We start from the raw sequence: 72,089 nt of genomic DNA on the forward strand, positions 1-72,089 counted from the left end.
CGGGACAGAGACCGGCAAGGATTCGCAGCAAGCATTGAACGGGGAACCTTGGTCTCTGCCACATTGGGTCAGACCATCATGTGTCTAGTTTTGCAACCTGCTTCTGGCAATGGCAAGTAATTTGCAGTTGGAGATACCTTGTGATGCACTTCAGCAAGGATGTGCTGCACACACGGAGGAGACATACCTTCCTGACCGTGGCAGATACGGTAGGTGTGAACCAGACCTGGTTTCCCCGCAGTCGCCGCGTGGTTCTGAGGCAGCTGAGATATCCCAGCGGTGTCCCGGCAGTGCTTGCAGAACCCAGCTAAGGAAGGACGCCCGAGGCCGGATCCAGTTCTGATTCCGGACCAGGAGAGTCTCTTTACTGGCTTGAATGGGAGCTGGACTGGGCCCGAAGAGGCCAGAAACATGTAGTCAGCTTCCCATGATGTAAATGCGAGTGATGCTAGCGCTGTTCCTTCATGGGAGTCAGATTGTGCCCTCGTCTCATCCAATGGCTACCTTGTTCATGAGGATCAGATCTTCCCCAGAGCGTCTAGGCTTGTGTGCATGGGATGTTCACCTACATACAGGGGTCCCCGACATCCCTTGAATCCTTTTTTCCTCAGATCAATCAAAAATGGCATTTAACAAAATATCATTTGCTCCTCGTGCATATTTGCCCAGCAGCAAGTACGACCGTGAACCTGACGTGACAACTTGTCAATGGAGGGATGACCTGGTAAAAAAGTGTCCTCAAATTTTGGGTCATGAGTGTTTATAGGGTTATGCAAATACATGTGTAAAATGCCCAGCTGGCTGTACATGTTGATTCACATATGCAAATATAAGTCAGTATTTGTATGCATTTGTGGGTCCCTGATAGGTAATATTCAAATCAACATAGAAATGGACAGAAAAACACAGCAAGAACGAAGGATTTTACAATCCAATATAAAATTTGCTTTGGGTGAATATTTGAGCATTCAAGCTAAAATTGTGCTTTTCATTAATATTATCAACAAGAAAAGAACAGAATATCTGAAGATGTCTCTGAGCCATGGAAGGGACACATGGGTACATAAGGACCAAGAGAAGTCCCTTGGGCATAGGGGGCAGCAAATAGAGAACTGTCCATAGGATTTTCTCATGGCTCCTAGACAGCTCTCAGGAGCAACTTACCATATACTGTCCTTGCTGTTAGCACAAGGTTCCAGTCCTGCTGAGCACTGCGGCTTCACCATGGACTGGTCTGATTGATGGAGATGTCACAAAGCCCCCAGCTACAGTGAGCCCACATGGTGCGCAGAGAGAGGAGGTGGACAGACTCCCCTGAAGCAATCCCTGGCGTGTGAGCCCGACTCCTGATACCCAGGTTTGAGAATGCAGCCCACAGCTGTTTGCCTGTGATTCCCCTCGTTCAGAGATTTATCACTTGTGTAAGTGTGTGAGAACTGAGACAATTTTTAAGACGTGTATTATCCACCCGCCAGACTGTGACGGCTCTTTGTGAGCTGTAACGCTCAATCATATACCAGCAGTATTTAGGATCTATTTTAAAATTCACATTTTCTACCACATAGAACTTAACAGCTCCTTGGGAGCCGATTTCCTGATGATCAGATAGATATGTTTTCAGAGTTATTTTTTTAAGACACACATTTATTTAGAGACCATTTTTAAAACGCATATTATGTACCAGCTACCTAGAAACGTTCCCTCAAGCTTTGCCAATCCAATTTAGGGGTAGCACTTTTTTTTAAAAGAAGGTTTTATTAAAATCTGACACCATGACTCTGACGCAGACATGATCTTTCCTTGTGTTGCTGAAACAGTACGCAGGGTTTTTGCTCTTGCAGCGCCAGGGGTTCCTGTCTGTGCCGCTGGGGCACATCCAAACCAAAGCAGCGTGGGAGACACAGTGACCATCTCAAAGAGGGAAATGGATGGAGAGATTTATTTATGTTAAAGCTAAATATTTGGTGCCATTCCTTCTATTTTAGGAATGTGTAGTATTTACATGCTTTCTTAACAATGGTCTTAGCTATGCAATGGCCTTTGTAGTTTGGATGAAATAAGAACTAGACAGGAATGCCTGAGACTGAATTCCCCTAAAGTCTAAGGAAGTTTGGCTTCAGATCCAGATCTGGATCCAAACTTTGGTGCTCAGGGAAATGTCTAATAAGAACCAACCTAAACCTTTACCTAAAATTCAGGCTGACCCTGGACCATTTTCTGATGGTAATAACCCCCTGGTGAATTTTGCATTATTAATTACTCTGCATCCTGCCTGTTCCAGGACCAGACACAGTTATGATAAAATAGGATGAAAATGTCCATGTACAAGTTTGACCCAAACCAGGAAGTAGTGGGAACCCCTCCAAGAAACCACGTCTTGACATGGTTCTAAATGGAAGTTCCAGGAGAAAGAAAACTGGCCGGGCACTGCAGCGTTTGGATGACATTTTTTCAAACGTGACTTTGGAACTGTCTGAGGTTTGCTCAACACCACACCCTGCAGAAAGCAAAGAGCGAGATGTACAATTTAATATAAAGTGACTGAACATGAGCAGCAGCTGATCTTCTCAACTACTCATTGTGTACTTGACTTTTACGCTTCAAACTATCCAGAGGCAGAATCCTACACCAACCTTGTATGGCACTTTATGGACTGACTACCAGAGCTCTAAACACAAAGGGCCACTTTCTGCCCTCAGATGTAGAGATTCCCACTGTGTCACAAGGAGCTGGATGGGTGCCTCTGGGGGCAGAATTTGGTCCAGTGTCCGAATCAGCCTTGGAAGTACAACAGGAATGCAAGGACACAGTTAATATGGGTGAAACTGCATTCCCCAAGCCTGGACTCATGGGTCCCTCAGCTTTTGACAGCAGCCCCAGTGCTGGAGTCAGTCTTACTGTGTTAAATGGATTCTTTTAAACACATCCTCTTTTATGTATGAATATAGTGATTAAAATTTGCTGAAGAACCTGGAAATAATGATCCCAGTTTGTTTGGCTAATCACCACTGTCTAGTCCCTGCTGGCATGAGGAGATATTTGAAGCTGTGTTGAGGGTTTTTTCCACTTGCACATTACAGTTTATTAAATTCTCATTCCAACCTTGGCATATTAGGTTCCTAATCCCATTATAGCCAATTAGCCTGTCCTCCATCTATTAGCGTAGTGGGTGGGCCTCACAGTTCACATAATTTCACCATCTCACAGAGAAGCAGGGAGAAGCTCTGTGGCCCCCCCGGTGTGTATGTACTTTGCTCCTTTTCAAACCTCACCAGTGGGGGTCCCCTGCTACCCGGGAGCGTGTTGGATCCTTCAGTAGATAAGTGAAAATGTCGGGGGGCTGCCATGCCCCGAGGCGCTCCAGGGCTGCTGCAGCTGCTGGATAGCCAGGGCCCAAGGCAAGCCAGGCTGCTGAAGCCACGAGTCTCAGTCTGGGTGAAAAGTCAATACAGACATTGAGCTTCAAAGCAATACAAGGGAGAGACTAGTGGCTTGGGGAGACAGATATAGAACCACAGACCGGGCACTGGCCCTTGATGGAAGACATGGAAGAGAAGTGTTGTCCAGTGGTTAGTGCATTAGCCTGGGACCTGCCAGCCCAAGGTTCAATTCCCTGCTCTGCCCAGACTTCCTACATAACCCTGGGCAAGACGCTTACCCTCTCTAGGCCTCACTTCCCTCCGGTCCAGGGCTCGTGAGGGGCTAAATACATTAAAGGTGTGGGGATACACAAATACCATGGCGATGGGGGTCAGGTGAGTGTGTAGCATCACCCCCACTTCCCAGCACCAGGGCCCATTAGAACCTGCTGCCTGGCTACTCATGGGGGACCGTGACTGGCCTGAATGCTTTCCACCTCGCCGTTGGCTTTGCAAACGTCCTACCCGTATTGATCCAGCTTCTGCATCAGGGCAGCATGCCTGCTCGGCTCTGCGCCCTCTTGGGAATCCTCGGGATAGGCAGGGCCCAGGACGCTGCGGATGCTCTTTCATGGCACAATCCCTGAATGACGAGGGTGGAGCGAAATGGCTCCCATCACAATGTATTATCAAGGATAGAGCATCCGTCGGATCAGTGAGCCAGTGCGTGCAGGGCACTGCTGCGATCTAAATAACAAATAATAATAGCAATAATCTGTAGCACAGAACACACTGGGAAGTATTGGAGAGAGACCGCAAGGGGAGAATTTGATGCAGAAATGAGAGAAAAATACAGAGGACTAGCTTTAAAATGAAAGTAGAAAATCACTTTTTTGGACAAAAATCTCCTTTGTTTATAGAGAAAGACAGATTTATGGGTTAATATACATCTACAATTAGCCTCTGAAGAAATATACTCAGGTAGACAGGAATTATTCATTCAAATTAACTATAAATTAAGATCAACCTAATTTATGTCTATAAAAATGGAAAAGCATATTATCTCCCATTCAAAGGAATTTGTATTTGATGCAAATAGAACAAATTCAGAAACTTTAGAAATGTTCTCTGATTGTTCATTTGCATCGTTAACCAATGTAGAATGGGACTGTGATTTAAAAACGGGAGAACAGAAGGAACGATAATTAGTTATGTAAATAATGTGGCATTCTTGTTTATAATTAGTTCAAGAATAAAATAAAATTCACGCATGTCACAGGACTAATTTTCATATGCAAATTAACAATCAAAATTATAAACGGTAATAATGCAGTTTGGGAGAATGTGGCATTTTTAATTTATGAGCAGAAGCATGAGTTAAAGCTGATTCCAGTTGACATCGGGAGATTTCAAAGGTACCTCCAGGACGAGAAAAACATGCAAAAGCAGAGAAAAGAAGAGAAAAGCAAAAAGAGAGGCTGCCACCTGTGTGAATTTCTTGCTGGAGTAAACAGGGCACCGAACACACCCTAGCTCCCAGAGGGAGGATTAAACCAGGCAGAGATGAACCTGCTGGGGGGGCGGGAGGTGTTTGCCTTCAGTAACACGGGGGAGGAGTATCGTTTACCCCCGCAACAGTAGCCTGCTGGCATTTCAATCCACATAGTTCAGCAGGATGCGCTCCGAATACCAATGACTAGAGGGAAGGGGCGGGGATGGGGAATTCAGAGGACTAACTGAGAAGAAATGCTTTTGAACTTGCACTGCTTTTGAACCCACTCCCAGAGCCGCTTTGCACTATCCGTCAGTTGAGTTGACCTCTCGCTGGGGTCCCTTACGGCAATGGGGGCTTCCCATTTCTCCCCTCTATGATTTACAGGTCTCTAGCAAGGTGTAGTCAGTGGAGTCGGTGCTGCAGGATGGCAGGGCTTGGCAAAATTCACAGCAGCCCTAGTGTTCCTCTGCTATTTTCAAAGCAAACCCCCTCGGGTTCCTTGAAGGATATTTCTTAACTAGCAATGCGCCTGCCTGAAAATCCCTGTGAAGCATTGCTGGTGTGCTACCGCAAAACGCACTGGGCTGGCGGCTTTCACAGGCACTCCCGTGACTTCCAGATTTCTTCCTGCATGACCCAAGCCTGGAGCACCGGGCGGCCTGCAGAGGTCATGAGGAAATGCCAGGCCTTCCCCACAAAAGACGCCCAATGAAATGAAACGATGAAATGATTCAAATTTTATTGCAGAATTTTTTGATGTCAAAAAACAAAAACAAAAACTAGGTTTTTCGAATCGTATTTTATCTGTCTTGCCCCTGCTAACCCCCAGCACTTCTCTCTCCACTTCTCCCCTTTTCCCACTCAGAGCAATTTCTGTTTACTCAAAGAACCGGAACATTTCTATGAAAATTATTTTCTCTGATATTTTTCCAGCGGTTTTTGCCTGGGTTGAAAAGCCATATAAAAAAAGTTTGATTAAAAAATGTCGACTTGCTGTAGTGGCCACTTTCAGTGTGGTCCCGTATTGACCTGGGCCACACATCATGAAGTCACTGAGCTCCAGAAAAGTCTCCTGAGCCCTGTCTGCTCTGTATGGAAATTAGACAGGTCGTGACGACGACTTTCTGTACCTGGGCCCTTCTCTGAGGGAGCTCCCTCTGTCTGCAGACCTTCTGAGGAGATCCTTCCCCATGCCTCTGCCCCCGATCTCCTGCTGTAGATTTAAAGAAAGAGAACACCTTCTCACATCAGCCAAGGGAAGAATTTGGCCCTGTGAAAATTCATCTGGGAGAAATTCACCATTTGGGTCTGGACTAGAGCAGGCCAAAACATTTCCCATCAAAACTGGCTTTTTTTCGGGGAGGGGGAACTAAACACTTGTTAATGAAAAATGTCTGCTTTCCACAGCAAATTTCCAGTTTTAATTAAAAACTTGTCAGCCAAGAACTGGAATTTTTCAGCCTTTTGGCTGAAAACTTTTGTTTTTTTCAACAAATATTAAAATACTGTTTTTTAAATTTTTTCATTACATTTTTCTGCAGAAATAAAACTCCACTTTCCAACCAGACCTACTCTGGAGTGAAATTCCACTGTCTTCCCTGAGAGAAAAGGAAACAATCTCTCTGCATCAAACTTGCGAATGTGTCAATTTAATTCACAGGGAGAACTGCAAAGTAAAACTGGCCCTTGCTCCATAGCTGTTGTCACACTCGTCACACACTTTACCCTTGTGCCCCTAAAATCACATGCCACGAAGGGGAGATTGAGAGCCAGACCCACCAGGATACAAGGACAGTGCTTTGGAGACGACTGGTCTCAGTGCTGAACCACAAAGGGAAAGTTGACCCCCTAACACTAGATGGAAGTAGGAAAACCCAGTTACCATGGCACAGAGAGCCAGCAGCCTCTGAGTAACGGGAGGCATTTCTACTGTGACTGCAGCTTTGCCACAGGTGAGGAGGAACATCTCGGGCTTGCGTTAGCAAACAAACAGCCTGCAGGGAGTTCTCCCCTCTCGTGTCTGTGATGTGAATCTGCACTACATGCTGACTAGTTAATCTAGTGGGATCTGATCCGGCCCAGCCCGACCCAGCAAGCAAAACTGTATCTTTAACACCCAAACACCAACCAAGCATTGACCCCACGTTCCAGAAGCTGTAGCGCATTTGAATCCTTGAGGATTTGTTCTCAACAGGCTCCTCCTGCTTCCTGCTCCTTTCTGTTCAACAGAGGCTGGTTACAGGGCACGGCGTAGGGCTCCATTTGGACACTCACCTCGCCCACCCCAGCGGACTGCTCCAAATCAAACTGCTCCACCTCAATGCCTTCGCATTAATTGCCACTAACTCTATTCACCAAATAATTCAGCAGCAGAGAGCTAGCAGGCGCAGCCTTGCTCCGTAAGTGCTTTAGAAGGTGTGCAGTACACGTCCAGCAAAAGAGCCTCATAACACAGAGGAAATGACTACAGCAGAGCTCTTCAAATGAAATATTCCAGCATGCTCTGCTTGTTACCGGGGCTGGGAGCCCAGGGTCCCTGCAGCAGGGCTGTTCAGGAGAGGGTTTCACTTTGGGCTGTTGACCTCAGCCTGGGCTTCTGTGGATGGGGCAGAAACAGTTCCTTACCCTCCCTTTGCGCCCTAAGGTACCCATGACAGCTGTGCGTCCCTTGTATCACAGCTGAGAACCCTGGGTGAGAATTCAAATATGATGCCAGCAAACAGACGTGCAAACGGAAGCTGCAGCTCTGCCAAAGGCCCAGGAACCCACGGATGTCACAAGGCCTGTAGCCTGCGTGAGTGCTGGAATCTCCAAGCCCTTCCGCTCTGGAGCGATGGTCAGTGCCCAGGCCGCAGGAGGGCTAAAGCAGACAGCACTTGCTCCTCTTTAGAAACCCAGCTGTGCAGCATGGCTGGGGCAGAATGCAGCTGGGCTGCCCTCCCAAAGGCAGCAGAACCCTAGCAATGGCTGATGCGCTCCCTGAACAGACACTCTGAAAAGCACTAGCTCTGGGCTCCTTCAGGGGGAGTGGAGCTAGTGGAAGGGACGGGATTATTTGGTATTAATTACAGCCTATCATGCTTCAATCTGTGGAACAGAAGTCAGAGTCTGTGTCAGGGAGGATGAGACATCCTGGTGAACAGTAATTCTCATACTTCTCACTTAAAATATGCCTTCCACTCCGGCTCAACACCGGAGCTGGAGACTCTCAGTGGAGCCAAGACAAGCATGTTTTATAATAAAAGCAAGTACGAGAACTTTAATTAAGGTCTGCTTAGCCACGTGCTCCTGGAGAGCGATGAGAAAGGAAGGGAATGTGCGTTCCTGAACAGTTGCAGCTTGAATAATGAGTTGGAGGGAGGGCACCAGAGAACCAGGAAGTGAAGCACACGTCCTCCTGCTGATACACGTGGCCCAACCCAGTACAAAGAAATCCCCCGTCTTGCGACAGCCACACAGGTCACTGCAAATCTCGTGTGGCTGCCCCCTGCCCTGGACACGCTGACTGGCCACGTCCCAGGAGAGTGATTCTGTTAGAGATGTGATGTGACCATTCCCTGGTTTGGGCAGTCGCCAATCAAATCAGGCTTATAGATGGTGCACACCATGCTAATAAAAGGGAAACCACCGAAGAAGCCTGAAGTAACAGGAAGAGCATGGCGAAGCCCCCGGCACAGGTTGGTATTTATGTATCTGTCTATCCTCTGCCCAGCATTGTGAGCACCTCGACTGTGGTTGCAGCAGAGCCCACAGTGCTTTCCAGACCCAAAGGCGCACAGCACAGATCTGTCCCCACAGGGTGCACAGCTGGAAAACCCGTGTGCACCCCCGCCTTCTCTCTCAGTCCTCACTAGCCCGGCCATCCCCCGCTGTCCAGCTCTTTAGCACGCTGCCTGGACAGGCAGTAACAGAACTCTGACTGCATGGCAATGAATTTCCTCTTACACAATGGCAGGAGGGGTGAATATTCTGGGGAGGGGAGGGTGTAGCGACCCTGGACTGAAGCTGGGGATAGGTGCTAGGGGAATGAAAGCCCTGAACTGTGAGGCCGTGTCTGTTCCCTGACTAGCTCTCACCCTTTATTGATGTTGATTTGTGTGAGGGATCAAGTGGGGCCAATCCTGGCTCCTGGAGCCCAGCCAGGAATTAAAATGACCTTCCTGCAGGACAAAAAGCTCCCACCACCCCACACATATCAGAAGCAATAGAGACAGAGAGCCATGTGCCATCAGCATCTTGAAAGCCTTGCTGCCTAGCCCTGCCTCTCAGTCGTACATTAGGTTTCTTGAGTGAATTCTCACAGAAGAGTGTATTTAAAATTCAAGCCTGTGGGCCAATACTTTGCTTTCTGCAAACATCCTCAAGCGTTCCTGGGAGCCGGTAGAATCCCCTCACCTGGCTGCTAATGGGAAATGGGAAAAGAAGGGCTGCAAATAGAGCCAAATGGACTAGAACATGGGAGTGTGAAATGTGCAGAGTGCTTCTGTGCGGCATTCAGCCAGTCCTGCTGATTCTAGCTTTCCCAAGGAGTCATCTAAGCACATTCCTTGAGAGTGGGCTGGGATGGAGTGACTCCTTTCCCAGGAATGCCGGTGAACTCGCATTGGAAAACTTCTTCAAGAGACAACAGAGCATAAAATATGTAAAGAAGAAAATTGAAATCCTGTTAGTTTGAGGCTTGTAAACTAGATCCTTAGAAACCGAACATACGCCACTGTTTACTTTTGTCCCCTGGTTTTCCAAACCACTGAGTGAACCTTTCTGTCAATCCAACACTTTTAGGGTAATTTAACTTAATAATACTTTAATATGCACAAGCATTTGTACCTGAAAGGTTATTACCATAGAAGTTATTTTCGGTTGGTTAATGGTATGTAGTCAATTCCAAATTGACAGAGTAGATATTCAGGCTGCTGCTCAAAGTGTTTATTTTTCAAATCTTTCCCTCACTTTACGAAACTTACTGCCCTTACCCAGAAGGGCCGTCATAAATTAGAAGCAATTCCCTACCCCTCAATTCACCCACCCGCAGTGTTCACATGCAGCATTAATTCTTTGTTTTTCAAAAAAAGTTCAAATTGTCCAGGTCTTAACTATTACCACTTTGAGAAGAGTTTGAAATGGGTGCAGGGCCTATTATTTCTGTCAGCATTTTTAACTGATTACACTTGATATTTTACCCATCACATCAGATCCTCTTTAGATGAAATGGGGGGAAAAAGGCAAACGAGTCTCCTTGAAACAAAAAAGTAAAATCCTTGGGAGGTCAGTCAGAAACAGTTTGGCAAAACAAAAATACCAGCCCCAAAGGAAAAACGTAGATTACAAGTAGTGCAAGTGAAACAGATAACGTGAACTACCCAGCACAGGCATGCACTGGAGACTGCAAGGACAAAGCTCCATGTTTCAGAGTAGCAGCCGTGTTAGTCTGTATTCGCAAAAAGAAAAGGAGGACTTGTGGCACCTTAGAGACTAACCAATTTATTTGAGCACAAGCTTTTGTGAGCTACAGCTCACTTCATCAGATGCTTTCTGATGAAGTGAGCTGTAGCTCACGAAAGCTTATGCTCAAATAAATTGGTTAGTTTCTAAGGTGCCACTAGTCCTCCTTTTCTTAAAGCTCCATGTGTCTCAGTTATCCACTGGGTTTCCATGCTGCTAGTCAGTCTGAATGCACAGCATGGATATTAGAGTCTGAGTAAACTGTGCCTTTTCCCTTTCGGATCTGGCCGCCCCAGACCCAACAGTTCTAGATTCAGTGTTGGTGTGGTTGAGAATTCAGAAATTTGGTCAAGGAGAAGGAGTCACCATTTTGCACTGATCAACATGGCTACCGGCGAGTTTCCATTTGGCAAACATCGCGGGGCCTGTTCTCGCCTCATTTAAGCCGGTTTCACATCTGTGTCCCTCCACAGAGGAGTTACTCCCAATTTGCACCAGTACGAGTGAGAGGAGAATCAGGTCCCCAAAGTGTGTGCATATTTGATCTGAGGAAAAATTTGCCATTTGGTAAGACAACCCCCACCCATTTAACAGCAAAATCAGCTCTTAGAGCGGCTGAAATTCAGAGGCAAAGCTGCCTCATCTTGCACTTTGATCACACCAAGGGGCTTGTTTCTTGCTCTCTCTCTCACTGAGAATCCCGTCTGCAAACCCTGCAGTATAGAACAGCCCGAGTGCTGCTGGTGGCAAGAAAATGAGGTGCCAAATGTCTGCCTTGGTCTGGGTCAGTGGGCCCAGTGTAGCTGCAGAGCCCTGGGTGAGCTGGGTCTACGCCAAGTCAAAAGGAGATCAGGGGCCCCATCCACGGTAGAGGGTGGGAGCATTTAGATAGCTTCACTTTCATTTTTCAGCTTTGCCATACATTTTGGGAGGAAATATTTCTCCTCCCTTTCTGTTTTAGAGAAGAGTTTGGACTATTTCTGTGCATAAGGACAAGGTTTCCTGTTTAAGGATTTGCTATTGCAAACACCGGGTGGGTGGCACCCAGAGATGTCATGTCTGCATTTTCCTTTGAAATAAGCCATTTAGAGATTTAAAAAAGAGAGACTGTAAAAGCCTTTGGCTGGATGTAAAAGCCTTTCCCCTGGCCAGGATTCAGGATGAGAGACGGCGAAGCATCTGCCTGGAATGCTAACACAAGGAAATGATACAAATGCATCATACTTATTGTCACAGCAGTGTCCCGGAGTGGACAGGGTAAGTGTATTTATTCCTTGGGGGAGCCTAGGGGCACCTTGACCAGCTAACACATGTTAAAATTCAGCTATCCTCATACACACCAGGGCTTTAACCTGTGCTAAGATGGGCTAACTAACATGCCTTAAAACAACAGCTCCTGTTCCAGCTGGACAGGCCCACGGATGTTGGATCCATAAACGGAGGAGACAGCTGCTAGGAGGCAGCAGTTCCACAAGGCCCTGCCCAGGGCTGGACCGCTGGTCTGCCCTGTGTATTGGTGCACGCCAGGGAAGCGCCTGCAAGCCTGTCATGCCGTGCGGAGGGAGGTGGAACTGTGAAGAGGGCTCTTCAGGGAGAGGAGCAAATCAAAAGAGGTGTGTGGATTCTTCCCCTGCTATGACACACCTGAAGTGAGCTCTTCTATGTAGGTCTGGGGGCCTGCATGGCCTGGTGTGATGTTCTGGGCTGAAGCATTGCAATTGCCATTAGGGGACGGTACTGACTGAGGCTGGAACACAGCAAGTATCTGACACCACCCCTGGGGAAAGGTTAGTTGCCTCACATCCGCTGGGGCGTGCTTTGCCAATGCAGGCAGAGGAAAGCCCAGATCACAACTGGCTCTGCACAGACGCTGTCCCGTGGATGCTCACCTGCAACCCCTCCCACAGCATGTCCATGATGTGTGGGGGCTTGCTTGGGGGAAGGCAGAGAGGCAGAGAGAGATTACACGTGGGGAGGCAGAAACAATCTTGGGCCATCCTCTTCCTGGCCCCAGCAGAATGTAAGGTGGCATTTGCCCTGCTTTGTGGGGATGGCGTGAGAGATGCAGACTCTTCCCAGAGCTCTGGGGAGTGTGGGGGCATAGAGGCTCCTTTCCTCGAATGCCTTTCTTTGGGGGCACACCTTTCTATTCAGCAGGGAAGCTGGGAGCCCTGGGATGTTATATGGGGAAGGGAAAGCCTACTGCTGTCTAGGTCACTGGTAACAATTAAAGCCTGGGCCAGGGGCCTAGGATTGGTGACATGCCGTCTTCCAGCTCTCGGTTGCTGGTTTGACTCTGTTCCTGAGTTGGTGTTTTTTCCTCAGACTCTTCTAGGAACAGACCCCTGTGTATTGTTACGGCCACATAAAAGATGAAACTCAGTTCTCCCTCCCCTCAGTTGACTTTCCTCCTGCCCAAGGGTGTTCATCCTCTTTTCCAAACCCATTTTAACTTCTGCTTCCTTTCCTTGGCATCATTTCAATTCATTGATGCCTTATTCACAGCAAGGTGCCCAGAACAGAGAGCTGCCCCCTCCCAGATGCACCCTCATAGGGGCTGGATAGGACAGCTACTTCCCAGGTCTTACATGTATACAGTTCTCTTGGACTAAGAGCCACATTAACCACATGGTGCACAGAGAATGCACGGGGTTGGCGGTAACCTTTGTATACAGCTGCTACCACCCGACCAGGCTTTTAAAGCATCTGCTATGAATACCATGCTGCACGGGTGTGGACGGGCTTCCTCTTGGGCCAGGTAACCTTGAGGTGGCTTTGCCCTTTGGCTCAGCTGCAGTGGAAAGATTAAATTCTGTTCCTGTCCCAGGAATCTGATGATAAAAGTCCCTTCTAGACAGAACCCAGATAATGAACAGCTCCCTGGCTTCGCAGAGGGAAGAGAGTGTGTGGAGTTATTACTGCATTAAAAAATCTCCAAAGTCAACTAAATTCACCGTGGAAGCCGAGAACCAGAATTCTTCATTACAGCAAGGCCATGCATTAAGCATTATAAATAATGCTGTGCTAATTGCCAGATGGGCAATATGGAGGGCTGAGGGCTTTTACAGTGGGTCTGCCAATCTGCAAGCAGAGAGGAGCACACATGTATCCACATATCCCCAACCCCGCAACCAGACACACACACACACACACACAAAACTTGTGCTGTCCTTCATCACTATGCTATGCTGCAGCCACCAAATGATTCGGCCAGTGGGAAAAGAAACATTTATTGTGAGTTTCAGAACTCTGTATTTTCAGAGCATCAGAGAGTACAGTATGTGTTATGCTGTCTGCTAAGCACTGACTCACACCACTAGAAGCAAAGCCAAAACCATCTCATTCTCTACAGTGCTTTTCTGCCTTGCAAATGTTTGCTGTTTGGATGGCTCACGCCACTCTGAATCGTTTTCTGTCTCCTGGAGAAAGCATGCTCGCTCCCTCTCTCACTGGGCAGATAAGGACAACAATATTACACCCTCGAGGAGTGCAATACTATTGGGTGCTCACATCATTCAGTGTGCTCAGGACATGATCAGGAAGTTGGGAAACTGAAGCCCTGGGCAAATGAAACAGCAAGATTCCTAAAGGGGAAAAACAACAAGGAGTCCGCTGGCATCTTAAAGACTAAGGGATTTATTAGAGCATAAGCTTTTGTGAGTAAAAAACCCACTTCTTCAGATGCATTCTTCAGATGATCGGGGCTTTTTACCCACGAAAGCTTAGGCCCTAATAAATCTGTTAGTCTTTAAGATGCCACCGGGCTCCTCGTTGTTTTTGTGGATACAGACTAACACAGCTACCCCCTGATATGAAAGGGGGAAAACTGCTCTGAAAGGCTGTTTTGTCTCCAGATTGTTCAGCAAGTTACAAGACAAGAAAAGTTAATAGAGGAATTTAAAAGGTTAAACAGCAACTGTAAAAATTCTTAGTCTATGCAGTAAAAAGGCTCTTTGTTAGTCTGGCGTAGTAGGTGACAGCACAGATAAAAGAGACCGCTATGGCAAGTAAAACATCTGCTGTCTGGCTACAATGTCAGAATGTCAGCAGGCAGTCCTCGATGATCTCAAACTTTAGAAGTGTGGGGCTAAATTCTTTGCCAGAGTAAATTGGGGCAGCCCTATTGGCATAAATGTGGTTACACCCATTTAAGCCAGCAGAGCATTAGGACCATAGCCATCTCTCCTAACCTCACCCACAACAGTACCAAAAATATGATCCGAAACAATGCTGGCAATTACAGCTACTGGCCTACTCGCAGCCTGAAAGGAAAGGAAGGGCTCAGTATCCAGACAACCCATGGAGCCTGGTATTGTTTCACTCCTTTGTCTGGGGTTGATTGTTGAAGGTGACAGGCAGATGGAGAGCTTTGTCTTCCTTTCCCCAGACTCTCAAGGATTTGCTGCAAATTGCTTGGTAGTGACCACTAGAGACAGAGACTTCAGTTCAGCAAAACACTTCAGCATGCGTTCAAGTCTGATTGCCATTCAACGGGACTCAACACCAAGCATGTGCTTCATTACTTTGCTGGTGGCACCATGCTTAGAGTTGTGTGTGTTTACACGCTTTGCTTTGTCAGGGCCTTACGCTAAGAGTTGGTGTTTTCCCTAGTAAGGATCATCCTCATTTCACAGAGAAGAGGTTGATGCAGAGTGGTTGAGTGATGTGCCCAAAGCCACAGAGGAAATTCGGTGTCAGAGACAGGGCCAGAGTTCGAGAGTTTCTGGCTCAGATGTAACATATAAGCATTACGTTTTACTGATGCAGCGCAAAAGGCAGGGAGAGGTAAAGAGACAGTGTAGCTACAATAAACAATGCGGTGACATGTTTTTTGGTATTAGTCATAGACAGGTAGGCAAGTTGATCATATATCTGGGAAGGTATCAAGACTATCTACTAATTTAAAAAGCCTCTGACTGCTGGAAAGCGTGTTAATTCATTGAGCGTACAGTCCCATTGGGCTGTGTTCGGGGAAGGCATGGATTTACACTGTTGCAAAGTTATCCTTTTTACTGAGGCTGCTCTTAATGGGGATTTTTCAGATGAGTTTGGTGGATAAAGAAAGGGATTCATTCTCTGACAGAGCGTCTTGTGCTTTCTCTCTTGCTTTCATTTGTAATTCAGTCTACCCTGGTTCTCTCTCTCGCTCTCCCCTCAGTAACTTACATTTATACTTTACCAGGACCTGGGAGCCCAGAACCCTCTACTGTTCCCTTGCATCACTGTTGGCTTCTGGGAGCCCTGAGTTAAACTTTCGGGATTCCTTTGGCTTTGGTCATTAGGTTTTACGGTCCTTCCCTGCTTTCTGAGATGAAGGGGGATATTTTATAAAGCGAGTATCTTAGACTAATCATCAGGGGCTAGGCAGCATCCATTCACTTTCTCTGATGTTCCGTGAGACAGGAATGGAACAGCAAGATGCCTAGTGGTCTGTCTGCCTTGCCTCACTTGTGATATGAAGCAGAGAGGGATATTTAGGGATGGCAGAAACTCTCAGCAGAAAGATGCTCTTTGACCTTCAAAAACATCTTCGCAAAATTGCCAGAGAACAATCCAGCGTGCAGGCTGAGCCCAATCAAAACTTCCTGAGGTTCACCCATCACTACGTTCAATAAAAGGACGTATCTGACAGCATAGAATAAAAAACAGAAACAGCAATTCCTCACCGAAGATCTCATCTGACATCCGTCTGACCTGTAAGCAGCAGGGACTCTGTACGCACAGGTATAGCCGGTTTGTTTACTGTTGGTTCAGTTAACACTGCTGATTAGAGAAGACAGCCAGACATTTGGACACAGCGCGAGGAAACAGACACGCTGGCCAATGATTGGACAGCTCATTCTGACCTTAAACCTGAATGCTATTGCCCTGCATCTGCAGCTAAATAAATGAAGTAAATCATCCTGGCAGATAGATAATTAAATAATTATCAGCCACTTAATAACAAGGAGTGGGTGTTCAGAATTAGCATATTAGACAGTGTCTTTAAGGGCTAATTGTTGCATTACATCAGAGTTACTCATTCATTATTCTTGTCATTTTGGGTGATAATTTGCACTTTAGGAGACAGAGACAATTTTAGCAGGCAATTAGAGACATGTCAGGCTTGGCCTAGTGAGTTACTGTCACAATTATTGCATTTTTTTCCAGTGTCCTCATTGGCAGAAGTGTATTTAAGGGCAGTGGACTAATTTCATGGTTAGGCAAAATAGGCAACTAAGCCAGGAGGCACAGCCCATATTTCGAACAAAACTTGATTTCTTAGCCCTTTTGTTGGAATGGACTGAGTCTGAGAGTGCCGGGCCAGTAGTGTTCATTCCCGAGCCACACCACACAAAATGACAGGTTTCAGAGTAGCAGCCATTGTTAGTCTGTATTCGCAAAAAGAAAAGGAGGACTTGTGGCACCTCAGAGACTAACCAATTTATTTTGTCCATGTATGAATTCAACCTGCAGAACTGCTGCATGCAGGACATTTTTGTTTGTTTTCTTTTAATGCAGAATTACCTCAACTCCCCCAGGCAAATGAAGTATTTTACCTTGCTCACTGACATGCTCTTAAGATAGAGGCTTGTGACACTGTGTGCTCTGCAGGCCCTACCAACTTTGCCCAGTGCTCTGTAGGGTTAGTTATTGCATTTATTTCAACAGCACCCCTGTCAGGATCAGGGCCCCATTTGTGCTAGACCTACAGCCACTCCAGAATCTTTGGAGTAACTCTGGGAAGCTGTGTGGTACGGTGTCTCCTTCACCCCACCCCACCAGGGAACGTGCACTGGGCTGTAGACAGAACCTCTTCTTCTGGAATGAAAGAACACACTCTGGGTTCCTTTCATTACCCACATCTTTATTATCTGACACAGCTTCGTGCAGCTTAGCTAAGTCTGTTGTGATCATTTTGTGATGGATATGCCCCAGCCCGGAAAGGCCACAGGCAAGGAGAGTGCAGGTGTGTGACTTACACTTGATTGGGATTCAAACCACAATCCCTTGCCAGGAGCCAAAGGGTAGCGTGATAATTCATCACACAAACATACTCAAACACCTGGCATTCCTTTGCCAGTTCTGCCTTCCCCGTGAAATAACTACCTCCAAACCTGTCTAAAAAGCACCACACAAGGACCTAGCAACAAACCGTATCTTCCTGGGGGCGGGTTGTTGAGGAACCAGGGAGCAGAATTATACTCCATGGACCTTGGGGTATTCTGAGGTGGGTTCTTAAAGCTGGAGGTTGCTCAATAAGTGTGGCCTTGCTCATGTTTCACAGGCTGGTTATGTCCCGTTTGGAGAAATGACCTGCATGGTCTCACGTCCAAACCCTCTCCCTAATAGACCTTATTTAATTCTTCACTGAATTTAGATTCAGAGCTAAGGCTAACTTGAGTGCTTAAAGTTAGACCCTTCAATCCATATTTAGGTATCAAGGTTCAGATTCAGCCTTCCATCCCTAGTCAGCGAAGCACCTAACGTGCTCACAGTTGAGTGTGTGGTCAAATTCAAATGCTTTGCTCAGTAGGGAAATACTTTAGCACATACTAACTGCTCTCCTGGGCTGGGGTCCCTCAATAAATGTCCTGATCCTCAGAGGTCCTAAGCACTCGTCACTGCTTCTGCTGCCTTCTCATGGCTGTTGGCTTCAGTGGGAGCCACGGATGCTCAGCACCACTGAGAATTAATTCAGGCCTGTCCTACACAGGAGGGCAGACTAGATGATCACAGTGGTTCCTTCTGGCCTTAAAAGCTAAGAGCCAAACCACTTATTGAGGTGCCTAAATATTCCTTGAGGTGCCCACATCAGAAAATGTTCCCACAGAACTTGGAGTAGTGACTACAAAATGGCATCAAAAGATTAAGTTTGACTTGCAACCGACAGTAGATTCGGGAGCCTTCAGGGCAGGAAGTAACTGACCTTGGGACAGCTAGAGGAAGTTCTCTCTGGCCAAAACACAAGACTGAAAAAAGATCCCCTTAAAAATAACTTGCTTCCATATTAAAAGGGTGTGACTTGTATTACTGCTATCACAGTTAAACTTACTGCAAAGAGACATCCCATGGTCCTGCAGCCGAGGCAGGGGAGTCACCAGGTCAACCCGGAGCCTGCAGCGCGAGCTGGGGCCGGTCGGACCCCTTCTCCGTCCGGGTCCCCCTGCCACGGTGTCGGGGCTTCGTTCCCGTCCGGACACCAGGTCAACCCGGAGCCTCCCCCTCGGGCTGGGGCCGGACTGACCCCGCTCCGACCGTGTCCCCCTGCCCCGGGGCTCGGAGCTTCCTTCCCGTCCGGACACCAGGTCAACCCGGAGCCTCCCCCGCGGGCTGGAGCCGGACGGACCCCGCTCCACCCGGGTCCCCCTGCCCCGGGGCTCGGGGCTTCCTTCCCGTCCGGCCACCAGGTCAACCCAAGACCAAACTGCATCTTAGAGTTACAACAAGGATTAAATATTTCTTAAACTACAGTTGAAGGGAAAAGCTAAATGTATAACGGATGCACCTTGGGTGCATGCGTTATAAGGGTATATATAGTCAAATAGAGTTAATTAAGCTAAAACCACAGTAAATCTGTCAGACCCATATTAACACTATCGTCAAAATTGTGGAAAATATAGTATTTTGTATAATAAATCCCATTCTATTACAGATTTATGCTGGCATCTGCATAGTTACCATAGTTTTACAATAATCATTGATCAATCAAAGTTTTATGACAAAACTATAATTTTACTGTTTCTTTCTTACTTAGTTTCCTAGTTTGCTTAATTCCCAGAATGCAATACAGTAAATCTTTTGATCTGAGATATTAAGTAGATAATAAGAATGCCATGTAAGATTTGCTTATATTTTAAACTGTCTTTACAAATGATTTATAATTAGGACCAACTCTAAGACAAAACATTATTAAAGTTGAAACCCTCCATAAATTACTAGCCTTTGCTTATGCCTGTAGTAATTTATTAGTGTTTTACTACAGTATTTTCTCTGGTGAGATCCAAAGCTTTATATGTCATAAACGGAAAATATTTATGATTAAACTATTTGGAAAATAGGAACCCTCCCTAGTGACCTGGTATGACAGACCTCATGCTCTGATGTCACCATGAAATAATTTTTCAGTGGAAATATATCTGCTCCAGGCTATACTTTTGCCTCATCTCAAGCCACCTCGCTCTATCCTTTGTTCAGTTAGGTGTTTATTGACATATTTTAGGTTGTCCAGGATACAGAAATGATGTAGCAGTTAGACATGCAGTTTGGATGAAATACTTGATTTGTATTTCCTGATAATGCTCAAACTACTCCCATTAGAAAGAAACTTTGTGTGTACACATGAATTTTTAATTGCGTTTTAACAATGTGATTGTAAATTGCAGTGCAGACACGACATAAATATTTGTTACAGGACACATCCTGTCTACACTAGGAATTTACAATCATATTAGTTAATGTGTGTCAATTAATGTGCTAAAACATGACTTAACATTCAAGAGTAGACTACCTTATACTGTTATATAAATATACTTACACTTATATGTGTGTGACTTGTTCCAAGCAGATCAGAAATTTAGCAAGGTACAGAAATTTATAATCTGCTTTGAGAATAGTAAGCACATGTTTCCTGATCCGGATCAACTGTTGGATTTTGTACATAGTAAACAAGCTAACAAAACTAACTTCATCCATGAGATTCTCTCTAGTATATGAAGCCACTGGCCCTGCAGATTATTTTCAAAAGTTGTGGGTTTTTAGGCTTTCGTTAGCCTTATTTATCCTCTGATGTGCTATGCTGATCCAGAAATATTGGATTACTTTTCTGTGTTGTGTTTCTCAATGGATTAATTAGTGGATTTATTATGGGTGCTACCTATTTGCTGTAGTATTCATAACTGGGAACAGTTTTAGTGCAAGTGAAATTTTTTATTCGTAGTAATCATCTTGAAAATGTTTTAATTAAAAAGACTACATACATCTTTGCTCCTTTCATGAAGAATGCCATTCAGGCTCACAGCCAGAGATAACACACAATACACACAAGGATAGATCCTCAGTGGGTGTTAATTGCTGTAGCTTCATCAAAGGAAACAGAGCTAAGCTGATTTATATGAGCTGAGGATCTGTCCCAAAGTATTTTATGGTTCATGGCCCATCCTAAAATAGAATCATGCATTTTACTCTCCATCAGTATCCTGGCTTTCTGGGATGGAGACATACTGCAGTGTCTGATAACAAACATAACTCATGTAGAACTCATTTGCATATTTAATGTACAACCCACACCAGACTTTTAGACAGACAGGCAGGCATATAGGGAGCCACAGTTAGGGATAAAAATTGCATAGGTAACTGAAAACAGCAACAAATATGTTTATTGTGCGTGGAGATCAGCAATGGGAAACATGACAGGAGGTCCTGATTCATCGCTGAACCAGGTAGGAAAACGGACTGCCCGGGAGGGTAGAAAATCAGAATAAAAGAGTTGCCACTTGTTTCTTGATGTGTCTTTTTGCCCACAACTCTCAACCAAATGCCTTTCGAGCTTAAAAGAAGCCATAGACATTTTCTCCATCTATTAAAATAAAACAGAATAAAATAATAATGGATAGGAAGAGAAAAGATTGATTGCAAAAGCTGTAATAATCCACTGTTCTGCTCATCCCTCAAACTGGGCGATCTCCTCTCTCCCATTTGCGATACCATCAGAAGCTGTTGATTGAATTGCAGGTTTGTTATCAGTCTCTTGCTATCCATCACCCTACAGATAATCCTTTAGCTCTGACACCAGAAGGCGATAATCTTGCAGTTCTACACCTGATACTATGAGCACAAAAGCCAGCCAGGATGTTTTACCTAAATTACACTGAAAACATCCAGACAACTTGGGAATTGGATAAACAACCCTATGGAGCAGAAGACACTGCAATGGGAACTCAGTTCATACAGGAGGATGGTCCTGGTGTTGCAGAGAGATTCTCAGGAGTCCACATTCCTCTTAGGAAAATCATTCACCTCAGTCTATCTGTCTATTTAGATGTATACATACATAAATAAATGAAAGGTCTGTTTGATACCACTGCAGAATTAATCTATAAGGCTCACAGAGAAAGGCCCTGTGCTGGAAGCCACAGGCCTCTGCATGAGAAATGCCACTCAGGTGAACAGAATGGAGTCATCCCTTTAGATTTCAATGCCGCTTTTATTTCATAGAGGCTGAAGACTTGGTTGCATTCTGCCAGCCCTGCGCCTCACCTGCGCTGGTTTGCTGTGTGTTCGTCTCTCACTACAGCCAGTTATATAGACTGCCTCTCAGCCGAGGGTCTGAAAGTGCTTTACAAAGATGGGTATTGCTCCAGGTGTTGGGGAGATGGGGAAACCGAGGGCTCGATTGGTTGTGAGTAGAGCTGCTTGAAACATTTTTGAAGGCATGCTGGAAAATGAAGCTTTGTCCCAATTGAAACGCTTTGTGGGAACACATCGATTTTGACATTTCTCTGGGAAAATTTCAAAATGATTTATTTTGACTTTCTCATTTTGTTCCAATAATGCCAGAGCCTTCCATTTGGACATCCTCATTTCATTTAATTTCAACTTGTATATTATAACAATAATTTCACTGTTAGGTATAGGGCCTTTCTCAACATCGTCAACACAAACCAATGCAGCATGATCTAAAATGAAATATTTCAGTGTTTCCAGATCAACATGGCTTGGAATTTATGTTCCATTGGCCATTTCAAGATTTTGACTTTTAGTCCCACTTTGGGACAATTTTTTTAAAATGTTGGAATTTCCCACAAAATAGAAATTCCTTTTTCTAATGAGCTCTCGCTGTGACTTGCCAATGTTAGGTTTGATTAGGGTTAGCATGACTGTTCTGAAGTAGGTCTGTATTTCAGCCATTTTTGAGTCCTCTCGAATTTCAGCCCTGGTCAGAGCTTCTTGCTCCCATATTCTTCGCCAATTGCTATTCAAAGGGAAGAAGTGGCTCCAGAACTTAGCTTCTGGTTGGAACATCTGCTACCCAGGCCTAACATTTGCTGGACTAAGAACCACAGGGTTTGGTGCATAGATACAGTGTTAAGAGGTTTGTTAGGCATTTGAGTATCTACCAAAAACACGTAGTTGCACACAAAGTAGAGGGATGAAATGGGTTATTGAGACAAATATTGTAGATACCAAATGAAGCGCGAAGCAAGCAATGGGCTATCTGTTTACCTGGCAACTGAACATTTCCTTGAACCCATGCTCATGGTCCCATGTTTATTAGTTTGATCAGTTTTGCCCACAAGATAAAGTCTATACTTTTGTTTTAATTTATGTTTCCTGAAACACTTCCAAGTTTACTTTTAGATCCTGTCAATATTAATGACATGTGGCATTTTAGGTCCTTTATGCTCTATGGCCTAAATTTATGATCATTTTATGTCACTATGTAAAATTCACAATGTGCCAGAAGCGTTATAAATGCAGACAATTTATGGACAGGTTGGGATAAGGTTAAAAAGAATGAATACAGTCAATTTTTTCAAATCAGAGACTGTGTGGAGGGCATGTATACTGGGGCATATAAGACACAATGTAGATAGATAACTTCTAGATACATCAAATGTGGGTGCTTTAAAAAGACCTTTGATAGGTAGGTAAACAGACAGATGGATCAACCTAAGGAGTATGCACCAAAAAAATGGTATGCCCAGCACTAAACAGTAAAACCTATAATTTATTGTTAACACAATATTTTGCATTTATCCAGAACTCTATGGACCCAGTCATCATCACCTCAAAAATATTGTTTTCACAATTTGCTTTCTCTGCAGAAATAATAACCTTAACTCTGCCCCTGTTGGGATGCCAGCTTGCCATCAGTGCCTTATCAAAGTACCACCCCTCCTTATACAACACAGACACATCCACGGCTAACAGCACTGGGAGGAGGTGGAGAGCTCCTCCTTTCGAAGGCTTAATGGAGCAGAGACCACTGGTGCTTACACATCATAAGGAAAGGGTTGGACATTGATGGGGGCCTGGGGATGACAGAGGACATTTGGATGACCCCAGTCCACTGCCACCACCAAGCCCCATAACTGTAGATGTACAGGTTTCAGAGTAGCAGCCGGGTTAGTCTGTATTTGCAAAAAGAACAGGAGTACTTGTGGCACCTTCGAAACTAACCAATTTATTTGAGCATGAGCTTTCATGAGCTACAGCTCACTTCATCACATGCATCCGATGAAGTGAGCTGTAGCTCACGAAAGCTTATGCTCAAATAAATTGGTTAGTCTCGAAGGTGCCACAAGTCCTTCTTTTTTTTTTTTGTAGATATACAGCAGCATTAACTGCAATGTATTAGCAGATCTGAAGCAACGAGTCAGTAATTCTCTCCCCTGGCACTGAAGATGAATGCAGCTCTACAGCGCTGGGGAAACCATCCCCATCCAGGCCAGGCCAGGGCCAGAAGGAAATGGTTCCCTGACATTCCACATGGAGAAAATGAGATGTCACAGGAGGGGAACTTTCCTCACACTCCCTAACGCACATCTCTAAGGAGTGGGGGCTGGCATCAGGTGGGGCTGAGCAAAAGGCATGGTGTTAGTCCTGCTCACTTCCCTTTCGAATGAGCTGGAGCGTGGGATGGAGGGTAAGTTCCTTTCTGGAGTGTTCCTGCTTCTCTGTTCATGCACCTCAAAAACCCACAAGGCTGACGCTTCACTGTGCCCTTGTTTGAATTGATTTTCCTCATAGAAGGAAACAGCTCGTCTTGGCAGGGTGGTAACCAACATTCTCATCAGAAGCTGGCTCCATTTCATTATGGCATGAGAAAGAGAGAGAGGGGGAACCTTGCCATACTTTGATCCATGGATATTACAAAATCGTTCCCAGAATGAGGAATGTTTTGCATCTTTTATAGGAACCAGTGACCACATCCTTTCATCCTTCAAACGAAAACTTCAGATCTCCCCTTGACGTCTCCTCTGCTCTGCTCCACCTCCAAGTGGCATTTTATTTAAAGCTACCTGGAAATCCCATCAAATGACTTATTTGTAAATCCTCTTCCCTCCCACCCCCAAAATGATGCTGACTTTCCCTCCATCCTGGCAGCAGGCTTAGGACCAAAACATTTGTAACTCCGGGGCGCCGATAATAATCCTTAACACTTGTAGAGCAATTTTCACCTTCACGGTGCTTTAGGGTCCTTAAGTAATTCATCCTCGGCCCTAGGGGGCAGGGAAGTAAGTGTCATTAGCCCAATGTTACCCATGCGGAAGTTAATGCAGAAAGGCCAAGACCCACATTCCCAAAAGGAGTCGCACATTTTGGGAGCCCAAAGTGACGTCCCTCCAACTCGATTTGCAGAGGAGTGAAATACCTGCGATACCTGCAGTGGCAGCTGTGTGTGGTCAGCCCCTCTGGAAATCATAGTCTGGGGGCATGAAGTGGGGTTCGCAAAAATCGGAGGCACCCAAAATGAATGGCACTATCAAAAATGCTGGTGGAGGCCAGTTGAGGCCATAGAGATTCACTGTCAGAACCAGTATTAAAGCTCTGGGCTGCCCTTCCTGCTGTCAGAGCACTAGGTGATGGCTCCCAGTTGGCGGATTAGCCCCTCGACTGTCCATAGTGCAGGCCTGTCTCCATAAAGGACCCATTGCAGGTAGCAATAATAATCATCAAGGTTATCCAGATTAGACCCAGCTATTTTGGATTTCCCCCCATACATCTGGACTCCTCTAAAATACGAATGCGTAGGGCCATTCCTATTCATGACAACCCTGTCTGCTCATCTGTTATTAATGGAGCCTTTGATGGCAGCTCTCTGTGTAGTCAGCATTCTTCCTGGTCGTTACCCTTTTGTAGAGAAAGCTGGAGGAGGGGGGTGCAAGTGGAAATAGAGAAGTATGCAGATAATGCCATTAAAATTTTATGTGAATTCAAAAATTCAGTGTTGACTTCATGACGCACATAGGCATGAAAATTCTAGTGAGCAGGCTCATTGTTACCGAAATCAAATGGCTGAAGAGCCACTAATGAGGCAGACAAGCAGCTTCACTCATCCTCTGAGGGTTTGAAGGCAAGAAGAGAAGAAGGAGCACACTACATTATTCATATCATCTTGTTTGAGCTTCAAATCCAAGGAAGTCACAACAAGGGGGGATTTGGATCATGCCCGTGACCTGCTTGGCTCAGGAGTGGGGGAGGCTTTAAAAGTCCTGTCACCTAATTGACAACATCTCATTCCAGATTCAGCTCTCGCACGGCTCTGATCACACTCCCGCCTGCTGGTGCTTCCCATTGGTACATGCGCTGGTGTGATAGTCACAAGCATGTGACACAATCCCCTGAAAGGGGAGGGCGCCCCAGGAAGGGAACGCGGGGGGAGAGAGCCTTGTTGACGTTCCCCGCTGAGCTCCCTTCGGCCTGGGCCCACCACGAGGCTCTGAGCCCTGGCTATGCTCTGGATATCGCTCTGGCTTGGGCACAGCCAGCAGGGGAGGAGTGTGGTGCTCATTCCTTCTCACATTTCCTGCCTCCTCCTGTCCTCTGGTGTTGATCTGGGCCCCTGTTTCTCTGTGGTGCCCATCTTGCCATCTCTGGCTCAGAGTCTGCGCCCAGCTGGCACCAGGTACATCCAGAGTCGAGTCACATCAATGGCTTCCCTCCGCTCTTCACCACAGTAACTGTCCCTTTCCCAAAAAGAAAAGGAGTACCTGTGGCACCTTAGAGACTAACCAATTTATTTGAGCATAAGCTTTCGTGAGCTACAGCTCACTTCATCGGATGCATTCAGTGGAAAATACAGTGAGGAGATTCATATACACAGAAAACATGAAACACTGGGTGTTACCATACACACTGTAACCAGAGTGATCAGGTAAGGTGAGCTATTACCAGCAGGAGAGCCGGGGGGGGGGGGGGGACCTTTTGTAGTGATAATCAAGTTGGGCCATTTCCAGCAGTTGACAAGAACGTCTGAGGAACAGCGGGGAGAGGAATAAACATGGGTAAATAGTTTTACTTTGTGTAATGACCCATCCACTCCCAGTCTCTATTCAAACCTAAGTTAATTGTATCCAGTTTGCAAATTAATTCCAATTCAGCAGTCTCTCGTTTCCTGTCTCTCTGCCCAGTCTCTCTTTCCCCTCCTCTTCACCAGCCCCATGGTAAGGGTAGAGAGCCGGACCGACCACCTGCCTTTGGCACAGGAACACTCCACTGACGGCAGGGAATAAAGAACCCTGTGCAGCTGAAATAGGAGCCAGCCCAGCCCGGGTCCCAGCCCCCATCTCTCTGGGGCACCGTGACTGGAGCACTCAGCGAACATTGGCCATGAACTTCCTGTGCCTCTGGGGTCAGCCAGCCCAGGAAGCCGGGGAAGGGCAGATCCATGAGAGATGTTGCCCCTGTAGGGCCAGAGACACCTACCCCCTCCCCACTAATTCCATTCATGTCTGGCCATTCTGGGCCCCAATGTAACAGAGATGCCCCCCGAGGGCAACCGTTAGCACCCAGCAGCCTTATCCCCACCTCCACCCACTGCTGATTTGGCTTCTTGCTAGGAGAGAGGGGGAGCTTGATCCCGAGCCACCTCATGTCTGTGCATTACCGTCCTCTTGTGCTTTGGGATCATCCATCCAGTTAGCTAATGTAATGCCAATATTTAAGAAGGGTTCTAGAGGTGATTCTGGCAATTACAGACCAGTAAATCTAACGTCAGAACTGGGCAAATTAGTTGAAACAATAGTAAAGAATAAAATTTTCAGAAACACAGAAGAACATAAATTGTTGTGCAAAAGTCAACATGGTTTCTGTAAAGGGAGATCGTGTCTTATGACTCTATTAGAGTTCTTTGAGGGGGTCAACAAACTTGTGGACAAGGGGGATCCAGTGGACATAGGGTACTTAGATTTCCAGAAAGCCTTTGACAAGGTCCCTTACCAAAGGCTCTTACGTAAATTAAGTTGTCATGGGATAAGAAGGAAGATCCTTTCATGGATTGAGAACTGGTTAAAAGACAGGGAACAAAGGGTAGGAAAAACTGGTAAATTTTGAGAATGGAGAGGGGTAACTAGTGGTGTTCCCCAAGGGTCAGTCCTAGGACCAATCCTATTCATAAATCATCTGGAGAAAGGGATAAACAGTGAGGTGGCAAAGTTTGCAGATGATACTAAACTGCTCAAGATAGTTAAGACCAAAGCAGACAGTTCTGTGAGATCTTTTTGAAGTTCTTCACAAAGTGATTGGGCAACAAAATGGCAAATGAAATTTAAGCTGGATAAATGTAAAGTAAGCACATTGGAAAAAATAACCTCAATTATACATACAATATGATGGGGGCTAATTTAGCTACAACTAATCAGGAGAAAGATCTTGGAGTCACCGTGGATAGTTCTCTGAAGATGTCCCCGCAGTGTGCAGCAGGAGTCAAAAAAGCAAACGGGATGTTAGGAATCATTAAAAAAGGGATAGAGAAAAAGACAGAGAATATCTTATTGCCCTTATATAAATCCATGGTACGCCCACATCTTGAATACTGCGTACAGATGTGGTCCCCTCATCTCAAAAAAGATATACTGGCATTAGAAAAGGTTCAGAAAAGGGCAACTAAAATGCTTAGGGGTTTGGAACAGGTCTCATATGAGGATAGAGTAAAGGGGCTAGGACTTTTCAGCTTGGAAAAGAGGAGACTAAGGGGGGATATGATAGAGGTCTATAAAATCACGAGTGGTGTGGAGAAAGTGAATAAGGAAAAGTTATTTACTTGTTCCCATAATATAAGAACTAGGGGCCACCAAATGAAATTAATGTGTAGCAGATTTAAAACAAATAAAAGGAAGTTCTTCTTCACTCAGCACACAGTCAACCTATGGAACTCCTTGCCTGAGGAGGTTGTGAAGGCTAGGACTATAACAGGGTTTAAAAGAGAACTGGATAAATTCATGGAGGTTAAGTCCATTAATGGCTATTAGCCAGGATGGGCAAGGAATGGTGTCCCTAGCCTCTGTTTGTCAGAGGGTGGAGATGGATGGCAGGAGAGAGATCACTAGATCATTACCTGGTAGGTTCACTCCCTCTGGGGCACCTGGCATTGGCCACTGTCGGTAGACAGGACACTGGGCTGGATGGACCTTTTGTCTGACCCCGTCTGGCTGTTCTATGTTCTAACCGGATCCACAACCTGTGGGTGGCAGGATCGCCCTGAAGTGGCCTGAATGGGGAGCGAGGCTGCTCTGGGGCGGGACTGGGAGGGCAGCCCGCCACCAGGGAGCGGATCACTTGAGAGCAACAGCAGCAGAGCAGAGGTGGCTGCATGCCCTGGTGGCTGGGATGCAAGTGTGGGAATCCAGAGACCTGGCTTGTGTTCCTGAATCTGTGACTCTTCTGCTGTGCGACCCTGGGCAAGTCACTTCATCTTGCGGGGCCTTTGTTCCCTCTGATCTGTTCTCTTTATTCAGGCTGTCAGCTCTTTGGGACAGAGACTGTCTGTCTGTACAGCGCCCCGCTCTGAAGGGAGCTTGGCCAAGGCCTTGAGGTGATGGTGCAAAACAAATTGTAATTGCTGCCACGTAGACTAATTATTATTGTGTATTAATTGCAGCGTGGTCATGGCCAGAAGCCACAGCCAGGGCCCAGAACCCCTTTGTGCCAGGTGCTGGGCAAACGCAGAACAAAGAGCCAATCTCAGCCTCAGCAAAGTACTAACTCTCCCCATCCATGGGTTCAGAAACAGAATGCAAAGCCCTGTCCAGCGAGTGCTGGGGTGGGTGTGGTGTGAATTCAGACCCTGCCCCATGCCGCATTGCAGGGAGGAAGAAGTGTTACATTTCTAATGCTTTGAAACATTTCCCCCCCCGTCTCCAGTGGAGAAAGTGCAAACTCTTTTAAAAGAAAAAAAGAAAAGGGAAAGCGAGGGAGAAAAATGGCTATGAGAATGAGACACATCTGTGCAAGCAGGGGCAGTGCACGCAGTATAACTGGTGACCAAGCACACACAACTAATAAACAGATTCCCTGAGCACTTCTGCATTTTGTAATTATTACTGGGCCATAAAAATCCCTTCTCCCTCCTGCCAACATTATCTTAGTAAACTTTATGAGTGCTCATGAGGTTAATGCAGGGCTATAAATTTGCAATGGGTCGAACAAGTGAGAGGAGAGGAAGTGTTCGTAAATCTGTTGGAATTGCTCCAGTTTGTTTATTTAATAAAATACTGTTTCATAAAAATGCTCATAGACTCCTGGCTGGGCCCTAAGCTGGCAGTTTAGGGTAGTGGGTGGGGGGAGGCTCAGCTCTGTGGAAGTTCTCCTTTGCACACAGCTATTTATCTGTCCCGTCTGTCTGATATATCATGCAGGCTGGAACCATAGCCCATTCCACTCATGTGCTGTTTGTTCTCTCTGCAGCCTTTAATAGTTCTATTCAATATTTTAAATTGTGCTACAAAACCAGAACATATGTAGTGCAGCTTGTAAGCAGCTCTCAGCAGCTGCTCTCCGAGGCAGACTTTGAGGATACATCTCCCTGGGCCCTTCCCACATGGATTTCTATGTGAAGTAGGCACCAGTCTTCCCTTTGTTCCTCCTTCCCTGTCTGGAAATATTAAGTCTGCAGCACAGACAACACTGAGAGCGTAAAAATCTTAAATCAGGCCCTAAAGTCCATGATTTAAATATCTAGATATAAAATAAACGTGTGGTGCTCTTTCTTTGCATTCTGGTTCCACTCGGAGCACGTTTCCCACCTATTCTCCGCAAACATGAAAGTTGCAAACTCTTTTTGAAAACAAAAGCAGAGGCTCTCACATAATCCCTTCCCTCTAGGAGCTGGGGCTTTGGAAAACACCAGCTATTGTTAGCTTTGTGACAGGAAGCTAGATGGGTGGGTCGGGTGAGAGCTCTTGAAAGGCATCCTGGGGGTTTTCTGCCTCTGGGCCTACACTGTGTGTCTCTGGAAAACCCCTCTAGCTTTTGGTCTCCCAATTTGTAGAGTTGAGCTGCCTCTACCTTGCCAGCTGAGCTGGAGTCTGAAGGATCCTCTCCCCCACAGAGCAGCCAAGCAAGCAGAGGCAGAAGGCCCAGGGGCGATTTGGGACGAGGAAGTGGGGTGGGTGAGAGTCGCAGGCAGGCAGCAGTGGCCGTGGGGTCAGCACTCATGCTGTAGTCCTGACTGCGGGGATGTGCAGGACACACACATGCAAAGCAGGCCCTGCTACCAGAGCCGAGGCCACCCCAGGGCTCCAGTGTCTGTCCAGGAGGAGGCCAGGGCCCTAGGGGAAGCTCAGCAAGAGCTGCCCACTGACAACCTAGCCCTGCCCCGTGGAACGGCTGTGCATGGAGTAAATGGGGAGTCTTTGCGCACATGGTGCCTGGAGCAGAGAGGCCTCTAGGAGTTACTGCAATACAAAGAATAACCCTGGACACGGGCGTTTGGCTTCCAGTCTCATCCACCTGTCCTTCCCAGAGTCCTTTGTGGGGCACTGCACTCTTAGAGCTGGGTATGGCGCTCTCTGCTTTGCTTGCTCTGGTAGAAACCACGGGCAGGTTTGGTAGCGACAGCCACTGCAGGGCTAGCAGAAAACAGTCCTATGCTGTAACAAGAGGAGGTCCTCAGTAGAATGGTAGATTTCCAGATAGGCTGCATAAAAATACAGGGCTAGTGCTGAAGGCAGTGTGAGTAATAGTCAAGGAGCGAGCCTTGCGGCTTCCTATGAAACTCAGCACTCCCCGTGAAGAGTTAACTCAGCACTCCCAGCGCTTGCATGTTCACGCGCTGTAGTCGGGGTATATTTGCTTGGGTTTTACATTGAAATTTGAAATCCACAGTTACAAGGAAACATTTATTTTCTTGCCCTTCAATGATCAAACCAGTGGTGCTGAGGCACAAGGAAGCGAAATTTCCATTAGTGGAGCTGTTTTCTCTTTGCTGTAAAATATCAAATATTTTGACATTTCCATCAGAGTTTTCTTTGTATCAAAGCTTTAATAGCACAATAATCTCAAGGATTTTAGACTTCATAGGTTTTATATTTCTAAGCCCTCCTTGCTTTATAAAAGGGACACTTTTAAAGTTACATGTGTTATTCCTTTCACAAAGACCAAAGAGAAAGTCGTAAAAACAGGAACTTTGTGAAGGAACAAGATGGAACAGGCTGACAGGCTGTTTTGGGGTTGAATTTAGTGTAAATCTTGCATTACCAAAGCAGACTGGGTTAATTCCATATAGTGGCACATACACTATTTGGCAATGGCTTTATGGCATTAAGCCATTGGCTCTGAAACTGGGGTTCAGGGGGTCCGCGAGTCATGTCTGGGGCTGCTGGCCCCACTGATCAACTCCTTCCCCTCCCTCCCAGCGCCTCCTGCATGCTGCAGAACAGCTTTGCAGTGGCATGCAGGAGGTGCTGGGAAGGAGGAGGAGGAGCAGAGACCGGGTGCGCTTGCAGGAGGTGGCGGAAAGAGGCAGGGGTGGGGTGGGAAGAGCTGGGGCGGGCCTTTGGGGGAAGGGGTGGAGAGGTGGTGGGGCCTGGGGCTGAGCAGGGTTTGAGCACCCCTGGGGAAAATTAGAAACTGGCTTAGGGGTCTGTGAAAAAATTTAAATCAAAATGGGGGCCCTCGGATTGTTAAAACTTTGAGAACCACTGCATTAAGCTATTGTGATTGCTAAGTTATTGGAAAGTCAGGGAGAGGACAATAAGGCATCATCATCCATGTCATGCTCACCAAATGGGAACACAAGTGTGTTACTGACAGGCGAGATTCAGCACAGCATAGTTTCCTGTGCAGAGAGCGAACTAGGGTCCAACTCCATTTGCACTGGAGTTGCTGCATCTATGACAGTCTTCCAAACTGCAGGCCACTGCAGACAAGCCTTGCACCCCAGCATGCCCATGACTTGGTTCTGATGCTCAGGGACGCAAGGGGGCAGGTTTTTCTTTTCTGCAATCAGTGCAGCGCAAAGACCCAACAACAAGAGTGGCTCCAAGATGCCTGGCTCCACTGGTGATGCGGACGCCTTCCATCACTTCACACTGCGTCAGCCACCCATTGAATCTCCCTGGGCTGACAGTGGATTTATCCAGTAGAAGTTGGAGACATTCATTTTGTACTCCGGAAAGGAGAGTTCAGTGCAGAAAAATCATAATCCCTGTCACTCCTACCGCAAACTTCACGTGAGGCTCACAAAGCCCTTTGTAACCATTCAATAAGCCAAGCAAAATTCCTTTGAGGTACACCAGCGTCATCATTCCTGGTACATGCATACGGAAACTGAGGCACTGTGCACAGAGAAGACTTACCCCAGTATTGAACCATGACCACATACACAGTTACCACGGGCGACGGTGGGCATCGAGCCCAGGAACTTCAGCTCCTGCAACACAAGCTTCTGCCTCTTTGGCTCAAAGATCTGCCTGAGCTGTGGGATAGCAGGAGTCTGTGGGGTGCTAGGAAATTGAATAGAGGACCACAGAGCCCCAGGCTCATGTCCTAACCGAGTGGCTTCTATTCTGTCCTCTAGCGGTTCTCACACCAAGCTCCTCACTGGGGTATCATAGAATCATAGAATATCAGGGTTGAAAGGGACCCCAGAAGGTCATCTAGTCCAACCCCCTGCTCGAAGCAGGACCAATTCCCAGTTAAATCATCCCAGCCAGGGCTTTGTCAAGCCTGACCTTAAAAACCTCTAAGGAAGGAGATTCTACCACCTCCCTAGGTAACGCATTCCAGTGTTTCACCACCCTCTTAGTGAAAAAGTTTTTCCTAATATCCAATCTAAACCTCCCCCACTGCAACTTGAGACCATTACTCCTTGTTCTGTCATCTGCTACCATTGAGAACAGTCTAGAGCCATCCTCTTTGGAACCCCCTTTCAGGTAGTTGAAAGCAGCTATCAAATCCCCCCTCATTCTTCTCTTCTGCAGACTAAACAATCCCAGTTCCCTCAGCCTCTCCTCATAAGGCATGTGTTCTAGACCCCTAATCATTTTTGTTGCCCTTTGCTGGACTCTCTCCAATTTATCCACATCCTTCTTGTAGTGTGGGGCCCAAAACTGGACACAGTACTCCAGATGAGGCCTCACCAATGCCGAATAGAGGGGAACGATCACGTCCCTCGATCTGCTGGCTATGCCCCTACTTATACATCCCAAAATGCCATTGGCCTTCTTGGCAACAAGGGCACACTGCTGACTCATATCCAGCTTCTCGTCCACTGTCACCCCTAGGTCCTTTTCCGCAGAACTGCTGCCTAGCCATTCGGTCCCTAGTCTGTAGCGGTGCATTGGATTCTTCCATCCTAAGTGCAGGACCCTGCACTTATCCTTATTGAACCTCATCAGATTTCTTTTGGCCCAATCCTCCAATTTGTCTAGGTCCTTCTGTATCCTATCCCTCCCCTCCAGCGTATCTACCTCTCCTCCCAGTTTCGTATCATCCGCAAATTTGCTGAGAGTGCAATCCACACCATCCTCCAGATCATTTATGAAGATATTGAACAAAACGGGCCCCAGGACCGACCCCTGGGGCACTCCACTTGATACCGGGTAACTGAGCATCTTCCCGCAGTGCATTAGGCAGCGTGGCTAGTACACATGGCACGTTTGTTCCCTCACCCTCTCTCCCAGATAAGTGTGCACAGTGAAGGATCTGGTCTGGGATATTTTGTAAATAAATAATACGCACACAGAGACATGGTGCTGTGCGTGAGAGAAAGCAGGGTCAGAGAAATGCTCCCTGCCCATGGAGTGGAAGGTGGTCAGTGAGCCTTACTGCTGGTGGGAGTTCTTTCCAAAGTTTTAGGCAGGGCCCTGGAAAGCTCAGGCTCCTAGAACATCCCTTCTCTCCAGGGTAGAGAGAGCCAGCTAGCCCTGTCTGCCTCCCCAGTAACACGGCAGGCAGGGTGCAGGGCCAGGCCTGCTGCAGGGCCACTGGCAGCAGGACACAAATGAACACTTGATGACTCAGGAGCAATCTCTGGGGCCAATTGTGTAGGCCAGGTACCATAGCGATGGGAGCCATGCAGGTGCCCAGGCAGAGCTGACAGCACTGTTTGGTTCTGTGCAGGAGAGGGGAGGAAGGCAGCACTGTCAGCCTTTGGGGGACCAGGGGGCTCCACAGGGGACATGCTAATGTCCTGTCTGCAGCCCAGAGGTGACTAACTGCAGGGGAAGCATTGGGCAGGGCTGATGGGGTCCCCCTCAGCCTGGCCTGATATCCTGACCACCTCCCAGATCCAGGAGCTCGCCTGCAGCATCTGCTCAGGGCAAGCAGGGGAGGGGGCATGTGACTGCCTAAGCCTGTTCCAGGGAGGGTCTTTGCTTAGTGACCTGCTGCCTTCTAACAACAGGGCAGGGCTGGGGAGCTAGAGAGACTTTCCCAGGAAGCCTAGCTTGCACAGAGCCCACGGGGGGAGGCTGTATTTACTATCACAAGCTTCAGATCCAAACAAAAGTCTAATAATCCTTGACTCCAGCCACATCCCCACCACCCAACCTAACACCTTACACACTAGATACAGCCCAGAGCCCCAACTCCCAAGAGCACATGAGTAGGGCAGCCAGGCCCAGGCCCTGGAGCAGCCAGACCCCCTTTGAAAGGCCTGAGCCCAATGAGGCTCAGCTGCACCTGATTATCCCAGATTGTTCCAGCTGGGAGTCAGTCTGCTGACCAGCAGGGCCTGGCTTTAGGTGCCCCACTGGGTGGAGGTATAGTATGGGATGTGCTGACACCCCAGGGAGTGCTGGAAGACCTATTCGCTCTCTTACACCCAGTAAATCTAAAGGGGCTAGGTTCAGTTTGGGTCTCCTCTCAGCATCTAGCTTCCCTTCAGCGGGGATCAGAGGCTCCAAAATGACTGCCCAGCCCTCTGCATACAGACAAGAGCCACGAGACTCAAATTAACTGCTAGGCAGCTTGTCTGAGGAATTGTATTTCAGCGGCCATGCCCTGGGGAACACTGGGCAAAAGGAGCAGAGCACACAGGGGCCATAGGGAGCTGGGCAGGGAAGGATCCAGTTAAAATGCATCCGTTTAAGGTAATTCATAGAAACCTCAGCAGAGGAGTTAGCAGCTGGAGCTCTCCCAAGCAGCAATGTGCTGGTTCTTCTAGGCTGAGCAAGACACTAATGTCATCAGTCCTGCCAAAGGGCTCTTAAAGGTTTCAGATCTAGCCTGTGTAAGGAAGATTCTACCTGCCCACTAGCGATGCTGTCCTGATTCTGATCTGATCTACACTGGATGTTCATGGTGCTGCTCCTGGTTTAAACAGAGATTAGGATCAGGTCTGTCATGAAAATCTCATTTGATATTGTAAGAGTCAGGTGTGTACCCTCCTCTAGCCCCATCTCTGGGTTGGGAGGCACAGAGAAATAATGAGCATCACCTTTTAAAAACAGGCTAGCTGAGTATTTACAGCTAGTCAGGTTTTTTTGATGGAAAAAATGGCTTTTCCCACCAAAACAAACATTTCCACAAAAAATCAGGGTTTAGTAAATTCCTCCACCCCCCTGAACATTTTTACTGAAAACCAAAAAGTTTTACTGAAGACAGTTTTCAAAAAACTAAAATTGGTTTTTAAAACAGAAAATGCTGCTGGCAGAAAACTTTAAAAAAAAATTAAAATGTTCTGAAATGTCCTGCAGAAAAAAAACTTTTTTTTTTTTGGAGCAATTCTGTCAATATTTCATTCTTTGCTTGGTAACACACCTATGTTAATGGTATAATCTTCCCTTTTGCTTTTTTTAAAAAAAATACCTGAGCCTCCAAGAGCAATCAGCCTGCAGGCACCACGGCTTTTGTAGCAGTCTTAAGACGGAGGCCAAGCAAGTATTAAAGGAGATTTCCCCATTGAATTTATAGCATCTCTGAGCTGCTGATTATTTGGGATTTAGTTTGTCTTTGTACCTACTCCACTTATCCCACATTCCACCATGTCCTTCTAAACCAAAACGTGTTCCTGAAATAAGCTTCAGTCCAATCTGTTCGCCAAGTAGAATACGAAGACAGGAACATGCAAGGCTGTTGTAGTGAAAGAAGTGAAACCCAGCTGTGTCTGACTCCCAAACAGCCAGGTACAAGAGTCCTCATTCAAGAAGTCCAGCGGCAAATTACTCCCGTAGGAACTGCTTACATCAGTTTTCACTGAGGACCTTTGCCTGAGGGATGTGGTTGGAAGAATGGAGTGTTTTGAAGATTTTTTTTCTCTGTGTCTTTTGCGGGGGTGGGATATGTCACTGAGCCCTGGAAGGGGCATGGATGAGTTTGTTTGTTGTTTCGATGTTTGTATGGGCTCAGAGTTCATCAAGACCTTGTTTCAGGATTGTAGCCCTTTTCAGGACAGCAATTTAAACATATGTTTAAGTTCTAGGGAAGCCAAGAGGACTTAAGCATGTGCTTGAAATTAAGCTGGTGCATAAGTACTTTCCTGAACCAGGGCCTTAATAAATAAGTATACATACATGTGGGGCGCAATGCTGCCATATAGGAGCCCTCAGTGACAACCCTGTGGTGATGGTGACGACCAGAGAGGCCGAGAGTTCTCTCCTGATTCTCCAAACTGCGGGCACAATGTGGAGTGTGCAGTAGGCCGTGCTCATTGGTAAGGCCACGGGACGAACGTTGTGTCCAGGCCCATTCTCACAGTCTGCGTGGGTCTGGCTGGGGAATGTCAGACAAGTCACAGCTGGAGAGTTTGAAATGATCATGAGATCTCCAAATAACCACCAGCAGAAGCATGTTCTTGTGGGCAATACCCAGGAGTTCGGGCATCTTAGTTCTACTTGTAATGCTGCCACGTGTCGTGCTGTGTGGCCTGGGCCAGGTCACGTCACCTTTCTGGATGCCTGGGAAATGGGCGTGACAACCTTCAAGGATCAAAACGGGACTGTACGGCTGGACTCACCATTGCTTTCAAAGCGCTTTGGGATTCCCAGAGGGCATTATGTTTATAGCCCCATAACTGAGCTGCTGGCCACAATATCCCAGGTTAAAGCACATCGCAATCGAACGGTAATAAATCATGGTGAATGAGAAGAAGGGGAAAAGCTTGGTATGTGGTGGGGTAGGGCACTTGCTAGCATTGGGAGTGGCCAGATGACGGAAAAACGATTCACAACAAAATGCACTGAGTTTGGCTGGCTGAGTTCAGGGGGTCATGAATGCTAGACCTCCACTGAGGTCGTCCATGTTCGCAGGGTTCACAGGACCCCAGTGCTAGCTCGCACATCCCATGCATTCCTGCCAGGTCTCTAAACTCAACTGAAGCCAGGACTGTAGATCACTTTGCTTCTCATGCTGTGTAATTCTCTTTCTAGTCTCCAGGTGCAGTGGTGTCAGCCCTGTCCAGAGTGAGCTCTCCCCGCTTGTGCGGCCTGGTCTTACATCATGTAGTGAGGTGATGGGAAGTGAAGAGACAGTGAGCTGGAAAATGGGTGCTGGAGTCAGATGGATGGGAACACTATTGCTATGGAAACGGAAAGGCTCAGGATACTGGCCGGCCTGTTCCCTGGTTGTTTGTTTTGGTTTTCCAGTGCGTTCCTCACAAGACAAGGGATTTGCAACTCCAATCCAGGTTGAAAGGAAGGGGAGGCACAGGAAATATGCCTCTGTGCAGTCCCCAGAAGGAGACACATCCCACGTGCTAGCCTGGGTGAGACCATTTGAAATGTGCGGGGAAGTTTCACCCTGAAACAGGCTGCTGGGGTTAAACAGTTCAGGGACAGAACCTGCTTTGGAAAGGACCCTCTGTCATGGCAGAGGGAGGCTGAATCCAAATCGCTCACTGTGCTGTCTGGATCTGGATTGCGTGCATCGGGGCCTAGGCGTGGTTTCAGAGATGCATAGCTACTCCACCATCATGCAGAAGAAATCGGCATCTAGGGATGAAATCACATGTAACTTCACAGGTGATAACAGGTGGGCACATGTCAGCTCAGAGAAAATCATAGAGCACACGGCAAACATTTGCAGAACTGTGTGTGCTTCTTGACAAATGGGTTACTAATGCTCAGGTTATTAGCACGGCTTCTGCCACTAACGTTAATTTCTAAAGCTGCTTCCCATTGCCACAAAGTCCAGATCTGCTACACGGGGTTAGAAACAAAATTTTACTGAATTACAAAGGGCCTCCAGTCAGGATTCCACTTTCCTGGTGGAATATAAATGTCTCTTTTTAGAAGGAAATTGCTTTGAAGTTACTATTTCCCTCAATTTGACAATAATCTGCTTAATGTTTTGTGTCAAACTAATTACAGCATAATTACCGTTTTTAAAAATAACAGGTGTTTTAATTGTTGCAGGGTTACACAATTATGTTGTAGAAATAGCTTGTTTTACACTCAGCCTTAGTTTATCAAGTGCATAGGTAACCTTTGACTATTAACTAACGTTCTGTACAACAGTAAAACATCCCCATGCCCCTAGTTAGTAACACCCATCTCCTGCTTCATCTCCCCCTTCTCTTGTCCTGTTCTCCCTCTCTGGCTGCATGATCCCCAACCTGCATTTCCCCAGTTGTATCTCATTTGCATCTCTCATGCCTAGTTCCTCACAAGCACTCTGTTTTCTCCTCCTCTGTGTTTCTCTCTCCTTCCCAGCTGAGTTGCCTCTCCACCATCCTTGGCTAACATCTTCTTCCCAGTCCTGTATTTGCCTGTAGCTGAGCAGCGGCCTTTTACCTTATGTTCTCTCAGCACGTCTGTCTTCCCCTCTGAGTTTTCCTCATATTTCCTTTCCCTCTTAATTTTGTCTTTACAGCGGTATTTTAAGTGTTTGAAACCTCTCTTCTCCTCCTTGTTTTCTGATGTGTTGATTTTCTGGTTTTCCATTTGTTTTCTGCAGACAGCAATTTTTCATCTCTGGTAGCAGGAATAATTAGTAATGATTCATAGGAAGGGTTATAATGCACTATTAGGTGATGGTTTGCAACCTGTTGCAGAGACAGTTATCAGTGATTTCACAATAATTAATAGATGATTGTCTAGCACCTGTTACAAACCCTTGCAGAGTGGCGTAGATACAGAGATTTATACCTTTCTCCACAAGACCCAATAACACACTTTAAAACAATTTATTCAGGGGCAGTAGGAACATAGAAGCAAAGAATGTTGGCCATACTTACTGGATGGGGAACTCTATCCTGGGAAGCACGGACTCTGAAAAAGATTTGGGTGTCTAAATCAGTTGAACATGAGCTCCCAGTGTGATGCTGTGACCAAAAGAGCTAATGACATCCTGGGATGCATAAACAGGGAATCTCAAGCAGGAGTAAAGACGTTATTTTACCTCTGTATTTGTCACTGATTTGGCCATGGCTGGAATCCTGTGTCCAGTTCTGATTCCCACAATTTAAGAAGGATATTGACAAATTAGAGAGGGTTCAGAGAAGAGCCACGAGAATGATTAAAGGATTAGAATACTTATTTTATAATGATAGACTCAAAGAGCTCAATCTATTTAGCATAAACAGAAAGTTAAGGGGTGACTTGATTACAGTCCTTAAGTATCTACATAGAGAACAAATATTTAATAGTGGCCTCTTCAGTTGAGCAGAGGAAGGCAAGACATGATCCAATGGCTGGAAGTTAAAGCTAGACAAATTCAGACTGGAAATAAGATGTCCTTTTTTAACAATGAGGGCAATTAACCAGTAGAACAGTTTACCAAGGGTCATGGTGGATTCTTCATCACTGACAATTTTTGAATGAAGATGGGATGTTTTTCTAAAAGCTCTGCTCTAGGAATGATTTTGCAAAGTTCTCTGGCTTGTGCTATACAGAAGGTCAGACAAGATGATCCAAATGCTCCGTTCTGGCCTTGGAATCTGTGAATAATTTTCTTTATTCCTTTAGGCCTCAATATTGCAATGATCTCTCTGCAAATTCAGGGCTCTACCTCCAATGAGTCCATTGCAGGATTGGGGCTTTCTTAATTAAATGAAGGGAACGTTCCTAAATATAGTATGAATTTCCCTCCTGTGCTGTTCTCTCTCACTTTCAGTGCAAGGATCTGAAGTGAATCTCTGGCACATGCATTCTTTGTGATAAAGCTTTAGTATTTTCACTGCAAGGCTCATATTTTTTCCCCAACGTAATGAGTGACAATTAACATAAATAATGTGATTATTAACATAAATAATGTGATTGTTCCATTTAAGATAATTTAATCTGTCTTTAGTTTTGTCACATGGAGAGCTGCAAAAATGCAAGTGCTGCCACTGTTTTGTTTTCCTGCTGGGAAACCCGTAAGCTTTCCCCCTCTGAGCTCAGTTAGTGAGGGGCAGGTTTGGGGGGGCAATTTGGGAACATTCTCCTCAAATAATTTACTGACAGTTTTGCAAAAAGTTTTATTACTTTTTTGTCCTGTGCCCAGCGGTATCAATAATGTGATCACTTCACCATGGGCTTTCTGCTTCAAGTGAATATTCATGAATACTTTTTGGCAGAAATTGCGCAGTTCTTGTGATGAGTGAACTTCAGAAAGTTTGCAGTAATTCAGCTGAGAGGTTCCCAAAAGTTTATATTTTTTTCTAAAGACATCTAAGCTTGCTAACAACAACAAGAGGACCCTACCTGAACACTCTATGAACCTCTGATAAATCCTTATAAACACAGTCAATAAAACCAACCAAAAAAACGAACAAAAATACCAGAAGACTATACAATAATAGTAAATAACTAAGCAACACAAAATTAATCCAAACTCCCCATTTGTCTCTAAGCATTACCCCCAGTAATGTTTACTTCTTCAGCATCCTCCTGAGAATATGTGCCCTGAGGGTCATCAGATATGCAGTATTTTGGAGCAAGAAGGGGAGTGCATGGCAAGAAGAGTGCTCCTGACAGAGAACACCTTACCATCAATCCCCTCTCCTTTATCCCACATGGGGTTCCCTTCAAATTCCTGTGCCAATCTCCGCTGTGGACACGTGTCTCAAGGAGAGAGGCATTTCAGGGAGGAATCTGCCTTCCTGGGGTCTCTTGCTTCTCCTCTCCATGTTTCATCTTTCTCCTTTTCTTTCCTTCAAGCAGGAATAGCCATGCACTGGAGTATCACAGCTCTGTGTTCGCAAAAAGAAAAGGAGGACTTGTGGCACCTTAGAGACTAACCAATTTATTAGAGCATAAGCTTTCGTGAGCTACTGGCATTGAGCCCAGTGGTGCTAAGGAAAGTCACCTAATGAATGACTGGCTTTGCCTCCCTGCTGCAAGTTAACACTGAGATCTTACTCAGCAGAAAGCCAGTGTGAGTAATGGAGATCCCTTCCCCATGACATACTCCAGTCTTTTAGTCCCATGTGCTTTTATCACGGATCTGGCACTATACATGGTATATGAATGTCTTCTCTGGTCTGGATGCAACTCCAAACTGCAAGTTCATGCATCCTAAACAAATGTTACTGATTCTATACACATTCCATCCTTTCACCTTTACTGCAGAAAGTAGAAACCAAATGTTTTTGCCGTTCTCTAAAATCAACATTAACCAAGATGATCAGGGGAGCTCTAGCCATGAAAAACATTGGGGAAAAAACACCTCTAGAACCTAGTGACATGGAGAAAAGCCAAACTCCCATCCCTCACCAACCTAGAGAAAACTGGAATATGAAATGGCAAAATGGTGACTTCAACCAGCAAACAGATTGAACTAGTCCAGCAAGTAGAGAGATACAGTCTGGACAGGCTTGAAGTCTGCAAGAGCTGCTGGGAGAGGGAAAGAAAGTGCTGCATGGTAGAAAAAGACAGTCATGGATAATGGCAAAGGATACAAAGGAAAAAGTAGAAGGCAGATTGTCAACAGAAGCAGAGAAAGCAATGATCCAGTGATAGCCAGGAGCCTGCAAGTAATCTTCAAGTACTGCTCAGAGCAAAGTTTCAGTTCAATAACATCAGACAATAAAGATTTTTAAGCGTGATGTTCTAGTAATTATGGAGAAATTAAGTGGAGGTACAGACAGCACCCAGCGTGAAGGAGTTATGGGTAAACAAGGTCTGCACAAGAAAAATGACAATGGAAAGTGGCTTAAAGAGAGTTATTCAAGATTAATAACATGGTTATTGGAGGCACTTTGTTCAAATGTAAGGGCATTCATAAATACTCCTGGACATCACCAGATGGGCACATAGTGAACCAGATTAATCATGTTGTTATTTGTTATGTCAGGTGTTGTCAGCAATGAGCAAGGTCAGCAAAACAGTCAAACTGAACTATCCAGCAATGTGAGAGTTTTCCATAGAAGTAACTCTTAGAATCATAGAACTGGAAGGGACCTTGAGAGGTCATCTAGTCCAGTCCCCTGCACTGAAGGCAGGACTAAGTATTATCTAGACCATCCCTGATAGGTGTTTGTTTGGACATCAGCCACACTATCAGAGGCTCGTTCACCTGCACGTCTACCAGTGTGATATATGCCATCATGTGCCAGCAATGCCCCTCTGCCATGTACATTGGGCAAACTGGACAGTCTCTACGTAAAAGAATAAATGGACACAAATCACATGTCAAGAATTACAACATTCAAAAACCAGTTGGAGAACACTTCAATCTCTCTGGTCACTCGATTACAGACCTAAAAGTTGCAACTCTTCAACAAAAAACCTTGAAAAACAGACTCCAATGAGAGACTGCTGAATTGGAATTAATTTGCAAACTGGATACAATTAACTTAGGCTTGAATAAAGACTGGGAGTGGATGGGTCACTACACAAAGTAAAACTATTTCCCCATGTTTATTCCCCCCCACCACCCCGTTCCTCAGACGTTCTTGTCAACTGCTGGAAATGGCCCACCTTGATTATCACTACAAAAGGTGCCCCCCCCCGCTGGTAATAGCTCACCTTACCCGATCACTCTCGCTATAGTGTGTATGGTAACACCCATTGTTTCATGTTCTCTGTGTATATAAATCTCCCCACTGTATTTTCCACTGCATGCATCTGATGAAGTGAGCTGTAGCCCACCAAAGCTTATGCTCAAATAAATGTGTTAGTCTCTAAGGTGCCACAAGTCCTCCTGTTCTTTTTGCGGATACAGACTAACACGGCTGCTACTCTGAAACCAGAGAATATAAGAGAGAACTTGTTGAAATAAAACATTCCAACTGACCCAAACCTCAATTTTTTTCAGAGTTTTGGTTCCCAAAAAAACAACTCTTTGTCCTAATTTATGATGGGAAAATTCTCATTTTTTTCCTCAGGACTAGAAAACCATTCTCTGTTAAACATGATTTTAATCAGACCGGAGTTTGTTCTGTCTGAATTGTACTTTTCAGAGTTTGTCAAGTGTGCTCAAAGCCAGGGAGGGTGTTCTTTGACGTGGTTAGTACAGATCCCAATAAATAAATACATTAATCAGCGATATCTCTGGAGAGCTAAGGGTTTCCATTTTCCTAGCTTTTACATATTCAGAAATTTGGAGGAATCTGAAGAACAACGGATAGTGAGAGTACTGGCAGTTGTCTGTGGCAAAGGCTATTTTGAGGAAGCAGGAGTCAGCAGACCCACTGAATAAGAGGATTTGTAAGACAGAATGAAGTACAGCTGTTTGATAAATGGGAGGAAAAAAACAAGGGTGACCAGATGTTCTGATTTTATAGGGACAGTACCAATATTTGGGGCATTGTCTAAGGTAGGCAACTGTTGCCCCCCTCTCCTCCTGTCCTGATTTTTCACACTTGCTATCTGGACACCCTAGAAAAACCTCACAAATATTTTTGAAAATTAAAAAACAACTGATTTCAAAAATGTTCATGAAATGGGGTTTTGTTTTTTTTTTACCAAAACCATTTGGTTTCAAAGAAGATTTTTGCCTCCTTTCCCCATCTCTAAATGGGGCTAATAAAACTTATTCACATTAACTAGCTCCCACGATGATGAATGTCCTAGAAATTACACAGACGACAAACAAAGATCGATTGAGAGACGGCTCCGGCTTTAATGAGGTAACGTATGCAGAGCACTGTGTAAATGGAAATTGCTAAATTGCTTTACACACACACACACACACACACACACACGTATTAAATACCATGATTATAGTAGGTGGAGGGTATCCCAAAGTCAGCAGGCTCCCACTCAATCTATGATTGTATGGCAAACTTTTGTGCTGTTAACTCAATATAAATATCAGTGGGGTGCCTAGCTGGTGGAACTCCAGAGCACCTTTTCTGCACACAGTGCAAGCAACAATTGGTAAATCCAGTGGTGAGACCAGCCCTGCTTTTCTATGGTTAAATGGACTCAGACATAACCGGTTTCCTCTTCACGTCTCCCTCACGTAACATGATTTGATGCTTTTTTTCCCCCCTATGCCTCAGGGTTTTAAAACCAGTCTTCCTAATAGGGCTAGACATAATTCAGAGCCTTAATGATAGATTAAATACCAAATACCTTAACATTTGAGAAATGACATTTATTATACAGAGTTGTAAATAGAGAAAAAAATTACAATAGAGCACAGTGTAGATCTTACATAAACGGCACCAGTTCTGTGTAATGACTATGATAATGTCAGTGCTAACAAGCAGATAATTGGCATCATTGAGATAATTTTTGGCACCTTATGCAGAGGGGAAACTGCTCTGCATAATTATTTTACCTAGGAATATTCTTTATTTAACAGATCTATTTGCATAACAGTTGGAATTTCTGTAAGCTATAAGAAGTGTTTAAAATGTTGATTTGTTTTATCCACTAAATAATTGCTTATTCATGAGAACTGGCACCTGAAGACTTTATTAACTGAGCTAGAGTGACCCAATGGAAGCAACAACCACATATTCGATCTACAGGTCCAAACAGAGACAAAATTAGTGGACCACTGACAACCACCTAATAGACTTTTATTGCTGTATAAAACTGCCATTTATTGTAGCAAAACTTTATTTAACTTTTTCAAAATTGATAAATTCACTGTTGAACTGTATGTAGAATGCACCTACTGGGCTGCTGAATAGTCCCTGTGGTGTTATCACAGGGCTTTTTGCTTCTCATTATAAACCTAAACTATGGCAGAGATTTTTCAAAGACACAAATGGGAGTTAAAATGGGGCTTTTGATGGGAGTTGGGTGCCTTTGGTCCCTTAAAAATCTCTGCCCCTACAGTCATGTATTTACCTGGAGAAAAGCTGGAGGAAATCTTGGCTTAATGAGAATCCAGTCGCTGGCTTTGGGCTGACCCTGTCCTTTGAAATGAAGTCTTCAATGGGATTTTAAATTATGAAAATGCCTCTTACAAGCAGGGGTTGTATCCTTGTGTGCAAGTGCCCTAGAGGGGCGAATCAGTGCTAGAATTCATCTTCTCTCCTGGTCCTCTCCTGCGTCGGAAGCAGCCGTGCCACACCGAACACTCCAGAGTGGGGAGACATAAATCCTCAGGCTTTGGGGGCTGCGCAAACCACTTGCTAAGGCCACAGCTGCACTCGGGAGTTGGGGAAGAGAGTCCCAGCTTGTACCGACATATTGATGCTAGCTCCCCTTGAGTTAGCGGCTAACAAGGGTAGTGTTGCCACGGTGGCATGGGCAGTGGCATGTGATAGCCACCCTAAGTGCAACCCTGCCAGGACCCCACGGGATGTACTCGGGCAGCAGCTCCAGGTTGCCGCTCAGTGCACTCGTGCTACCACAGCGACGCTACAAGATTTCATGTGCTACTGGCTGGCAGCACCTCTGTGGGCTGGGAATCCCACCTCAGCCCCAAGTGTGGACGTAGCCTAAGAGGGGTTAGGAATCAGAGAATCACAGGACTGGAAGGGACCTCGAGAGGTCATCTAGGCCAGTCCCCTGCACTCATGGCAGGGCTAAGTGCTTTCTAGCCCATCCCTGACAGGTGTTTGTTTGACCTTTTCTTAAAAACCTCCAATGAGGGAGATTCCGCAACCTCCCTGGGCAATTTGTTCCAGTGCTTAACCACCCTGACAGTCAGGAAGTTTTTCCTAATGTCCAACCTAAACCTCCCTTGCTGCAATTTAAGCCCATTGCTTCTTGTCTTGTCTGCAATGGCTAAGGAGAGCAATTTTTCTCCCTTCTCTTTATAACAACCATTTGCGCACTTGAAAGCTGTTATCGTGTCCCCCCTCAGTGTTCTCTTCTCCAAACTAAACAAACCCAGTTTTTTCAATCTTTCCTCGTAGGTCATGTTTTCTAGATCTTTAATCATTTTTGTTGCTCTTCTCTGGACTTTCTCTAATTTGTCCACATCTTTCCTGAAATGTGGCACCCAGAACTGGACACAATACTCCAGTTGAGGTCTTCTCAGTGCTGAGTAAAGTGGAAGAATTTCTTCTTGTGTCTTGCTTACAACACTCCTGCTAATGCATCCCAGAATGATGTTTGCTTTTTTTGCAACAGTGTTACACTGTTGACTCATATTTAGCTTGTGGTCCACTATGACCCCCGGATCCCTTTCCGCAGTACTCCTTCCTAGGCAGTCATTTCCCATTTTGTATTTGTGAAATTGATACTTCCTTCCTAAGTGGAGTACTTTGCATTTGTCCTTATGGAATTTCATTCTATTTATTTCAGACCATTTCTCCAGTTTGTCAAGATCATTTTGAATTCTAATCCTGTCCTCCAAAGCGCTTACAACCCCTCCCAGGTTGATATTGTCCACAAACTTTATAACTATACTCTTTTTGCCATTATCCAAATCATTTATGAAGATATTGAATAGAGCCAGACCCAGGATGGATGCCTGTGGGACTTCACTCGACATGCCCTTCCAGCCGGACTGTAAACCACTGATAACTACTCTGAGTACGGTTTTACAACCAGTTATGTATCACTTACAGTAGGTTCATCTGGGCTATATTTCCCTAGTTTGCTTATGAGAAGGTCATGTGAGAAAGTACCAAAAGCCTTACTGAAGTTGAGATATATCACATCACATCACATCAAGGTTGTTACCCTGTCAAAGAGGGATATTAGGCTGGTTTGACCTCATGCATTCTTGACAAATCCATGTTGACCATTACTTATCATTGCATTCTATTCTAGGGGCTTACAAATTGATTGTTTGATTATTTGCTCCATTATCTTTCCAGGTACTGAAGTTAAGTTGACCAGTCTATAATTCCTTGGGTTGTCCTTATTCCCCTCTTTATAGATAGGTACTGTATTTGCCTTTCCCAGTCCTCTGGGATCTCTTTCATCCTCCATGAGTTTTCAAAGATAATCGCTAATGACTCAGAGATCTCTTCAGCCAGTTCCTTCTGTATTCTAGGGTTTATTTCATCAGGCCCTGCTGACTTGAAGAAATCTAATTTGTTAATTTGTTCTTACCCTATTTTAGCCTTAGATTCTATCCCATTTACACTGATGTTCACTGTGTTAGTCATCTGATCACTGCTAACATTTTTGGTGAAAACTGAAACAATAAAAGGCATTTAACACATTGGTCATTGCTGCGTTTTCTGTTAGTGTCTTTCCCTCCTCACTGAATATTGGGCCTACCCTCTCCTTGGTCTTTCTGTTACATCTAATGTATTTGTAAAATGTTCTCTTGTTACGCCTTTATGTCTCTAGCTAGTTTAATGTAACTTTGTGCCTTGGCCTTCCTACTTTTGTTCCTACATCCTTGTGCTGTTTTTTTCATATTCATCCTTCCCTGATATGCAGGTGATCCCATGACTGCCCATAATGCTGGTGTTCCTTGCACCTTAGTCTGAACATCTGGCACTGGCCAAAGACAGGATTCTGGGCTGGATGGACCCTGGATTCTTCTTTCAGAGTAACAGCCGTGTTAGTCTGTATTTGCAAAAAGAAAAGGAGTACTTGTGGCACCTTAGAGACTAACCAATTTATTTGAGCATAAGCTTTCGTGAGCTACAGCTTAATTCCTACCTTCTATGGGTGATGGCAGGGAAGGTGTGGATAGTCCAGAAAGGAGCTGTTGGGTGATGCACCCCGCACACTCACGTCCCCCTTCTCCAGTGTGGCTTGTGCCCTATGTCCCATAACAGAGCCCTGTGTAGATAAATGTACAATGTGCCACAACACATTCATTTAGCTGAGAGGCAAAAACTAGACACACTGCAGATGTATCCATTTGGCTCATCTGAGCCAGGCTGTACTTCCTGGATTTACACTTGCTCAGTTGTGCTCACAATGTGGCCACAATGGCTTTAGTTTCAGTTTCTCCTGGGACTGGATTTGATACTTATGAATAAGAAACTGATTTCACCAACAGACTTCGTGACTCCAGCCCACTAGCCTGGTGCCTGTGGGCGGCTCTTCAACTCCCATTAACCACTCTCCTAATGCAGCATGAGGCCACCTGTGAAGTATGCCCTAGTATTTAGAGGGCTGCTAGTTCCTTTAGTTGCATATTTCGTTGCAAATCTAGGTAGTATTCCTAATACATCCCAGAGTGATTACTTTTTTCCCAACAATGTAATACTGTTCACAGACTTAGCCTGTGACCTTCTGTGACCCCAAGATCCCTTTCTGTAGTACAAGTGAACAGTGTAACATTGTTGCAAAAAAAGCAAACATAATTCTGGGGTGTATTAGCAGGAGTGTTGTAAGCAAGACACAAGAAGTAATTCGTCCGTTCTCCTCAGCACTGATTAGGCCTCAACTGGAGTATTGTGTCCAGTTCTGGGCGCCACATTTCAGGAAAGATGTGGACAAATTGGAGAAAGTCCAGAGAAGTGTAACAAAAATGATTAAAGGTCTAGAAAACATGACCTATGAGGGAAGATTGAAAAAACTGGGTTTGTTTAATCTGGGGAAGAGAAGACTGAGAGGGAACATGATAACAGTTTTCAAGTACATAAAAGATTGTAACAAGGAGGAGGGAGAAGAATTGTTCTCCTTAATCTCTGAGGATAGGACAAGAAGCAATGGGCTTAAATTGCAGCAAGAGAGGTTGAGGTTGGACATTAGGAAAAACTTCCTAACTGTCAGGGTGGTTAAGCACTGGAATAAATTGCCTATGGGGGTTGTGGAATCTCCATCACTGGAGATTTTTAAGAGCAGGTTGGACAAACACCTGTCAGGGATGTTCTAGATAATACATAGTCCTGCCTTGAGTGCAGGGGACTGGCCTAGGTGACCTCTCGAGGTCCCTTCCAGTGCTACAAGTCTATGATTCTATATTAAACCCAGCATTAGCATTCTCTCTGAACTGCAGGGGCTTTCAACTGGGACACAAAGCAAGTTGTTCTCTATTATATCTGCATGATAAAATGACATAAAATTGATAAGTTACACTTTACAAATTCAAAGGCATAGTCCCTTATTTAACTCAAGTGTTCAAAATGAAGCATGCATGTATGTGGTATGTGTTAGAAATGCCATGGATAAACAGTTCATCCATAAGACACTCAGAGGAGAACATAATGGGGAAACGATGGGCACTAATGAGGAGTGTCTTAACGATCAGTCCAAGAATATCCATGGGATGTCTGCTTGAGAAATTAACAAGCCACCTATTTATACCATTAAAAGGTAAATTAAATCTCTGGTGTGACTCCTATGCATTCTCTGCACCCAGACATTTTATGATGCTATTATACTGCACCACATCAGGCTGACTTTATATGGCCAATGATATTTCCGTAATGACACGTTATCCGCTCTTTCCCATAAGAATCTGTTGTTCAAGGGTGCCACCGAACAAACCGAAATAGCCAGGTGAAGCAGTGAAAAGCTTACTGTTAAAGAGAAAGAACTGCTGCTCCATCAGCTAACGAAGGACTCTTGTGCTCACCGGGAGTCAGAGGAGGGCTTATCAATTCATAGTTCTGGAGAGGAGCAGTGTATTTTCCTTAGAAGGGAATAATCATCATCACAGGCAGGGAGAGGTGACCACAGTGGATATGATTTTGAACTCACCCTGTCCTTATGGGTACTAATGATCAACTTGACCATAAACATTATTACGGTCAGGTTATTCTGGTTACATTCTGCGGAACAGAACTTGGGGACAGGGGAGGAAGACAGGAAAAATAAGGCGATTTCAAAGGGAGCTGATCAGCAGCTCTGAAAATCAGGAAATGTGGATTGATCAGCTCAGCTTCAAACCTGTCAGCCTCAATAAATTGTGAAGAACCCTGAACTGCCAGGAAGATGGATTACTTAGTGCTTCCCCAGCTCTAGCCTGTGTGATTCTGTGGGTGCAATTCTGGCCCCAGGGAGTCACCCTATGCATTTATTTTGCAACGCAGAAAGTGTTAGCGGGCAAACACAGAGAAACTTGCTTACACAATTAATACTCTTGAACAAATGGCTTGTTTACAACCTAGCTGCCTTGGTTGCCCCATTTGCACAGATCCTCATCCCAATGCTGGCTCTGTGTGGGTGGGTGAGAGAAAGAGAGAATATTATTCCCTCAGGCACTTGTGAGCTTGCAGAGAGTAGTTAGTTATGATCCATGTTACCTCAGTTCTGAGATTTGCAATGAAAGGTAAACCTCTTTTTAGTTTCTCAAGGTCCAATGCGTTTAAATTATGCACATCATTGCATTGCAATTAAGCAGGGATATGCAATAAAAAGGATAATTAGTGTGATTCATACATGCAAATACACAGTATTTATAATTGGGTCAGTATATAGAGAACAAGTAAATATTATTAACATATTTAACTATGGAGACAAGTGATTTTTTCATTGTCCAAGATCAGTCCTGACAAGTCAGCTCACTGGGCTTTGCTCAGCATCTATGCAATGTCTCTTCAATTGCTTTCCAAGACGTTTGGAAACATTTAAGATGCTAGAAGCAAACCTTGGACTCTTAACACAAGGATATGCCTGGACCAGCTCCAGGTGCATACTGGTGCTTTCCCTGTAAGTCTCTGAGACTGCAACCACAAGGGTTTTTTTTCCTTTGCAGCCTCTGACCCAATGAAGCGCATCCACATCCCTGACAGACTGTGCAATATAATCACACCCAGATTTGTCCCCATACAATTCCAAAGCAACGTCAGAGCCCTGGCTCAAATGGAATGTTCTTTACCAAAATCACAGAATGTTCATCAACATAAACATGATCAATGGGCTTCTGAGCAGTTCTGAAGCATAAACACTGCACTGGAAAAGTTCAAATTCCCCAGAGGTTACTAACTGACATGTAGTTGGCTTCTCCATTGCTCTTTCCAAGTGGGTTGGCAAACAGTTTCTGTAACTAGGAAAGCACCAGATATTCCCCTGACAAAACCAGACATCCAACAAAGCATTCTTGACCCTTGGAAAGAAGAAAACATCAAAGGAGATTCTAGCACTGTCTAAAAGTTCCATGGTGCCACTGAAAGCTACTAAGGCCATGCCTCTTGCATCCCTGTGCAATGAGCGCCTAGTGTCTCTACTACCCTTGAATCAGAGCTTTTTTTCCATACTGTGGAATCATTAAAATGGTGGAGCTTTGTCAGAAATAGATGTAACTGTAAATACAACCTGTCCAAAGCTCCATCACACCCTGAGGCCCCCATTCAGCAAGGTACTTACACACAGCTTTGGCTCGCAGAATGTGAGCACCCCTGCTGACTTCCAAAGTAATTATCTGCTTAAGTATCTTGCTGAATCAGAGCCTTGGGTATGGTTTGCTAGCAGTCCTTTCCAATTCTGTCCATGTCAGAGTGCAAAGCCCCTTTGCAGTTGAGCAGTGAGGGATTTCTGACGCGATTGGTTCCTGATTGTAAACGGAAGCCCTATTTCACAATTCTGGCACCCATCACCTGGCCTCCTAGTGATGGAGAGGGGAACTATGGAGGCAGAGTCTGTGTTCTGTGCTTTACAGACATAATACATATTATTACTTAATTTAACTTCTCTTAGGTTTTCTGTGACTCGCTGAAGCAAATCATGGGTGAGAAGCACAGCACAGTTAACAGCAAGCTCAAGGCACAAGTGCAGCATTTGCCCAAATTCACAATGTTGGCAACTTTAGAGTCCATTGGGCAAAGACATTGGTTTTGGACCGAGCCCTTCCAGCGCCGCCTGAGACACATTCCACGCTGTTACATGTAGCCAAGTCAGAGCCCTGCGGCCAATCGCCGAACTCAAAGGAAGTTCTGGCCTTTGCTCTGTGTGGCACGAAATGCGAGGGCTTGAACAATGGTCAGCAGAGATTCTGTGGTTGTTAAACTGGGGTGAACAGTGGAGGTGGCCATCAGTAAAGTGACAGACACTTACAGCAGGGCTGGATGTTGCCCCATATGCACACACGAAACCACTGCTGTTTGGAGCCCTCCAGCATGGTAAGAGTGCCCCAGGGCCAGGACAGCAAGTGGCCCTGCCGCTCACAAGAGCTCACTGCAAGAGGGAAAGAGGATGCTTGGTCTTGTGGATAAGGCACCACTGGAGACCTGCTTCCTTTTCCTGACCTGACCATAGACTCCCTGCAGGACGTTGGCCAAGCCATTTAATCTCTCTGCACCCCACTTCCACACCTCTCTCCCTTCCCCACCCTGTGTCTGTCGTGTGTCTGTAGGTCTTTGGGTGAGGACTGTCTCTTACACTGCCCTGCACACTGTAGTCCTCAGCTCTGTTGGGTGCTAATGTAATAATCAGAAGTAGAAAGCTGTTTGTGTAGATCCTTGAAGGCAAGGACAAGAAACTTGCAAGTGATGAGGAAGAAGGAGTTCTTGCCCTCCTGCACTTAGCCCTTCACATTCAGGGGCACCAATTCGCTCACTGAGTTGGAACCCTGTGACATTTAGGAACAGAAAGATTTGCTTCTTTTTGCTATAAACACTTGTGAGGCTGGAAAAGAGGCAGACCCATTTCAAACAGGGATAGAGAAAAGAACTTGATGACAGAAGGCCTAGTGGTGTGATATTCGTTACTTGCAACACAATGGATGGGTTTCCATGGGAAGCAACCAAAGCTGCAAGAAAGAATTGAAAGCAGGGAAATATGGCCTCACTCAGTTCCTGGAGCGATACATGACAGGGAACAAAGACAGGCTTACGGCATGAGGAGCATCTGTATTTCAAAGAAGGAATTTGTTTAACATAACAACGTACACTGAAAACTTCAGACAATCAGAGCTCATGATAAACAAATGTCACTGATAGCAGCAGCTATCCACCAAGCTTTACAGGAGGAATAGCTGATGTGGAGTGGAGTAGAAGTCTTTTGGAGGAGAAATAAAACCCAGGCTCTAATTATTCATGACCATTAAATAAGCTGGGCAAATCATAAGTAATCAATAATACATGGGAAATGTCATCTTTTTCACCATTTGTGAATGGCCGATGCTTGTCTCAGATTTGTTTGTGAGGTGAAGATATTTAGCAAATAATTTTAATGACTGATTCTTGAGCTGCAGCTGGTTTCCACTCTTCAATGTTCAAAATTCACAAAGTGGGAGCTGTTGGGCTGGTGAGCTGGTGGGATCCTGTTACCCAGGGCAGGGGTGAGTGTAACACTTGGGATCCGGTTTCCTGGAGTGAATACTTGTGATTATTCATTTGAAATGTGCTTTTTGTGAATATTTGCTTAAAATTCACAGTTTCTGTCAAACCCGCTCCCTAGGGTAGCCATGAAATGTGAACACCATTGGGGCCAAAGCAACTCTACGGAACAGCATGCATAAATGCTGATGGATATTGTTTGCACCATTTATGCAGCTTATTGTTACTATAACCGGCCCATCAACTAGTAAGAGAAATGAGTTCAGTCCCAGAAAATGAGTTCAGGCAGCCGTGCCAGAGACTCTTGAAAACAGGTCTCTGCAAACAAGGTCTGTTCCAGCCCTGGCAATCTAGCTAGTGTTGGTTCTCTGAGCAGAGGGCTGGGCTGACAGTGCGGTCACTAGCAAGAGGCCGTGATTCAGTGATTTGACGAGAAACAAAGATTTAAGTTGATTTTAATGGTGCTGCTTTTGGCCTGGGTGCCAACAAGGAAATGTAAAATGTTTCTAATGTTTCTGGTATTGAGAATGCAAGTTCTGAATTAGCTGCTGCTGACGGATCATGCTCACCAGTGGCACAGAACGGCACCTGTCAGAGCAGATGTTTGTGTCTTTGCTGAACACAACCATGGGAGATTGTGCTTCCTGAACACAAAGCTACCTGGTCCTGACCCCAACCTGTGGAGAACAAATAGCCCACTGTTTCCACAACTGACTGTGACAATTTCCATGGCTAGGGACTGGCTGAACTATGATAAAATAGGAAGGATATTAATCAAATTCTCCTTGAGAACTGAGAAATGTCAAAGCCTCTAAGATACAGTGTCTCAGCTGCAGCTCATTCATCCTTCTAACAGCTATAACGTCCTTAGCATCTTTTGCTTGAGGATCTCCAAGCAATTTAGACGGCATGTTAGTAAAACAGTAGCACTGCATCATTAAAGCTGAGCGTGCATTCATTCCAGTGTAAAGGAACTGCAGCAGCAACAAGGGACAGAGGCTGATAAGCTCATACCTGCATGCAGTACGACCAGAAGACCTTCATCACTCAGAATAATTTTGACTTCTGCAATTTCAGTGCTTGACATTGTAACTTTAACGTTGCATTGATGTTCGCTGGGATAGACACTTTCTGTGTTTGAACGTCTATATTTTTTACATTTTGTTTTTAAAAGAAAATCAAAAATAAAACTATCACCTGGTTCACCACAGCTGTTGGATTCCCCAAAGGAGCTTGTGCATTCTTTAGACTCACAAGTGTGTACATCAGTGTGCTAAACTAGTTGTGCACTTAACTACCTTCACTCTTGCCTGTGCGTATACGTTTATGTGTGCATCTGCAGAATTAAGGACAGGTTTTGCTCTAGATGCTCCATATGCAATTTCCAGTTAGTCACATCTTTGTTAAATCAAATTCAATTTCTTTCCAGACAAGGCACTCAAGTAAGATCTTCAGTGAAGACTGAGTTGGGATGCATCTGCTTTGGAGGGTTATGGGAGATATTTAACTGTACAATGGCTTTTGTCTCCTGGGGAGGTCAGTCGAACCTGCATTCTGTTGTATCTATTAGGAGGAATAGTCTGTACCAAGGCGATGGACTATGACTCCGTACGCTGTACATTCATTCTTTCAAGGCAGTTAGACTGGCCGTTAACATTCTGCAAATCGCTGCACTCTGTGTTTTTTATAAATCTGATGCACAAACTGTGATTTCTCAGCTATCACCTGGAGCTTCCAATGCAGCAAGGCCTTCCTGTTTCCCTCCCCCACTTGCAGGCTTGCAGCCCCCTTGGAGCATGCCAGCACTAAAAGCGCCAAAATTTCCAGTAGGTACCGTCCATCTACTGCATTAACAAATCTAACATGCCTGACTTAAATCATAGCTCTTGCCTAGCTAGAGACGGGGTCCAACCTTCTTAGGGACTAGGAGGTGATAGCTGGAAGTCCCTCTGCTCTTACTCATTCAAGGATCATAATTACTGCATCCAGTTCCGTCCACAAGTTCTGTTCCACTTTTTTTTTTCTTTTTTTTTTTTAATGGCTCCACCGGGCCATCTATCTCGGTACAGAGACCACACTCACTCCTGTTTGATTTTTCTTCTTTTCAATTCCCAAGTCAGCTCTAGTTCAGTGGGTAGATTTATTACTGCTCTTCTGTGCTCCCTGGCTTCATGCCATGGAAAGGAAAATACTAGTTTGTACAACGTTCTAAATAAAAGGCAACTTAGTCCCTCAGCTACACTCGTCCTCTATTGGGAGAGGGTTGTACCGAGTACATACGTGGGTGCGTGTGCGTGTGTGTGGGGTGTAGGAATTTACAATCTGTTCATTTCAAGGTCACCCTTTTCAAAGCAATTGGCCAGACCCTGGAATTGTGGTAACATCGCACCAGCACTTCTGTACGGCAGGACAAGTCATTATCATAGGGTGCCCGTATCACACGAACGGGGGCTGCTATGCGGTGTGATGCGTATGAAGCTTCAGGAATCTGTTTGAGAAAATGGAGCTGCATGCATGCTTTCATCTCCCGATCACCAGTCCAAGTCTGCCCCTCTTGGGGTTCCTGGGCGTGCTACCGGCACAGGGCTCTTCAGTAGCGTTTGTGAGATGCACTGGTGGGTCCCAGTCCAGTTCCTAGGTGACATCACAGATGTCAGGGGCAGAGTTGGCACTCACTGGCCCCCGTTGTAGAGTGGGACACATAATGGGTTTTTCTGTTCACTGGCAATTTCCAACAATCGGGAAAATAATGTTTTGAGTTAACCCGAAAATGAAATTCTTCAAAATTTTCAGTGAATCAAAAAGTTTGAAAAAAAATTGTTTCAGGTCAAATGATTTTGACCATTTTAAACATTTTTTTAACAAAACCAAAGGAAATTTCTAAATGAAAAGTCATTTCAAATTGAAAAAATCTGCACATTTTGTTTCAAAAATATCAGAACAAAATATTTTGATTGTTTACTGAATTTTCTTTTTAGATTTTTTTTTTTTGACCAACACCCTTCACTGAAATTGAAACTTTCTTGCAAAATATTCAGGTCGCCCTGAATCTGCATTTTTCAACCAAAAAACGTTTTGGTCAAACAAGGTGAGCCAGCTCTACCATGAAGGCCGCCCCAGCAGGGAGACCCAGGACAGAATCATGGCTCTAGACTCCCAGCTCCTCTTTCGCCCTTGGAAGCAGACATCCCCCCATGTCGCTGCAGCTCACAGGGGGATAGTGCATGGCATGGCCTGTACTGGACCTGCTCAGCCCAGCCACCTTTGCCTGCATCAGTCTGTGAACACTTCTGTAGGCTGAGCAAAGGGCACATGGCAGGGGCTCCTTCCATTTCCCCTCACGAGCAAACTGTGTGCCACCTTCCCATCCCCTGCATTTGAGGGACTTCCTGCAGAACCCCCCAATCCTCTCCTTCATGCCAGGGACACCTTATGCCCCCAATTCCCACCTGTCCTCCATGCCAGGGTCCCCCATTCTCCCCTCATGCCAGTGGCTCTGTGTCCCCCCCCCCCCGTAGTTTTAAAGGCTACATTGAATGGTATATCTACAAACATGTGTATCTCTCTTAGCTGTAGCTTTACATTTTTCTGGCCCATTCTAAGTTTTCTTTTGCTTTAAATATTTAATCCAAAAGACCTCTCAGTTCCTCCTCCCGGAGATATAATAGCTCTGGGCTTCAAGTATAAATCTGTGTTTCCAAGAATCAGTAGAGTCTAGAATGCACACAGTGTTCAGGACCTACCGTTCTGCCCAGATGTGTAGTGAGTCCCTCCGGACGAAACCACTCTACCCTGGCTGGTGAGGAAATGTACAGCCCGTACTGAAGCCCTCTTGACAGGTTATTTTGAGGAGAATAATGGGAGCCTGTTGTTTCGCCATGGATGATTTTCTTTGGCTGATGGAGCCCTTCTTGATTCAAGATATTGAGGACATTATTGATCTAAACAGGTTGTCAGTGAAGGAAAAGTTGTAATTGTTGCTGCAATTTCACTGTAACATACCAGCCTTGAAGGGAAATTAAAGTTTGTAGCTAATGGGGTTGTATGATCCTTCAACCTTTGATGTATTGAATCTAGAGCGGCCTGTAGAATACTGATTCGATGCACAAAGGATCATTTTTTAACAGATGCTATATGTCCAGTTTCCTTGGATCTAATTCTTTTTCAAATCCAATATACAGTATCTGTGGTGGGGCATATCCCTATACCTGCAGATGGTATCTATTTAGCCAAACCAGTATTTCTCAACCTTTCCAGGTTTGTGACGTGTGTGACAAAGCTGTTCTGGTCTCTGTGGATCCCGCATTTTCTGGCAGATTTTGCTAGCCTCAGAGGCTCACTGTGACCCTCCACGTAGCCCTTCTCTTGCTAGAGGCAAGGGTCACAGCCTACTGAGCCATTTTCATCATGAGCCAGCGAGGGAGGAGAGGAGAAGCTACCCTCACCTGCACAATCTCTGTTGTCTCCCAGTCTCAGTGATTAATCGGGGGAGAGGGGGAAAGGAGGCAGCCTGGGCCCACCCTGTACTCCAGGCTCCAGCCCAGGGACCCTAATAGTATCAGCTATGGTAGTTGACCTTTTAGAAACAGGACACATACAATTCCCTGGGCTACTTCCCCACAGCAGCCCCCACTTCCTCAAGCTCCACTTCACCCTTACCTCAGGGCCTCCTTCCTTGTGCCTGATATGGTGTGTACTGCTCAGTCTCTCCAACAGCGCAACTTCCTCCCACAGCTCCTGACGTGCGCCTCCCCCCCCCCCGCTGCCCCCGACTAACTGGGAGGCTTTTAACTAGTTTCAGCCAGCCCCTGATTGGCTACAGGTGTCCCAATCAACCTAGCTGTCTCCACTGCTTTCTGGAAGGATCTTAATTGGCCGCAGGTGTCTTGATTAACCTGGAGCAACTGCCATTTGGTTACCATGGTAACAGGGATTTGTTTAGCCTGGGGCTAACCTACCTGTTTCTTACTACTTTCCTATAGCCATCTGGCCTTGCCCCGTCACACCTGTTATTTGAAGTTCAACATTTTTGACCCCCTTTAAGTTTACTGTACAAGGAAGAGTCAAACGTGTATGAACAATAACAATGATATGTCTATATAATGGGTTTGTGGGCACATTTCAAGAGGTTGACAGAGAACACTTGCCTGTGAAGTATAAGGGCATGCAGGGAGTAGGGAAGTGAGATTTTCTTTGCTTTAGACTACAATACAATTTTCAATGCCTCACAACCTCCCCGCCCCCTGCCTATTGCCTTTTGTATCCCCCTTGTGAGCCCCTCTGATTGAAAAACACTGATGAAAACAGAGTTCAGAGACCAAAGAGGAATAAAATACGAGAAAATTTCGAAAAGAAAATGCATGTCAAAGCCCCCTGCCTTGAGGAAGGGGAGCGGTGATGTGCTATGAGCATGTCTCCAATGCCTGGGTACCAGAAAGAACCCGTTGGCTCTTCGGGCCAGGTGCCCACTGACTGAACTCTCAGGATGCCAGGGTGTTCTCATTTCACATGGGGCATGAGGGCAGGGGCAAGCAAACAATGGCTTGACGGTTTGATTGCTTTCAAAATGGTGGTGACTTGAGGCTGCTGAGAGGTTTGGAATGTTCCAGAGTCGCCGGCTCAGTGAGGAGAGACCAGAGGAGGTCCATGGCGAATGCAGTCTATCACACCGCACATCAGTCTGTCACAGGGATACCACTGCCACCACCTCAGAGCGACAGACAGATGAATTCAGATACAGACCAGACCCTCAGCGGGTGCAAACTGGCTTAGCTCCAACCACCAGGGGCATGTGAAGTAGTTTCTGCTTTCACACTGTATCTGGCACTGCCAGATTCATTCAGAGAGAATCTGAATTTAACAGAAGAAGCAGCAGTTTGAAGCTTGTGAATTCAAGTTCAGCGTGCGTGCTGGTTGCAGCTCACACTACAAGGTGTCATGTTGCTGGCTGGACAGGGTTACCTTAAAGAAGCAATTAGCAAACTTTTTAAGCATGATAGCCAGCTCCCTCATTAATCACTTGCAGTTAGAAAATAGAAATCTGCAAAACAATTGGTCCCAAATGACCACTAAACAGAAATGTTAATAACACTCAGGCTCTTTTTGTTTTTAGAAACCCAGGTTAGGTGAAGCGCTCTAGTCATTACTGAGCTGAGTTCTGTGCAGGATGGACTATGCCGACCATGTCTCCTGGGGAAGGGGAGGGTTGTGTATTCACTGAAAACTGTTCACTCCCCTGATGCCTCGCTTCCTGCATCTCACAATGTTTTTGCTTTCCAAGCAACCTCCCATTCTAGCAGGCAGCCCAGATGATATATCTTACGATGCTTTCACAAAGACACGCTAATTCTGTGTTATGAAGATGCTCTCTCTAATTACTTCAGCTAATTAGCTCTTCACAGTCACCTCAGATTAAACACAAAGGAGAAGAAGCCCATGAGGACATTTCACTGTCTTTGCCCACCTCCGTCCATCCCGTTAATGACCCCACGCTAGGTGACCCTGGCATTGTGGGTGAGGCTAGAGGGGCTCATCTTGCTACCCTCTAGGTCAGTTAAACACCGGAGCTCCTAAATCCCTGCTGAGGACAGCAGGCAATTTAGACCTGAGTGCAGCAACTAATTAAATCAATATGAGATAATGAACAACAATTAGAGGTCCAGCTAGGCACATCTTCTCTTGTAAATACTGTTTCTCTCCCAAAGGGAAGCTCTTTTTTAATAATCTGTTTGTGTTTCATTTCCAGGAGCCATAATTCCCCAAAGAAGCAATTTGGGAAAGTGATTTGTTTGTCTGTATAATTGCCAAAGCATTTAGTTAGACTTGTTTGTTTTTCTTAGCTCCTGCTACTCCCAGAAAGAAACGATGCACTTATTTTGTTAGTAGCTTAGTTCCTGTCAGACTCCTTGGTGTTTTGCGTGTCACAAAGGGCCTGATCGAAGGCCCACTGAAGTCACGGGGAGTCTTTCCAACGGCTTTTGGCTGAGGCTTATCATTTGGAGGGTGGCATCTTCAGAAGAGACAGCCCCTTCCAGATCAGTAGATTCCTGGCCAGCAACAAAGACAAAAGAAATGTCCTTGCTCCAAGGGGTAGCGATGAGTCACATGGAACAGAGGAACGGACCAACTAGGTCAGATCAGGTGTTCCATCTAATCCAGGGTCTGGTCTCTGACAAGGCATACCAACAGATGTTTTCAGGTAAGGTGTCAGGCTATGGGAATTTTCCTCCTAACCGTCAGTGGTTGGCTCATGCCCCGAAATCTGAAGACTTCTCATGTATTTTTGTCCTATATAATGTGCTGTGGATGTTTTCATGTTGCCTATAAATGCTTAATCCTTTCCTGAATTCTGCTCAGCTCCTACTTTCAGTGATATCTGGGGTCAGTGAGTTCCACAAGTTGATTTTGTGTTCTGTAAAAAATAATTTCCCTTTAGTGGATTACATTTGTGGCATTTCTTGAGATAGTCCCTTGTTCCTGTTTTATAAGAACAGCTAAAATAGAGCCCCCTCCCAAACACATTGGCCATCTCTGTCCCATTTATTGGGTACACCTTCACGTTCCCTGCTATTCACCTATTCTCTAACCTAAGCAGGCTTGAGCTTTTCACTCTCTCTTCATGTGGATGTCGTTCCAGGCCTCTAATCATTTTCACCGACTCTCTCTTGACTGCTACCTTTTTTTTCGGTGGTGGGGTGACCAGCACTGACCACACTGTCCTGGTGAGTGTTTCCATTAGTTTCTAGCACAGTGGCACTCTCTGGGTCTGTGGACCCTCCTCTGACCCTTGCTGCTGCTGCTCACGGGGCAGACATACCCTGCATGGCCTTGAGCTGACTTTGTGGTCCTTGGTGGAATTTATTTTCATGTTTTAAGGCCAAGTGTGGTGCTGATTTTACAACCAGTTAATGACGCTAACATGAATTTCTCCCAGTGCCATGTCTCTTGGTGAAATGCACCCCTGGGCAGAGAGCCAGCCCTACAGACTGAAGTAGGACTTAAATCCCACAAGGCCCACGTATCACTTAAGTGGCACCTAACTAGGCTTTGTGCTGGCACTGTGCCCAGGGGTGAATTTCTGCCTCTGGGAACTGAGGCCAGTGGTTCCTCTCCTCATTATGTGCCTGCAGGGTCCCGCACTGACCAGACAAACCCCCTGCAAGCTGAGCACATGTTGCTATTGTACAGTAGTGTTGCTGGCCATTGACCACGTGAGCACTCCCGAACTGAATTCTCGCCCCCATCCATTGCAATAACCTTTCAAATTAAACGAAGCTCCTTGTTTATTAGCAGTTAAATGCTTCCCTGAGCCTTTGAGCTATGGCAGGACATAGGACAGTTTGTATACAATCACATAATTGGATAGCGATTGCTTGTTTAGCTTTGAGCCAATTAAACGGCAGCCAGGTTATCGCCCATGTACATCTTAAATATGGCTCTAAACACTTTCTGAAGGGATTAGTTATTATTTAATTCAGCTGCTCTGCAGACTCTGCTGTGCGAGGCATTGCTTCTGAGAGACACCAAGTGGAAAGGTTTTGTATCATTCCTCTGTGGCAGGAGACTGAGAAAAGACAGTGACCTGGACACAGCCCTGGGGAGTTCTTGCTGTCGGCTTATTGCTGGGTCACTTGAGGATGGGGGGGTTGCAGTCAGACATTATCTCTCTGCGAGAGGGTCTATATTCCGCCCCACATGCCAGCCCAGTGCTGGGGGGTGCATTCGGAATCGAGCCCCACATTGGAAATCATGGCCTGGGTGGAAAATGCGAACTTTTCATTGAGGACATTTTTGTCAAAATAACGAGGAGTCCTTGTGGCACCTTAGAGACTAACAAATTTATTTGAGCATAAGCTTTCATGGGCTAGAACCCATTTCATCAGATGGATGGAGTGGAAAATACAGGAAAATGCATGAAAAGATGGGAGTTGCTTTACCAAGTGTGAGGTCAGTCTAATGAGACAATTCAATTAACAGTAGGATACCAAGGGAGGGAAAATAATGTTTGTAGTGGTAATGAGAGTGGCCCATTTCAACAGTTGACAAGAAGGTGTAAGTAACAGTAGGGGAAAATTAATATGGGGGAAATTAGGTTTTACTGTATTAAAAACCCAAATCAAAACCAAACTCTCTTTGGAAGAATTCCTGTCAAGCAACAGCATCTGTGTGGCGACTCTCCATGGCCATGGCTTCCTCCTTCCCCTGGCTCTTCACCTTTCCCATTGGCACTGAACCACTGAGTTAACAATCAGCAATGATAGCATAAGGACCACTGGTGACAAAGGTATCTGAGCACACCTTGTTTGCCTGGCTCTGCGGTTAAGCCAAGCAGGCTAACCTCCTTCATCTGCTTGGTGTTGTTTCTAAATGCTGTCCCTCAGTAATGTCCTCCAAGGTAATAGTACCTGATCCAGATGAAGCTGGGCCCCACAGCTACTGGTCAGTGGAACCTGCTTGGGTAGCATAGACACTGAGTCTCCAATGGCTAAATGCCATTCCAGGGGGGACATCTCTTCATTCCAGCAGGCACTCAACAGGCCTTACACTTCCCCGAAGTTGCAGCACACAGACGCAGCATGGGGAGCTCTCAGCCCGCCAGCCCAGGAGAGGGAGCATTTAGCAGAGCCATCTTCCCCCTGGTACACCCCTCTCCCTTCACTCTATTTCTCTAACAGAGAACAAACAGAGCAATCTCAGGGCACCCTCCTCCAGTGCCCCTCTCTATCCTAGCCCAGAAATAAGGCCTCTCCTAGGGGACTAGACATCAGTCGTCGGAGGAAGTGATTTGACGAGGCTGCTGCCCGTATTTGCTAGTGGGCTCCGCCCTGACTGACTGGTGTGTGAAGGAGACACAGTCACACCGCCACCCAGCCACCCCTGGAGACAACCTCTGCACTGTCTTCCCATCAAAACCTTTAGCGAGGTGAGGGACAGTCTCCACTCTGATGTGCTGAAGCTGCTCTTTCATTCTTTGCCCTGAGCATCTTATTGACGGAGCCAGCAAGGTCAGATGGGGGTAACTGGGGGCAGAATGGCCCTGATCCCTCCACACGCCCGAAGGCTGTGAGTCCAGTGGGCTGTGCTGCTGGAAATCAGTGCTCAGTGAGAGGAAGAGAATCGGGCCCCAGGCCTGCTGCGGGCTGTAGGGCCCTCGGATGTCAATGGGCGTGGAACAAGAAGGCTCTCCAGTGTGAGGGGGATGAGGTGCATTGCAGTGTGTCTGCCAACAGGCTTGCTGCAGGCGGCTGGGAACCTGCCCCCCTGGCAGTGAGGGGAGTACCATGTGTGCTACGTTATTCTGACACACGTCCAGAGTTCCGCCTTTTCAACTGCCCCCGGTAGCTCCTGGCTCTTGCTCACACTGACCGCAGCTTTATTTCTAAGCCAGATTCAAGTCACATTTGCTGCTTGGTTGCTGAAATGTGTTCAGTGGCTCAGGTGGAAATCCTATGTTGGAGAGGGGACATTCAAAGCCAGCTGAGCTAGCTGGAGACCTAACCAAAACTTCCATCCAAATGCCCCATGTTTGCCCCCAGGAACTGCAGGACTGGAGACAGAACCACTATTCATCCTGCTGGGGACGGGGATTCAAGGGCAACTGCTGGAGATGGGTAAAGCAGCCATTGTCCCACTAGCAAAACAACAGTACTGAACTACTTGGCCCTCCACCCAGGTGTGCAAGGAACAGTCAGCCAAACATTTCACCAACAAAACTCGCCATCAGGATGTGATCAAAGATAGAGATTTTCAGCTTAAAAATAAAAATATCATAAAGTTATGAGTGGAGCTGAGTGAATAATGGACTTTTTAGTTCAAGTCTGAACTGAAAAATCTGGAAAAAAAATCTTTTGATTTGAACCGAAATAATTTTTCTCATTGAATCAAAAAATAATCATTTTGAGTCAACTGAAATGTTTCAGCTGATTCAAAATGCAAAATTTTAAATTGTTTTATTTATTTTTGTCCATTTGAATGTTTCCCAACCTTGTGTGTGTGTGTGTGTGTATTTTTTTAATTGGCCAAATTTGGAATGGAAACAGTATTTTGAAATGAAAAAGTCAAAATGAAACATTTTAACTCTTTTGAAATTTTGTTTTTGAACCTAAACTGTTCCTCCGATTGGAGCCTGAAAAACAATTCACTGAAAACATGTCACCCATCTCTGGGTACGAGCACCTGGAAAGCAGATGGAATGGAAATGGCTTGTCACGGCAGCATTTGTCAGCGGGGCAGCTCTAATACACACATGCGCACACCCAGGAAGAGCAGGTCTATATCAGCACACACATGACAAAGAGTGCCCTCGTGCTGCTAGGAACCAGAGTCAATGTCATTAACTCCTCGGCACAGCCACTGGAAGTGGCTGTTTTGCTGACATGAATGGCCGATCGGGGGACACACTGGCTAAGCTGGCAATGCAGAAGTGCATGCCTGCTGTCTGTAATTGGCAATTTTAGGAGCAGTGAGGTGGTTAATACCCTATTCTCCGGCCTCTGTGTTGCATTAACCTCCTCTCCGTTGGTGATTTTGAAGGGAAGGTTCTATGGACATTGTGTACGTTCTGTCAGTGTAAAATTAAAGGGCTATGTAGCTTGAAGTCATAAGTTAAACTGGAGAAAAACAAGCTGTTCTGCAGATTCCCAGAAACTCAAGATGTAGTGCTGAGAGGAGCCACAATCACCGCAACACTAGACTTGATTTGTGTGGACAAAGTATTCGCTTCTCAGACCCAATTTCAACTGACAGAGATATTATTCCCTGGGGAACCCATAGCTCTGTGCACTCCACAATGCCAGATCAGAATTATAATTGTAACATGTATTTATGAGGCTGGAAGCTCACTTTTAGGTCAATGATTGCTTTATTCTTCGGTCCCCCTCAATAAGGTTTCAGAGTCCATATCTAGAAAAGATCCATAGCACCACGACACAAATACAGCAGACCCGAGAACGGCTGCACACAGTGACGGATAGAGAGACGCAGACAGAGGCAGGGACTGCAGAAAACAGCCTGCAGAACACACCCGTAGAAGTGGGGCATCTCCCCTGGTCAATTCAGCCTTGCTAACATTGGCCTCGGGCCTCAGAAAAATCAATTAAAATCATTGTGAACAGAAGGAAACTAGAAATGTTAGCAAGGAGAAAAGCAGTATCTTTCTGAATCCAGCTAATTGCAGGGCCGTTATCCTAGCTGGCCTCCCAGTGTCTCCACCGCTGGCTGGGGAACCACCACTGGTCAGACAGGTTGGATGCCCCCTGCTCTGCCATCTTTACTAACAAGCCAAGGGCTTTGAACACTTTCCCAGAGTTTGAGCTGCAGTGAACCACTCACTGTGTGCTGCTCCCCAGCTGTTTCTGGGGCAAAGGCATGTTCACTGGATCCAGGAATATCTGTCCTGCAAGGGGCTTGGCAACACTCCCATGGTTAGGAACTGGGCTATAGCCCAGCAAATGCTGTGACGCAGCCCCTGTGGGTGAGCTCCTGGTAGCTCTGCCTGCCAGCTCCTCCTCACCGCCTTGGGCAGTATGGGAGAATCTAGCCATTTGGGCAGTGGGAGCGAGCAGCGAACAGCCCTGCATGGGGCGCGACTCTGCAGCGATGATTAGGAAGAGCCATCTACATGCTCAGATACCATGTACTAGGCATGCCTGGACACATGAGATCCGATCTGATAAGATTAGATTAGAGAGCAGAAAGCCAGGCCACGGGCATGACACGGTGCCGTATCCCAACTCCTAACCAAGGGGGCCAGGATGGTCTTTACACTACGAGTCTCAGAGTTAGGTACTGGAACATGAACTGAAAGGATAGTTTATTTCCTGTTTGCTCTAATCACTCAGGGAAGAGAGTGGAGAATTAGGCTCAGTAGAACCACTGGGTCGCCAGCAGGGCTTAGTTTGTAAGGAAAGAGGTGCCAGGGCTCAAGCAAGTTTTTTACATTCATAACTGATGCAGCAAGCCCAGAGGTGCCGGGGCCCAGCCCTGCCAAGTCCTAGCACAAATTAAGCACTGGTCATCAGCCACTGATATTTCGTGAAACAAGTGAGGGTGCAGTGCAATCACATTGAATGTTTTTTCATTATTTATAAACATATTTACAAGCAAGAGGTAAAAGTAATTTTTAAACACAAACCAGTCAGAGGGGAAGAGCTAGGTGAGGCGGTCTATATAATTTTAAAACAAACACCCCTTCCCCCCATAAAAGCTAAGGTTAATTATAGAGAAAATAGCTGAGGTGAGATAAATAGGGAAGGGCTACAATTATTTTTAAAACAACAAACATCATCATCAGTATGAAACTATTGCCCTGACATCTATGTGTGTTTATTACGTCCATTTCCCCTTTCTACTTTATCCTTTGGTTTTTCTACATTGTGAACTCTGTGTGGGGCATGGACTCAGCCTTATTATATTGTGGCCCCTTTCTGATCCGAGCAGCTAGTCAAAGTTCATGGGATGTTCCAGTGGGAAGTAGAGATTGGTGGAGTCTTGTCTTTTCTTCGATGCACTATTGTTTATTTATAAGAACAGTACCAAGTCCTGCTTCTCCTAGTACAAGAGGAACTGAGAACAAAAGAAGCAGTTTCTTATCTTACAGCGCCAACCCTCTGTAGATCAGCAGACCCAAATCTCTCTCTCTAGCTTTTCCTAGGGTCACACTGTACTCACCAGCTACTGCTAGGCTAGCTTGCTTTTCTCCTGCTGCCTCTCTCTCTTGTCTGTTCTCTCTCACATCCGCCTCCCTCAGCAAAACTTCTCCACCCCCATCAGTCCAAAAGCTCTGGGTGGGTTCACAACCACCTTTTGTCTTAGGCAGTGGTGGGGGCATAACCTTAGACTAAGGCTGAGATATGTGACATATTTCAAAAATATAATAATATAATTCACCTCACAATTGAGGTGAGCTTTAATTGTTTACACTGTAACAAGTTCAAAGCCCTCTCAAACAGATAAATCTATAATCTATACATGTATATTAATGTCTCTGGAAATAGCCACTCTCAGTCTGGCGGAAACATACATCATTGAACTCCTGAAGTATCCATGTGTGTTAAGCATCTAAGAACTGGGGTCAGCTACGCCCCAGAAAATAGTGGACACAGCAATTTACGGAATGGGTCACACCAGTACTGACTGTGACCGACGCTGCAATTCTGAAATGGGCTCTTTAGGGAGCTGATTCAGCAAAGCTCTTAAGCAGGGGCTTAACTTTAAGCATGTGAGTGAGTCCATTGACTTTAATTGGGACAAGTCATGTACTTAAAGTTAAGCAAATGTTTAATGCTTTGCTGGTTTGGGGCCTAAAACATAACTTTGGAGATTATCCTACAGTAAAAATCTTCTCAGAATGTTTAAAAACAGTGTGGTTTGACATTTGGTTTCCCCAAACACCCCCCGACGTGAGTCATGTTTATCTGCGTTGAAAACAGGTGAAACCCCAGAAACAAGGTGGAGCTGCTTCTACATCTCCTGATGACCACAATTAGCCCTCCTCGTTGTATAATCCCCTTGTTCTGGGCCTGGGAACTGGCTCTTAAAGCAGAGGAGAGCCTTGCTCTGGTGTAACTTGAGGCTTTAATGAACACACACACACATTCCTCTGTTCCATTCTAGATGCGGGTGTCAACCCTAATACTGCCACATCCAGTAGATTATTATCTTTGGTCCTGTACTGTACGTGTTGGCAGTCAGTGCTTTGGATCCTGTGCATTATCTCTAGCTGCCTGTGGTGTCTTTCCAAAGTTGCCTTATATCTGTTATGCTATTTCTGGACAGCCTGTCTTTCTTTCTGGGTGACATCCACCCTTAGGCGGAGGCTGAGCCCCATGGGGCTGATGTGGGACTTCAGTGATGTATGTGCTGGCCCTCTGCTCTGGGTGCACATCAGCATCTTTGACTTTCTCAAGGGCTTTGGCCTTTCCCTTGGTTGTTATCGCAGCTGGGGCCATGTTGCCAAACGCTTTGTGAGAAACACTTTGGTCCAGTTTATAAAATGAATGAAAGACCTGCGGTGTGCAGGAGGTCAGACTAGATGAGCATGAGGATGCCTTCTGGCTGTAAAGCCAAGTCTATGAGACCTCACACTGAGATTTAAATCCACTCACAGGAAACATTCACACCATCAACCTGAGCCGAACAGCTACACATTCATCCAGTCAAAGAACAAAGGGCCACCAGGTGACCTAGCGTGGCCAATTCCCTAGCTCGGATCTAAAGCACTGAATAGTCACCGCCAACTGTTTGCAAACGAGCGTCTGAGTAAGAACTGGGCACAGTTCTCTGGCAGATAGGTTTGAATAATGAATTAATTCATGAAAATTGTGACCTGCAGGTGTACGATGTGCGGAAAGGGGGTAGGCTGACAAATCAACTCAGCTCTACAGCTGGCCAAAGGTTCTGAATTTCGTGATCACTATTTTGACTCAATTTTTAATGTTGACAAAGAAAGCAGGAGGAACATGAGGTTTTAAAAATGTGTTTTGTCAATGAGCTTTCCTCAGTTCTGTCTGTGATGTGCACAGAGAGATTTCAAAAGGAAACATTGGTTCCAAAATGTCTGCTGACTTGGGTTTCCTAGATTCATTAACTAATGGCTGCGTTTGGTCTGCCCAGCTTGAATTCTTTGAGGGGTAGCCCCTTTCATTGAATGGGTTCTTATTAGCCCTGCAAGGCCTCTCCCAGCTAGACAGAATGAACCAAAGCAACTGGTGATAATTTTGCTCAAACAGAATGAGAACAAACGGGGCCCATAGCCTGTACTCAGAGGTCTGTATTATTTATCCCTGTTGTGAATAGGAAATGATCTCTCTGGCTCAATACTCTCTATGTTAAACATACGTAGCAACACCTGCGCAAAGCACAGACAAACCAGCAATAGCCAGGAGCACCTGCTTGCTGCCCTACGCAAGAACCGCTCAGCTGCAAGGTCACTGGACGCTCGTCCTTTGCACTAGACACTCCCTGTGCTGGAGCTGCCCTGGAGAAGTAGATGGGGCTTTATTGGATCCTGTGACAGTCTCAGCCACTGGGCAGGAGCCAGGGAGCAGCAATGTGCTGGCATTTCCCTTTCAAATTGTGTGCGGCGTGCAAGCTACCTTGGTGCGAGCTCTACAGTGAAAAGCCTGATTCCTCTCCAAGGATTAAATGATTAGTTGGCAAACAGGAAGCAGGGGGCTCCACCTTTGTCCCTGTGTTACAGTCCCTGGTCTGCGCTGGGAACATCAATCTGACCCATCCTGTTGCTTTATCTCCACAATGCTAAGTGATGAAAGATCTTGCCATTTAGAGAAACATTAATAAACCTGGAGGCATGTTTTTAAACAGAAGTCCTGAGCTGCTCCTGCCTGCTGCAGCCCTGAACACTGCTCTGAGACAGGAGAGACAGCGGCCACAGAGACTGAATGGATGGCAGCCTCTCCCTCCCTGTCGAAAGCAGGGGAAGCCCATGAAAAGCATGGGGTCTAGAATGCAGGGCTTGTGGGCCTGAGACACCGTACGTCCAGGTTGCTTTGGATCCAGCAAGGCCACTGTGTGAGGCCAAGGGATGCAGAAATTGCCACATTAAGGTTAAGGTTGGAAGCCAGGGAAAGCTGCGCTAGTGAGAGTCGCTTTTCACACCAGTGCTCCATATGTACATGGCAGCTACATTGGCGGAGCTGCAGAAATGGGTAAAATCCCAGTGGGCTCAAGCACTAAGCTTCTGGAGTAGGAGGAGTCTGCGCCGTAATATCAAATGCCTTCCAGACCTCAGTGACAGGGTGGCCCCTGGGTGTGTGTGGCCTTGACAAATAGGGAACGAATTCCGATCAGTGCATGCTACTCATCTGTTTTAACAGCGGTTAAGTTCTTGTCAAAACTTCCACAATAGAAATGTGGCAAAGAATTTTCCTCTTGCTTCCAAAGTGGCAGGGCGATGTCTCTAGGGAAGGCAGTGGATTCTGACACTGTAAAGCTGCTTTCCCCAGTCCGCAAGACTGAAAGAAGAGCTGGAGAGAAACATTTGCATTTTGCATGTGACAGCTCCTTAATGGAGCTTTCTGAGCAGCAGGCTGGGCTGGTTTGTGTCCCTGGGGGGGACGGGGAGCGCTAAGTGACAATCAGTTATAAAACTTACAGTTTGCACACCATTTCCAAACACTGACGGCGTTTAACTTCACATGGGACTAAGCTGATCAGAAATTCTCTTTTGGATAAACCATGCCTCTGTTCCAGGTTTTCACTGTTCAAGAGAGGAGGTCCTAACAGCTCCCTGTGGGCATCCATGGCTGTATCTGGACTAACTCAGGCCTTCCATCTTCTGGCAAATTACTGGCAGCAACTGGCAAATGTCACTACATTAAAAGTACAGACACTAAATGATTTCCTTAATTACCTGGCCGGCATTGGAGCATTTGGACAGGAAAGGAAAAAGTCAGAGATACAGGAGAGAGAGGTGTCTGGAGAGAAGTTGGCGAGAACACATTTCCTTCAGCTTCATTTCACATTTCCTTCAGATTCACCCGCTGTTACAACTCCTTCAGTGTGGCAAAGAGCAGCCGTAGCACCCAACAACCTGGCATAGATTAGAAGCTTTGATGTCACCATCCATCATGTGTGAGTGTGAATTGCTGGTCACCAGCTTGGATCAGGAAGAAATTGCCACCAAGTTAGGGTTGGTATTTTTTAATACTCCCAGCTAAAGCTTCCACCATCAGAGGCAGAATCCCATGCAAGAGGGGCCACTGATCTGCTTTCACATGTCAGAGAGACAAGACATGAGGCTAAACTGAGCAGTGACCTGGTCTGGGGAAAGATCAAAGCTCCTCAGAGCTGTCATTTCGTTTTAATAAATTGATTGATGAAGGGCTGGCAAATGACTTCAGTGATTTCATTCTTCCAGTGGATTTGTGTTTAGTTTTGCCCTGTGTCTGGCCTGGTGAATTCCGGGGCAGCCCTGTGTGCTGGTAAGATTTTCCTGAGTTGGGAATTTTTCTACAGATCTCGCATTCATTGAGCTTCTACTTGCAGCAAACCCACAGGACACAGCATGTGCATCACTCCCTCGGTACTGAGGAGCTCTGAATGGCAACGGCCCTGCCCCCAGGAGGGCATTGCAGTGGGATGGAGCATCTGAACAGCACCAGGAGCCCTTGCCCAGCACTGTTCACTGTGCTGCTTGGCCCTAGACGCGTCAGCGTGGAGGTTACGTTACGCAAATGTTCCTTTCGGTGGCCAGCTCCTAGCGATAGTTTTTATTTTGCTTTGGTTTGATGGAGTCGGTGCTGCTGCTCCTGGGGAGGGGGATAAACTGCTACACTGCCTGCCATTTGGGGCTTGGTTTCCACTTGGATAATTTTTTTCAGAAGTCAAACATGTTTTCCGCTCAGTAAAAGCCACTTCAGAAGCAGCCGTCCCACCTCATTCATGTTTGCATCAAGGCCCTTTGTGTGATCTCCAGAGAATTCATAATTATGGGAGAGCAGAAGAA

The sequence above is a fragment of the Lepidochelys kempii genome, chromosome 15 (genome assembly GCF_965140285.1).
Source record: "Lepidochelys kempii isolate rLepKem1 chromosome 15, rLepKem1.hap1, whole genome shotgun sequence".
Taxonomy (NCBI): Eukaryota; Metazoa; Chordata; order Testudines; family Cheloniidae; genus Lepidochelys; species Lepidochelys kempii.